This window comes from Vidua chalybeata, chromosome 1 (genome assembly GCF_026979565.1).
Source record: "Vidua chalybeata isolate OUT-0048 chromosome 1, bVidCha1 merged haplotype, whole genome shotgun sequence".
NCBI classification, from domain to species: domain Eukaryota; kingdom Metazoa; phylum Chordata; class Aves; order Passeriformes; family Viduidae; genus Vidua; species Vidua chalybeata.
In genome coordinates this window covers 114,445,407-114,512,614 of record NC_071530.1, presented here as the reverse complement: position 1 = coordinate 114,512,614, position 67,208 = coordinate 114,445,407, and the positions used below count along the sequence as shown (strand labels likewise).

The 67,208-nt window shown below is 38.7% G+C and overlaps 2 protein-coding genes across 3 annotated transcripts; both read left to right on the top strand.

Annotated features, from left to right (window-relative positions):
* Positions 1-29,224: 29,224 nt before the first annotated feature.
* Positions 29,225-43,447, top strand: LOC128790866 (transmembrane protein 68-like). The gene is made up of 6 exons (XM_053948023.1): positions 29,225-29,552; positions 30,515-30,679; positions 33,094-33,287; positions 39,172-39,232; positions 39,627-39,766; positions 41,634-43,447. Exons 1-6 carry the CDS (start codon positions 29,225-29,227, stop codon positions 41,736-41,738), a joined length of 993 nt encoding a protein of 330 aa, XP_053803998.1. The 3' UTR covers positions 41,739-43,447.
* A 2,785-nt stretch (positions 43,448-46,232) lies between these two features.
* Positions 46,233-66,775, top strand: LOC128795764 (transmembrane protein 68-like). Of its 2 annotated transcripts, none has more exons than XM_053956811.1 (7): positions 46,233-46,348; positions 49,935-50,265; positions 52,651-52,815; positions 58,124-58,317; positions 60,500-60,560; positions 60,860-60,905; positions 62,350-62,426. In XM_053956811.1, exons 2-6 carry the CDS (start codon positions 49,938-49,940, stop codon positions 60,868-60,870), a joined length of 759 nt encoding a protein of 252 aa, XP_053812786.1. In that variant the 5' UTR covers positions 46,233-46,348; positions 49,935-49,937; the 3' UTR covers positions 60,871-60,905; positions 62,350-62,426. The 2 variants fall into 2 exon arrangements, with proteins under 2 accessions (XP_053812786.1, XP_053812777.1); XM_053956802.1 differs by lacking the exon at positions 60,860-60,905 and adding an exon at positions 64,495-66,775 and having other exon boundaries at positions 46,235-46,348; positions 62,350-62,489.
* The last annotated feature ends 433 nt before the right edge of the window (positions 66,776-67,208 follow it).

Genomic DNA, 67,208 nt, shown 5'->3' with positions numbered 1-67,208 from the left:
GCTCCACATTCTGTGATATCTTTTCTGTTTCTTTTTCTGCACAAACTGGGTCAAATAAGCATATATGATATTTTACCAGAGTGGAGAAATTATCACAGAATAGATAACTGGTTTGATGCAGCTCTGGGGGTTCCCACAGGTTGTTGCTGGCATCTTTAAATCGTAGATAAAGAATATTCTAGCTCACACTTGGAGGCAAAAGCCAGAAAGACTGCAAAGCTAACAGATAACATTTTTAATACTTGTACTGTGGATTTGATTGTCCCTGGTTCCATGTCTTCACAGCCCAAATGAGTAGTTGATGGTGCCTGCTGCTGTCAAAGCACCTTTGAATCATGTGGGAACTGTAATTAATTGGAACAGTACCTATTTGGTTTTGCCAATTATCAGACACCGTTAACCTAATGCTTCTGTTTCTGCTCAGTGTAGTCTTGGGTTTAACTTTTTTATTCCCTTTTTTTTTGGGGGGGGAGTAGTAAATACAGTTAAATCATATCCAGTTCTGTAGCTTTATCTAGATAATGGGCCAGATAATTTATTTTACAAATGGCTACTATTTGTTTGCACCTTTGGAAGTGCTGCTGATGTAGTTTAAGCCAAAGAAGGCCACATAACAGGACTGTGAATCCATCAGACACACCTTAAAAATTAATTTGAAGATGTGTAGCTTTTATTATTTTTCATCATAAAGCATATTGATCATGTAATTGGGTTTTTATATATATTCCTATAAGTAAGTTTTATAGTGCTTCATTGGAGCTCTGTTTTCCAATATAGCTCTGAAAATTATACCTTCATGTTTCTCTTGTTGGTTATTAACTTTTACTTGTGGATTTGTGGATTTTTTAGCATTGTATGAGAGCCTTAATCATAAACCCATTATACTTAATAACATCTACATCTCACTGAAAAGATTCTTTCTAATCTAAAGAGTGAGTAGCAACTTTGCATGAAGAATGCAAGACTTTTTATGCTTTCAGGCTGAAAAGTAGTGTCAAAGAAAGACAATACAAAGCATATGGCCATAGGCAAGTGTTTTCAGAAACCATTAATTTTCACCTCAGCAGCCACCACTAACCACAAAACAAGATCCTGCTGGTTTAAGTAACTGCAGGGTAACAAAATGAATGTGATGGATATAACCTCCCAAGAAACAGGGTGGCAAATTAGGGATGTGCCCTTGCCTATCTGCAAGTAAAGGAGTTTAAGTTAGTCCTTCCATCATAGAAAGGAAGTATTCCATACAGGGATCTTCCTCTGAAACTGAGCTTGTTCCTGCTGAGGTCCTGATCTGCAGATGCAAGGATGTCCTGGGTGGGCTGGCCTCTTACTAGAGCTTCTTTTTAGGTTGAAAACTTTAGGTGGCCAGTAGCTTTATTATTTTCTTTCTGTTAAATTCATAATTATTATGTGTGTATTTCTTTCATGGGACATTTGAAATATATGTTTTAAATTTATTTGCCGTGTTTCATGATTAATATCTTTAATAAAATTCTAGGGGATGTGTTGTTTCTCTGGGACTAATCATTGAAGTCTCTTGTTTTTCAGCTCATACTTGAGGATCCAAACATAGATTTTACTTTTCATTGCTTTTGTTGAACAGGAAACTTTTATTCAATTCTGCTCTTTCTGCACTCTCTCAGGTCATCATTTATTTTTAATTTCTTTAGTTATAGCATGACAACTGTGAGAAATTAGAGACTGTTTGTCTGGGAGGTATTTTCCCAGGTTCAAAACCTGGGCTGCAAATTACACCAATGCATGTGAAAAGAGACTACCTACTGAAAACGTAATTTGGAAATTATTTGGAAATTTTCTTTCTGTAATATAAGCTCACATTAAGGTGACAACATAAAGAGAGGAATGGCACAGGAATGCACAGGACTATAGCCAGCAACTGTCTCTGAGATAATTAGATCATCAAGAAGAAGCATGTTAACTTCTAACTACATTTCTGCTAAGAAATGAAATAGTCAATCATCTGAGTTAAAGGCCTATTGTAACTTGAGTGCAATTCAGGAGTACTTAAACTAATTGCTCATTGTGTTTTTAATAGCATATGACTTTTTTAATGCCAGGGACTGTGGCAGACAAGACTTGTTTCACTTAAGTGGTTTAACTCAGATCAGGATCTAAGTGGTTTACTGATTTATTAATGACACATAATTAGCTGACACTCTGTGAACTTCACCTTCTGGATCAATATCAACAGGCTGACAGATAAACCAGAGTGCAAAACACTTGCAGGATGTTAAAGCACACCTATAAATTGCTAAACTCCCTAATCTCCACCATTTCTAGTCCCACAGGAGCATACTTAGGTGTGCACACCTCTCTCTTACAGGACAGGGGATGACAAGTGCACCCCTCTCTTGTGGCCATGCATATTCTCCTGCTGGAGACGGCGTTCCTGTGTCTTTGTGAGTACCAGACAGGTCTCTGCTGCCTGCTAGTCCATGTGCTGGACAGAAGGAACTCCATGGGCTCCAAGCTGTGGGTTCTTCTGCTCTTGCACCTCATTCCAGGAGGATACAGGACATGATGGCAGCGAGGTGACTCCTGGCAGCATCTGAGCCAGGGATCAAACTGCTGTGCTGAGTGTCTTCCTCTGCCATGTCACCCCACAGTCACAAGTTTCCTTCTCAAGCTCTTTTCTCAAAAGCCTGTTGGTAATCCTCTGGTTGCTGCTTAATCCAACAGATCCCTATAGTGAGCAGACAATGTCATTATTCGTTTCCTGGTTTGGGCTAACCTTCTCTCAGGTCAGGCAGTTTTGGGTGTCCTGTCTTTACATGCTGTTTTCACTCTCATACAATGAGTTACTCTTCAAGACAGGTCCATCAAGGAGGTTTTGTTACTTTGAAACTCAACTGGTATAAAATCGCTATTATACATTTTATGGTTTTGAGAGGTGAGGAGCTTTGTGTCTGTGGGGTGGAAGAAACACCACATGGTCTATCACTCACCATGGAGACATCCTTGGTGGCTCCTTCTTCATTGCTGGTTTGCCCAGCATGAGGCAAAGGCTCTGTCACTCCATAGCTAGTCATCTCACAGTTAAAATCCCAGGGACATAGTCTCATTGTATGAGATTATGCTAAATAAGAAATATTTTAGATTAAAATATTTTTATGAAACTCACGGATAAAAGTAATTCTGGTAAGAAGAAAAAGTGACATAAAGGGACAAACCAAAGGGGGTGTTACCTCAGTCTCTTTAGCCATGACCAACTGTAGTTAACCAAGACTGAGGAAAGAAAAAAAGAATAAGCCATGTATGCTATTGTAGGTCTCCTGATAAACTTGAATTACATATATTCTGAAACCAGGCCAGCACCAGGGAGACTGGCTGGGCAGGGAGGTCTCATCAGGATCCCCAGTGCTGCTCCCCTGAACTTTGTGGCAGATGGTGGAAAAGGCCAGAGTGGAGGATGGAAGGATCTGAGCAGAAACACCCTCAACACAGGGTGTTACCAGTCTTGAAGGGGGAGCATCTCCTTCCTGGCCTCTTGACCTCTCCCTCCCTTCTGAGGCTCAGCTTCAGAGTACAAGAGGGCTCTGATAAAGTGATGGATATGGGAGGATTTCTGGGAAAAACGAGGGGCCATGGCACTTGGGCACACAACAGACAGCTTCAAGTGCATAAATAAGAGACTTTAAAGTAGAGGAAAGGTCTGAGACAAAAATCAGGATCTTTCACACTGTGTGCAAGTACTGTGGGATGCTCTGGGTAAGGTATCATGTAAATCTATGGTCTCAGTTAAAGCCAGTGACATCTTTATGAATCAGGGAAGTGCAATAGCTGATATAAAAGCCTGCAAGTGACATCCCACTAATCTTCAGGGATTCCTATGGAAGTGATGAGAGATTAGGGCACCAAACTGATTTTTAGAATGAAAATAAATCAGACATGAGCAGACTGTTCTGGAAATACCACCCTTGCATCATTTCAATAGATTTTGCAACAAGTCTTGTAGTAGTAAGACCAGAATAAGAAGAGATATAAAGCTGACATCAGATAAATAGCACATTAGTTCATGAGTATTTTTTCCTTTCAAAGCAGTTCTGTGCATAAAGGTGCTTCACTTTTAGCACTTAAAGAAAAATCCTAGAAAGTGATTTTTTACTGTGCAGTTCACTCAGCTCCCTCGCTGTTGACAATGGGATTAGGGCTGCCTGTACGAGAGCACTGGTAGTTTGTGAATCTTTGCAAGCAGGAGGGGTTTTGCCAATGTCTTTTCTGATAGTGGAATGATATCAGGTGTTACCAAAGTGACTGCAGGGAAATGATCATAGTTTCTGCTGCTTATCTGTTCCCAGTGAGATTCATTTACCTCAGCACCTTTTACCTGTCAAAGCCTTAGCCATGTTCTTTTATTGCCTCTCACTTTTTTTTTTTACTTCTTCATACCTGTGCCTTAGCACGGTAAATCCTACTATTTATTAATGACATTCTTAGTTGTAATCGCTGTTCGCAGTCCTGGCCTCCTTTCCAGGACTTTTGACTTACTCATTTTGAGAAAGCACTTGCAGGAGAACAGTGCATCTTTGAACTTGGTGTTCAGAAGTTAAAGACAAAGAAATACCCTGCAGTGCACTGGGCTGTAATCTGCTGCAAGATAAACGTCTTCAGAACATCCCTTCGGTTTTGTTAGCAGAGTGCCTTTAAAATAATTTTGACTTAGAATTTCCAAATTAGTATTAGTGCAGGTTTATAGTTACATATGTATTGTCATACTTATTTTAAATGACAACAGCTCAGAAAATAGGCTTTCATTTTTGAAAGAACAACTGTGGAAATGTTCTTTCAATCATTGCTATTTAAACTATTAAGCGATATGTAATGAGTGATTACAACTTGTTTTAAAATAGCTTTGCTATTTAAGAATAAAAACATTTCCTGATCTTTATGGTTGTTTTTTATTCGGAATTAAATATGAAGAGGTGTTATCTCGTAACAGATTCTTTTATACAAAAGGAAATGGATGGTCTGGTATCATCTATTTATTACATCACCTTCCAAGGGTATTGTACATTAGGTATTGTTCTGGAAAAAGTATTTCTTTGAGCTGGCCAAAGCCTCTGCACCTGTGATATGTTTGCTTGTCACAAATACAAGACAATTTAACAATCCAAGGCAGTCTGTAACTGTTCAAGCTTCTTTGTAAGCTTCAGAAGATGCTGCAGAAGTCTCTGGGAATTCTTGAATTTTTGAGCTGAAAATGGAAATGCAATCTTGCCTGAGGCTTTCAGTCACAGTGCTGCCTAGAAAACAAACAAAAGGACTGTCTGTAGGTAAATTGCCTTTTTTTGCCATTTTTCTTAATAAAGAATTTTCAAATTTTGTGCGTGTGTATGTGTTTTGCTTTTAGAATTGCTCCTTTATTAAGAGTCTTCCTTTACCATTTCTGAATAAAATGTAAATTTTTTTTGCCACCTTCCTCTGTGGATATGAATGTGCAATGCATCTTTCTCTTTAATAATGATGACCAGAGCAAAAAAAAACCCATGAATTTTAGTACCTCTAATATGAAGTAACTTCCTGCACTTGATTATATTGTATGCAGAAATACTATGCTGTGCATAGAACAACAAAGAAATACAGTCTTAGCTGCAAATTTCTTAAGCAGCTTCTTTGCAAAGTGTAATTAAAAGCTTAATCATAAAAATGGGTAACTCTAGGACAATTTCCTGTGCTCAGCATGTGACGATTTCATATTCATCTTAATTTTCTGACTTCAGAATTATTCTTACTTGCTTCATGTACTTGTTTATTTTGGTGTTATTTTAAAGTGTGAATTTAAATTCCAGATGATAGCATGGTGCATGTATTCATGTATTCATAAGTTACACAAACTGGTGCTAAAAAAGCTGTTATTGAATTGGCTTGTAATAACTACATAAGTGTCACAGGAGCACTATAATCAACAAATTTTAGGCCTCTGTAATAAAATGAACACTACACAAGCAAAGCATGCCATATGCTATGCTCTTGGTTTTTCTTCACAGAGTGTTGACCACATTGGCATTCTAAAATATTTGAGTGCCAAGACTCAATGATAATTGCAAAAATATTTAATTCTTGACTGCCCACTGAATCTTGACTAATGTATATTTTCAGTTACTGTGTCCTCAGCATGTTGTGAGGAGTTACACTGTAGGATGCCTTGCCTGAAGCTGTGATTTGAAATTTGCATTCTGAGCACCTGACCATTTATGGACAGCATGATGCAGAAACCACACTGGAAGGACCTTTGCTTATTGCTCATTACCATGATGCTGTTCTTATAGATTATGGTTGATTTCTGCATTAACATAGCCTGCCTCTGCCACCCCACAACTGACCACTTTATCAGCAGGATACTAGGTAAATACTTCTGTGGTAAATAAAATGTTTAGAGCCTTGATTTGTAATCTAAATTCAGACACCAGCCTTCATACCACTATACAGAGGATGCATTTCCTGTTTTTCTGTTTGGTATTTCATTTATGCTCAATTCAGACACAGACTTGTCAACTGGGAGAATTAATTACTTAATTATTTTTACAAGCATTTGATGTCAGATTTGCAAGCAAAGGTGAGCACCATTTTAAATAACCTTTTACATCAGCATGACAAATGGATTTCATACACAGTAATTAAATCATGCTACACTTCTGTGTACAAGCAGAAAAGGCAAATACAGGTTTTAAGAATTGTGCAAAGGAACAGGGGACAGCACAGCCTTGGCAGAAGAAAGAGTTCAGAGACAACTTACTCAAAGAATGACCCAGACAGGAGATGTAACTCAGCCCAAGGATTCAGGTTCAGCTCTCTGTGACCTCAACTCCAGTTTGGTGCCTTACATTGGTGACATAGAGCTTTGAGAAGATTATTTTTGAGCTGCAAGACCTGAGCAATAGCCACGTAAGATGAAAAAAGTAGCAAGACAGGCAAAGTGTAATTATTGAGCTGGTAATTGCTAGTAACTGAACAACAGAAAATAGCAAGAAAAAAATTAGGAAATTGAAAGAAAATGGTGAGCAACAGTGTTGTATGGTAGTCCCAGCTATTCATGCTTTTTGTTAACCAATAAATAATTGCTGGGTAATTTTTGAGCTGTATATTTACTGTTCCTAAAATCTTTCTGTAAATGGTGAAATATGACCAAACCTAAAGAGTGAGAGTCTCTATAATCTGCTGTATGTGCATGAGACAGTCTCTCATCCATCTCAGTGGTTGGATTGGTTGGAAAACTGCAAATTCTGCCTTGTGATTCTTCAAGAGAGCAAAACAGACTTCTCTTTTACAGTGTGAGCATATGTCTGCATGACATCAGTATTGGCCCTTTGCAAATAGATGTCATCTTAGAACCATGCCATGCCCCTACATGAAATAACCTGTTGGTTTAAGATCCTGTGAGCCCACTTTTCTGTAGAATTACAGGAGACTTTTTTTTATTTTGCAAACAAAGCAGATTCACACTGCACATTTTGGCACAGTGCCACTAATCTCTATCAATTTTGTATGTTTGATTATTTATCAGCCTGCTTATCAGATATGTAATTGGACTGCTATTTCAGGATGAAGCATAGATAATCTAGTAATACTTAATTTTATGTGTATCTCCATCTCAGACTGTTACATCTGGCATGTCCATCCTTTTTACAGTTCTGCCCTAGGACCAAAACTGGGTTTTGTTTGGGCTTTTATCCTTTCTTTATCAATTCTTCTATGAATATATCTCAAGTAATTTAGTATTTAATGCTTATAGTATACAACTATCAAGAATAGCTAATTTACTTCTATTCTATTCTATTCTATTCTATTCTATTCTATTCTATTCTATTCTCTTCTGTTCTACTCTATTCTATTTTCACTCTGTTTCAGTCAATATCTCTAAAAAGTAGACCAGTCAATTTATGTTATCTTACACACAAAGATTTTCTTTAATGCCAGGAAGGGAAATTGTACTTATTAACATCTATCAAGTGCATCCAGTAGAGGGTACAAACAATTCTTTTTCTAAAGAATGTTAGACATTCGGTACTACAATAGAGCAGAAATTCCAGTTAGCCCAATATGCTCTGAGAGAGGCAATAGCTGATGCTATTTAGGAAGACCATGTGAGTCTGGCCATGTTCTCTTTTACCTGTGTATTTCTGCAGCATGCAAAAATATTAGGAGTGTTACAGGGTATATTTCTGCCTGTCCTGTTAAAGGACCAGTTATTCATGACTTTGTCAAAACTCTTTTTGAACTCATTGATAACTCTGCCTTTGTGAGCTTCTTTGATAGGGAATTCCAGAAGTCCGGTGTCTGCTGTGTAATCAAGTATTTCCTTTTATCTTTGTTTAAACCAATCTCCTACTAGTTCCATTGAGCTTGCCTTAGTTCCTGTGCTGCGGGGCTGATGAAGAGTTCTCTGTTCATCTTTCCTGCTGCCCTTATGGCACAATAAACCCCAACCACATTTCTCTGTGCCTTCTCCTAAATGCCAGTAAACATTCAGCTAATGATTTCAAACAACCACCAATGATAATGCCAGGATCTTTTTTTTTTTAAATTATGAGTCAAATGTAACTTCCTTCAAAAGCACTTTGCAACTGATCACAAACAATTTTCAGTTGTTCTAATTTATCAGTAAAATGAGCTGTGTGGTTACTTAATCTATGTGAATTATTCAAGGAATTGGCTCTAGAACTGATTTGGAACTTCTTCATTCCAAAATTTTGAGAAATTAATATAGAGAATAAAATAAAATAGAACTAATGTTGCCGGAAGGAAAAGTACCTCCCTAATGACATTTCAAAATTTCATTGACAGATAGGAATCTTGATACTAAAAATGTATGCACTCTGTTGTTAAGAAACATATGCAGGAGGCTGGTCTCTTAGGGACAAACATTGCCTAAACTTCAAGATAATATGGTGCGGAATGACAGTCTCATTGCACCTCCAGGTGGGAGTGCACCAGGATAAGCTCAGGACCAGGGAGCTGTGCCTCAAAGACAAGCCTTTCCCTTATAATCTTACTATTAAAATGAAACTCCATTAACACTGGAGGAGCTGGCCATATCCTGTCTTGGCAATCAGATCTAATTTTGACTTAATTTTTTTGTGGTGTGGTTACCTAAACCAGCCTGATGTTACACCCTGTAGCCACTTCTGCCAGAGGTAAGAATTCCAGCATTTCTACACTTTTTGCTTACAGCCATTTCCTTTGGTTTTCTCTGCTTTAAACTTGTGATTTAACTTAGGTAGAAACAATACATAGTGCAATTTGCCCTACTGAAATGTCTATTTCTGTTATTACTTGCCCTGCTGCTTTCTCTGAGAATGCCTTCCACTTGCTGTCTGGATCAGGTGCAGACCTTTTTTTTTTTGTAATTATCTGGTACTTATCATAACTGGGTTCACAGCTCTGTGTTTTTTAGATACTTATTAGGTCTTATACCTAGGGTAAAACAGACCCTGAAGAAGAAAGGGAACAGGGAGAGAGCACAGAACACATTGCTGGTGAATAGCTGGGAAAGAATCGGGTGAGATTTTATCTTGCTTTAAGAAATATGTTCTAACCAAATATAGACCAAGTTGCCCCAAAATCTGCCCTGAGATATACAGGCAAATTGATAACAAAAATCAACTAGCAACATACAGGTCAAAGTGAAAGTTGTAGCCAGACTGGTTATCACCAGACCCGTTGAGATAAAACAGAAAGAAGGGTGAGGAATTGAATTTCATCTGCTTAAAGTATATGACCCTTTCTTTGACCTAGATAAAATAAAGAAAAAAAAAAACCCATCACATGGAAAGCATAAAGGAGATTTGTTTCAATTAAAGGGCCGTGTTGTCACAAGATAAAATTCTTATCTTGGTAATAAATAAATGTAATTTGGAAAGAGTATCAGAAAACATGGTTCTGGAATAATGTCCTGAATGTGAAAAACCTAAAGGGGTTTAAAACTGAATTTGAAACATTTTGAAAAGATTATATAGAAAATTCTCAGGGAGAAAATTAAGTTCTTATATATTGCATGTGGGACTGCCTCTGAAGGAGTAAGAAAAAGGGACTTTCATTTACATTTCTACATTCTCTACAGTAAGAGAATTCAAACATATTGATTTATGTGTCTGTTTCTGCTGCTTGTCTTTGGAGTAGAACAAAAGGTTCTTCCTGCCTCTTTCTTAATCTTTCCACCTATTTCCTAACCCTGGGCTTGCAGGACAAAATGTCTCTGTGTTTCTATTGACATTAAAACTGCCAGGTGTATTTCTAGTAAATACTCCTTACACATCCAGCATTGGCACCTTTGGCCAGAATTGCAGTCAACAAAGAATCTTTCCTTAAGTCAGTCTGGCAGGGACAACAGATTTTTCCCACCATCTGTGAGTTTTCTTCAACAAATTCCTTCTTGTTGCAGATAAGTCTGTCATTGACAACTCCCTTAATCTGTCCTGTTCTAGTCCTGTGACACTTAATTGCTATGGTTCTTGACCTCCTATTAAAATTCTTAAGCTAGCTGATGTAGAAGCATCATGTGCCATTGCAAGCAGAGTAGATGCTTTATGGGCTTCTTCAGTAGCCTGTTCCAGAGTTTTCTAGAGACTGGATTCATACAGAACTTTTCAGTTCTGTGTTTTTATATTGCAAACAGGAGTTGAGTAGCTTCTTCCTATTAGAGTTTTATTCTGCACACTAGTGGCTCTTTTTTTTACCCCTGGAAAGTACAAATTTCATTTCTGCTGAACACCATGGAAATGAAACAGAAAGACAGAAATCTTGATCCCACCTAATTTTATGCATTTAGATTTGTTTGATCCAGCTCTCCTTGACAAAACAGGCCAAGATAACTTAATCACTGGGAAGGCTGGAGGGAAAGATGTTGCAACAAAGCAAATTTGATTTGGACATACAGCCTACCTGTTGGACATCTTGCATTTCTCAAGAAGGCTGTCACCTAGTGAACCAACCATGCTTGATTACTGACTCACCTCCTGCTTGAATTAGCTACCAGTATCCACAAAGTTGTGAACTACTATTCTGAGTCCCTCAAAATACCTGGACAATCAAATGGGAGATATTTGAAAAAAAGAATTAGGAGTAGTTAATGCAGTGGTTAGCCAGAAAAAGATAATGGATTATTAAAAGAGTTGATATTTTAAGGAGTAAGAGAAGTAGAGATGAAATTACAGTATATATCAATTTTATCCCTCTAGCTTTTCAACTCTTCAAAACAGATAAAATTTTGATATTTTTTCAATAAAGTATGCAATTTGGCTTAAATTTGAATAAAAGTGAATTTGAATAGAGAATGTTACAATACTAAGGGGCTGTCAAAGAGATGCCTACTCTGGACTAGCTATAAAACTTTTTCTCATCTGAATAAGATTGGATGAGATAAAAGCATTCTATTGGAGACATTTCTGCTCTTGCCTGGGTAAAGAAAATCACTAGCTGTAGTTCTGGATCTCGGTTCTCTGGAAGGAGTGACCCAGGTCCCTTGTGAACAGGAGGCATTGGACTTTGAAGCAGTTCTGAGGAATCAGGCAGCCTCATGTCTCTTGCAGTTTCTCTACAGACCAAGGAATAGTATAAAAGGAAAGCCAAGGAAGAATCACTTGCCTTACATATATTCTTTGAGAAGGAAAAAAATCAGCCAGATCAATTTTTTGCCAAAGGTTAAAAATGCCCACTTAAAAAAAAAAAAAAAAAAGTTGCTAGGTTTTATTTCTGTTTGCATTTATTTATTCAAAACTCTGATCTGTAGTCCTGAGTAAATTGTCTGTGTTTGCTTTTATTAAGCAATTAATCTTTACTACTATTTAATGAGAAGAAAAATGACAAAAAGTATTTGGCACTAAATTAATTATCATTAAGTTACAAGAAAGAGAGAAAAAAATTAAAACCGTGTTCTTCAAGAAGGAAAGCAAAAGAAGGTGGAGGTGTATGTGGTGACCTCACAGTGTGCCAGTATAAGAAATAATGATTACAGAACTTAAAAGATATGTTCAGTAGAAATTACTTTTGTTCGTGCACTTAACTGCTAAAGAAAAGATAATAGTGTGAGAAGTGAGGATGTGAATTTACAGAAGATTAAAAAAAAAAAAAAAAGGTGTTCTAGAATTGCATTTCATTAAAACCAGTTAACAATGCATTCCAGATTTAGTTTGTGAAAACCTAGGGAACTGTGTTCACACTTCTGATAAGAAATTACATGTTGGAGAAGAAATATCCATGCAAAATGCAACCATTCACTTGATTTCTGTTCTACCAGCTTATCAAAAGGAGTGTAAGGTCAGTCTATCAGTTGTTTTCTATTACAATCCTTGCTTGAGAAACTGCCATGATCTCAGGATGGTCTCAAAAATCTCATGGTCTCAAAAATATTTTAAGCAATGTGTTGTCCCTTTTGCAAAGTCTGATGCCACTTACCTTCTGGAGTGCTTTTTACTTTCTAGGAACACAAAGACTGAGATCAGTGTCTTGACACTTAGAGAAGCTGCATGAAGGTCCACAAGGGCATCCGTGGAGGCTTCATGAACATGTACTTCAAGAAGTCAATACTATCTATCCAAAATGCCGTAGACAAAACAATTAAAATCACAAAGAAGACTGGAAAAAAAAATTCCCCAAACTAGAAATCAGGATTAATCATTCTGGGGAAAAGAATGAAACAAAGCAACTTTGTGTTATGGCTATGCTATTAATCAGGAAATTACCAGTCTTGTCGGAAAAATCTGAGAAATCAATACAGAACTGGTGGTCAAAGAGCAACTTTAAAATATGCTTTTACTAATTCAAACCAGTTATATTTAGGGTAATATTTTGCCAGCCAAGGTGCTGATACTGAAGAACTACAAAAGCCTTCTTGCATGTACGGTAATAAAGGGAAATACTTTCAGTTAATGGGGTCTAGTGGCAGACCCTAGATCTTACAGGGGAAGTCATGGAGTTGAATCCTGACCCCTCTAGAATGCATGTGAAATGACTGTCTTTCAGAGAAATGAGAGATGGCTGAACTTCCTTTAGAGCAGGGATAGACAGGATGACCTCTTGGATCTCTGCACTGTATTTTTATAGTTTTAAATACCTTAGGTTGGGGTTTTTTGTTTTGTTTTTGGGTTGATTTTGTTTGTTTATTTGTGTTTTTTTGTTTTGTGTGGTTTTGTAGTTGTTGTTGGTTTTTTTGGTTTTGTTTTGTTTACAAGAATTCCACAGGATTTTATGTCAACCTGCTCATAATTTGGATGTGATGTGATAATTTGGGAGGACAATAATAGGGTGGATGTTCTGATATCAGGATGCTATGAGTCTCAGCAGGGCTTTTTCAAAGTTTCAGACCACCTGGCTATTTTTTTTCATATCTTGGCGATCCTTTTGTAGCCATGAGGTATACATTGTCAGAGATGAAAAAGACATTTTACCCTCCAAAATTAAGGTTTGTTTTCATAACTGATTGAGAAAAGTGGCAGTCATCATATGCATAACTTTTGGAAGTGCCTGAGGGACTCCTATGAACTTGACACAGTAATAGGAGCATGTCAATAGAACACAATTTTCTAACCTAGCAGATGTCCAGTTGATAATGAATTTTATTCAAACTGCCTCCAGCTTCCCTCAAAATCTCCATTTATGCTGGGAGCAACCCCCTTACGAGATTTTTCCAGCTCTAGATGTGAGTCAGGCTACCCTTGCTGCATCTGATGCCAAGCACAAATGACTTATACAAACAAGGGCTAAAGAGAAAGGATGTTAAGATTTTCTAATGTAATTTCACAAGTTGCCAATCTCAGGCTGAATACTATAACATTAGCTGATCTCTTTTGTAGATGAACAAGGCATAATTTTCCTTTCATAGGGATCCCATGTTGGTGCAAGTGGGTGCAGAGGTATCAAGACACTAAAGGAAGTAAAAATCCTTTTAACACCATTGTTCTTATTCTAAAACTTGGTTTTAAATAGGGATTTTAATGAAATTCTTATTAGAAAAGGAACAACCCCCAAAACCTCAGTCTGTATCTAGACATATAAAATACATAAAGAAAAATTTTGATGCAGAAAGGCTTTATATAATGTCAACTGTTACGCAAAGTTATTTACAAGCACTACCCAGGATGATTAATAATATTATTTCCACATCTGGGTGGTGTTAATGCAAGAGTTAATTATTTGTTATAACTGTGATTAAACTGTTTATGAAGTTATACTTTAATATCTCCTTTATGGGTTATAGTGTCTAGGTAAATTACAGTTTTATTTGTTTTAAAAAATGGTCTTAACCACAGATGTGCAATCAATTAGTGATTTGTTCTCTCACTTTTACTCTAATGAGCCTGGTCAGTTCTGAGCAGGATAAAAAGGGATCTTGAATTTCAAAAAACTCCCTGACTTTAAGGAATTTCTCATACTGACCACATTTGTGAAGGTCAGGAGATGCTTTTTCACTGAGGTATCGTTGTATGGAGGCACACCACTGAGGCAAGAAAACCAAGAAAAGAAAAGTCGACACAAATATTGTTTTTGCTTCTTATTGACTACTTCCAGAGCACATTTAGCAGAATTGCCTTGTTGGACGAATGATTCAAAAACACTGTACTGAAAGCCCTACAGGGTATAGGAGACAAGTGTTTGGTTGAGGGTCTTTGGACTTTATTACTAGAAGACAGAATTTTAAAAGTCCTATTAACTCAGTAGGCTATCTAGCAATTTAGCTATAGCTCATGATGGTACAGAAAACATCAGCATAATGACAGCTGCACTTAACTGCACACACTGCTCAGCAAATATTCTCTATTTTAAAGAGTACCTTTAAAAGGACATATTTTTTTTTCAGGTATTGTTCAACTCATTAATTCAACCACATATTTGCAAATAAAAATGGTAAAAATTTCAGTAGCTTCCTACCTGAGGATAACAGGAGTAAGAACCTCTTACCAGGAGCAATGGTATTTTGTTTGCCATTTCAGGTTTTAGATTTAGAGTTATGTGGACTACCAGTACCCCTGATGGCTGGAAACAAGTATGATCTCAGCTGGGAGATTGAGTCATGTAACACACAGGCAGTCGCAAAGCCTAGGGTGGCAGATTAAAGAGGATAATAATTAAAGATTAAATCTGTAATGCCATGACCAGATTGTGAGGGACTGCACTTGCCTTTTACCTAACAATCAGAGGTAATAACAGAGCATTTAAAAACATATAGATATTTTTATAATCTCCCACCAGAATTAATTATTTCACTCCTTAGGGATTAACAAACTTCCTGGTCCATCAAAGGTCAGTAGGCTAAGACTATTTCCTACATGAGACAGTCCTGAGTCTGTTCTGTATCAAAGCTGCTGCTGCATTAAGAGCTAGCCAGACTATGCCACCAGATAGGCAGTCTCAGCAGCAAAGCAGACAGAGTCTTGAAAGTGTATGAACCAGGATTGCATGCTGGCATGTCCAGTCTGCAGAGCTTGGAGAGTTTTTACTCTTAAAATGTATTGATCATAATCTCTACTGCTCCCTCCATGCCTGTTGCATGAGTTTGAGGGATGGAAAATTCTGGCATCAACCAAACTCTCTCCTGATGCCAGAATCTCAGAATCCAGATTCTTAGCAGATTCTGAAAGAGAAAGGAGGAATGGCAAGAAGCACATATCCATAAAGGCAATGCACTTTAAAGGATTGCAGCTGGGAGTAGTTACATTCTCTTTTAAATTTTTTGTGGCTGTTTATGTTCATATTATAACTTCATGGGAGAATTTCAGGAGCTGTTCACAGTTACTGAGTTATGTGTTTCATAATCCTGGAGGCAAATAAGGAATGAGGAAGGCTTTATCCCTAGAGTAAGTCCTTTTGGAGGGCTCAGTAGTGGCAGGGTAGTGAGAAGCAGTGTGGATGCAGTTACAGAAAATTACAGGTGAGACGTGGGCCATGTGAGAATGGCAGTAAATCCTCAGAACACTGGGGCCACAGATACAGCTTGACCACTGGTGCTGTGGGCTGTGAGGACAGAGTGCACTTCTGTCCACCTTAGCAGTGTCATAACAAGCCTTGGTGCAATCTGCTCTGTGGATACACAGTCCACCTGGGAAAAAATTGTGTTGCAGAGGGGAAAAAGAGATGGCCTTCTTGGTATCTGCAGCATAAACCTCAGCCTCAGAATGGCAAGGTTTAGGTAGGAGCACAGATCATTTCTCTGATTAAATTTTAATATCTGGGAAAAACTTGTCTCAGAGGTACCCAACCAAAAAAAGAATACTACATTTGAAAAAGCATCCATACTAGTCTTGATCTCTTCCAACCTCATGGAAACTGCTATCATTGGGAAAAACACCTTCCTGAATGCTTGTAATGATGAATAAATTTCCAGGGGCTCAGTAGGTGAATACAGGAAGGCTGCAAATACTGACATCAGGTCTTTACTAAGTGACAGTCTTTTGCAGATGAGAAAAAGTTGGCCAATCCCTTTAAACTGTTGTGTAATTTGATATGGAAATACATACATATTTGTGGAAATATTGAAATATAGAAATGCCATGCTGTGGCCTAGATTAATTACCATATTAGCTACCAAATGATACAGTTCTTTACTGACCCAGAAATATTGTAGATCTTTCAGTTGTAAAAGAGTTCAGAATTATTAAGAATCAGCAGGTAGAAAGGGGCAAGAACACATTAAACTGAGAATCTGATGTATTTTGTCAAATACATATCATAAGACATAGTTTCACAAGGAAAGAAAAAGCATTCTACAAATGCAGATGGATCCTTATGTAAGGCATCCCTAGTTTGGAATAGAAGAGCACCACAGAGTTCTGTGCTAAGCTAGGAAGAAAAAGGCAAAGTCTTGGGATTTCTCACTGAAAAAGAGAGGGAAATTTTCCTGTCACTTTCTTACTTCTTTTTCATTCAGATGTATGCTAAATTATCAAGCACAGTTTTAATCACAACATGTAAGAACATATTGGATTGACCAAGATGCCATAATTTTCTCATAGGCACAGCCAGCAATCAGTGATGACAATGTCTTTGGCCAGTATTTGTTAGCTCCTATCAATATTACTGTAACAAGGGGCAAAAGAAACAACCACAACCACATCAAAGTGATTTGTCCAGATCAAGGGAGCATCCTTAACTGGAAATACCATTTTATCTCCTGCTGGTCAATGACTTGAATAGACTGTTCTGTGGCTCAGAATCCATATCCAGAAATAGCTTCCAGGAAAGAACTTCATGAACTCTGGAAAAAAAACCCTCTAGTTATCCAGACAGAAAAAGTAAACTAGTTCAATCCTCAAACCAAGCAAAGCAAAGCAAAGCAAATTTATTACAAAATACCCTCAGAAGAAATTATGAGAAGGATTTTTGGGATTCAGATTATTTGATCTGAAGTGGTCAAGCATAAGCACATTCCCATGTTTGGCATAGGAATGAATATGTGTGAAAATACGGTACATATTTTCAAAATGAACTGCATCTGAAATGGATTACATTTTCATAACATGAACAGTATTTAAAATATAAACTACATATTTTTACAGATACCTTATTTTAGATTCTAAGACTGTAAAGAAGCCCTAGAGATATATGAATAGTAAATAGATTTTTCAGGTGTCCTCACTCTGCTAGAGCAGTACAAAAAGAGTTCAAATGTGGATGAGGACCAAGGATCCTGCTCTGTTGAATCAGTAGCATTCTAAATACGTCTGTGGTACAGTGAATGAAGTAAAATGAACATGATTTAACACATTGCTGTGGGTCTAGTAAATTCAGATTTTATTCTGAAACATGTAAAAGATGGCATTTTTCCTTCTTGAATGACTCTATTTCAGAATCATGTTGAATTAATTTTTTAACAAAGTTAAAAATTTGGGGTTTTAACAAGATTTTATTAGTGACCACTGCAGCTACAAATGTGTCCTGGTTTTGGCTGGGATATAGTTAATTTTCTTCCTAGTAGCTGGTACAGTTTTTTGCTTTGGGTTTAATATGCAAATGATGTTGATAACACACTGATTGCTTAGTTGTTGCTAAGGAGGGCTTACCCCAAGCCAAGGACTTCCCAGTTTCCCATGTTCTGCCAGTGAGCAGGTGCACAGGAAGCCAGGAGGAGGACTGGCCAGGACAGCTGCCCTGAACTGGTCCAAGGGATGTTCCATATCATATAGTGTCATGCTCAGTGTATAAACTGGGGGGAGTTGGCTGGAAGGGGCCAGTCCCAGCTTAGGGATGGGCTGGGTATTGTTCAGCAGCTGGTGAGCAACAGTAGTGGGCATCACTTGTCTGTCTTGTGTTTTATTCCTCTATCTCTTCTTGTTAACTCAGTTTTCATGGATGCTATTGTTGTTGTTATTATTATTATTATTTACTTCATTTAAATTATTCAGCTGTTCTTATCTCAAGGTTTTAACTTTTCCCGCTTCTCCTCTGCATCCTACCTGTAGGCTGAGGAGTGGAGTCAACAGCAGTGGTGTGGTGCTTAGTTGCCATCTGGGGTTAAAACATGACACAATGTAACCTTAGATACCAGTAAATCTAAGATAGAATAAAGTCATTGTGTTGTAAATCAGCTAATTAATTCATTACTAGTCACAGAGGTATTGAAAAATCCTTATTTGATGTGGTACAATGTGTGGCTGATCACTGAAAATCTATAAATTGAAAATCCAGAAAAAAAAAAAGAAGTTCAAGAAGCACATCAACACTTTTTCTAGAAGGAAATGAAGACTGAAAAACACGAAGGGGAGATAAAAGGTTTAAGGCAGTCTAATTAAGAAAGTGTGATGCTTTTGATTCACTTTCTTATTATTAAAATATAAGCTTAAGTTTTTTCCCCATTTTTAGGTTCCTTTCAGCTAATAGCATTGCCTTTGCAACACTACTTGAAATCATGATTTATTATTGTTTAATTTTGAAGATTACTGTATTTTACGTGCAGTATTTTTTTCCTTGTCTCATGCAAAGAGCATTTAAAATTGCAACCCAGAAAATGTGTATCTCTGATTACCACTCATTTTAATGGAATGGTAAAGTGCTTTAATTTATCGTCTTTCAGTCCCTTCCAACAGATAATCCTCTATCTCCTGAAATGTCTGTTTGTTTTACAGAAGACTCATAACAAAATAATAATATTAATTATTATGTTGGAGGGTTGTGGGGTAATATCCATCACTGGATTGTTTTTTAGGCCGATACAGACAAACATCTATGAAGACACGGGCACAGGCAGCACTGCCATAAGCAAGAGGATGGATCTGATCCCCTCTTGAGATGACCCAGTCCTTTCCAGTTCAGTGGCTTACTAAAGAGATGGTTCAAATGTTTTAGTGACACTGGACGAGGTATGTTATTGAGGCATTAATCTGTTGTACTTTCTACCAAAAGGAAAACTGCCTCAGTAAGAAACTTGACTACAGCTTCTGACTCCTTGTCAACCTACAGGTGTCGTTTGTCTCATTTCAGGCTGAGTTTTCTGGTTTTATTGAAGAATTAAACACACCCACAATCTGAAATGATGTTACAATATTTTCTCATTTGTCTTTAAATATATTCCCCTATGAGAAAAACTGTGGTTTCTCTCAAAAACAAAAAAACAAAACAAAACAAACTCCAAAATCCCCCTAAAAAAACTCCAAAACAAAAATCTCCTGAAATAGGTTTTAGTGTTTCCTATCTGCTGTGGTTTAGTCAAGATTATAATTCACATAACCTTTTCTTAATTATGCAAAAGAAAACATTCTTTAAATTTTTATTTTAGGCAGAATATTTGAAGTTACAGTATCATAGATGTCCAAAACAAGTACTTTTCTCTTAAATTCCTGAAGCATAAAGCATCCTAAACAGATCCATTCAGCAAAACCTGAGCTCCAGTAAGGTTTTATGACCTTCCAACTCTTCCGAAGCCTGCCCTGTTTGGTGTGTACCTCCTGCGTGGGCAAGGTGAAATGGTGTATAAAGGGAGGCATGTCACCCACACTTGATATTACAGCTCATCTACTTCATTTTCATCTGTGCAAATTCTACCCACTTAGATAATTGCTACATATACACCCACTCAACTGCTTGCAATAGAAAGAATGCTATTATTACAATATTTAACTGAAGTAATAACTAGAACAAAGTCATCCAACAATGGAGGATCTTGACAATCTTGACAATCCGGACCTAAATTATATTACTATGTTTATTTTGGGATTTGATGGTGAATGCTGTTTATAATGCGTGAAGTGGTGCACTATCAGTCAGGAGAAATGGGACCATCAGACTATTCTGAAGGGGAGACCCGAGTCCAGCCATGGCATGAGCCTTACAACTCTACATAATGGAAAATGTTTAATGAGAGAAGGCCATACTCTACTGTATCTATATGTACATGAGTTTAGAAAATAACCATGTATTCAGGTGCATGCAATAGTTAATAGCTGTATTATTTGCATATGTGTCTCTCAGTAACAGCAACACAGGGCGAGTACATTAAATACACTTCAGTCCTGCTGAAAGATGTACACTTATGGCCTTCACTAGTATTTTGACTGCTCACACCACACTGGTCTTGGTTTATTCTGCTCAGAATGGCACTGATTTATCAGAGAAACTATGTGTGCATGGTTTTGTTGAGGTACTGTGGGTGTTGCAACCCCAGAAACAGTGTGCAACTACTCGAAACGTTTCTGAACCTCTGTTTGTATCTGGGATAAATCCAGCCAGCCCAGGTCTCTCTACAGAGCCTTCCAACTATCCAGCAGATCAACACTCCTGCCCAGCTTAGTGTTGTCTGTGAACTGACTGAAGGTGCTCTCAATCCCCTCATCCAGGTCATCTGTGAAGGTATTAAAAGGACAGGCCCCAGTACTGAGCCCTAGGGAACACCACTTGTGACCAGCTACTAAAAGGATTAATCATTCCATGTTCTACTGGAATCATCCTTGATGAAGGAGAGCCAGCTCTTAGCACAACTCACCTGGAGTGTCATGCAAGCAACACCAGACTGGGACTGCCAAATTCTGTAACTTATTTATTTTCTTTCAAATAGCAGTAGAAACTTTCAAATAGCAGCAGAAACTTTATTACTTCTCTTGTAAGCAGATTCATAACTTCAGTTTTTCTTGCTGGAAAACTTACTGGAATATAAAATGTGCCAAAGTTATACTGTCATTAACTCTCATTTATTCTATGCTTTGACTGACCTTTAACTGAGTTACTTTTTTACCTTCTTACTCCCAAAATTATTTAACAGCAATAGGTATATCCCATTTTAAATTTCATTTTGGTAGGTTAAAAAAGCCACATGCCTCTGCCTCATTCTTTGGACCGGTTTCTGTACTTGTTTCAACCTAAATTGATGTATGTAAACAAGGAAGAAATAGAATTATATAAAATATTTCAGAGATTCCAGCCATGCCTTCAATTTAGCTGTAACACTTCAGTAATCCTACCCGGAACGTTGTAAAATAAGCCCTAAGGTTATATTTACTCTTCCCATAGCTTCATTGGCAAGACTGCCTGGCAACATTAACAATTAGAAAAGGAAATGAGTTTACCATTTCTCTACATCTTGAACTCCTGTTTTATTAACAATTTTTGGTCTGGAACACGTTGGGTAGTGCAGAATACAGGAGACTAGTAATTATTTCTAATTTCTCAAATATAAGTGTTCAATTTGCTATTCTTGGTCACATGGTATTCTAAACTCCACAAAGCTACTAGAAACTCCTTACTACTGGGCCTGGAATGAAATCTGATAGACACTGTTCTTGCATAGCTTGAGAAAATGAACTGGTTCTATTCTTACCATGTCTGAACCTTGATTTTTCATTCTGTTTTATTATTTCTCCTCCTTCGTCTTTATGATCAATCTGCCAATTCTCCATCTCATTACCTTAATTCAAAATTAGAGCAAAGTACTTTTTCAGCTCTATTAATTTTTTATATTTATCTCACCTTGGTTGCTACTTTTATTTTAGCAGAAGTTTAATATATGCTTCTGATTCACATGACACAGTTTATTACACCAATCAGTTCCTTTTGCTCCATTTCTAGTAGAATCTTTATAGTCATGATAATACACATTGTACACCAGGTATCTGTAGGAATTTTGGAAACTTTCTAAAATTTTTACCATTATTTCACCTAAAAAATCCAGGCTGATTTTGTGTCTATCTATTATAATTTCCCACTCCCTGAGATCCAAATACTTAAATTTTGATTTCATGTAATGTCATGGATTCCTCAGAGTAGTTTTGTCTACCATTAGAAATCTTCTTTCATATGCAAATCTGCTGATAGAAGCCCCTATCAGATTCCTAAAAATACTCTGAAAAAGCCTCATACCACTTTTTCTTCAAGATGACTCTCAAGAAAATAATGAAAAGGAAAAGCAAAGATAGCAATGCAATTCTTTTTTTTCTTCACACAATGCTATTCAGTACTATTTATTCCAATGTGTTTTTCAATATCCATATTATCACGTTGCTGTTTCATTCCAGTTCTGTTCTTCAATAGTAGTTTTAGTTCTTGCATTTCCATCCATCTTTGGATGATAGTACACCATCATGCAAACACATGATGGAACAAAAGGAAACAAAAGGAAACAAAACACATGCTAACAAAACAAAATAATTTCAGCTACATTTGGTGTTGGTAAGTGCTGATAAGTGTTACATACAACATTTTTCTCTCTGCACTGATCATCTAAATGTACTTTTGCCTCTCAGATACTTTCTATCTGCATTATATCAAAGTCTCTACTAGCAAAACAACTTTCCCAATGATTTGCTGCTTCATGCTAGGCAAGGAATATCAAGACTTTTATTCCCTCACAAGAAAACGCATTACTGAACAAATCTGTCTTGTGCCATAAAAAACAGAAGCCAACAGAAAAGCATGAATGGTGGATGCTTTTTTTTGCAGGTTTGTGTCCCCTTCCCTGGACCACAGCTACAGCACTGCAATGGGGGAAGCAATGTACTGCAGTCTTGCATTTTACTTCATGGCAGCCCATTTCTTGTTCTGCATCAAATCAAATCAATGAAATTCAATCACCTGCCTTAAACAGGTTGGATTAACTATTTCCTGAACTTCAAAATTGATACCTATTTTTTGTATCAGTTTAAATAAGACCTCCACGATATAAGTAAGAGGGTGAACAGCAGTACTACATAAGGGTATGTATTACATTTCAGATTTCCTCTGCTGAATTTAGCCATATTAGCATGTTCTGTGTTCTGCTTTAATTATATCCCAAGTCTGTGTGACACCCAAGTCTCTTAACCTTTTTAGAGAGGCTACTTCCTTTGCAAAACCAGCGCATTTTCTCAACTTAGCAGTCAATGACACTGCCGAAAAGTTTCCCTGATCAACACAGACATGAATTGGCTGGAAGCACGTCCTAGGGAGCCTTCTTTCTTCCAAGAAGGGAAGGGCGCAGAAGGCTCTGCGCGTCCCCCGTTCCCCCTGCGATGGGAAGCGGCTCCTCCATCCCAGCGCGTCCAGGCGGGCCTCCCGACGCCCGTCTCGGGATTTTTATCGTTGAAGAATGACACGGAGATCTGGGCGCGGAGCCTGCTGTGCCTGCCAGGCGCAGCTCCGCCTCCTCGTCCCGGCTGCGGGGGTGGCGGTGCGCTTATCCCGGGACGGGGCTCAGCCGCGGGGTCCGGGACGGCGCCGCCGCCGCGGGCAGGTGAGCGGGGCGGGGGCTCGGGACGGGACGGCGGGTGGCGGGGGCGCGTCCAGGTCCAGCCGCGTTCCAGCACTCCCGTGCTTCAGCAACGTTCTGCTGTTAGGGGCCCTTAGCGCTAGACATTGAGGAAACCCCCGAGTCTTCGCGGTGTTGACGTTTGGAAATGTTAAATGAGATTTCCAGGTGAAGAAAAAAGACAAATGTAAGTGTTCGGCACTTGTGCCTGATTGTGTCTGATCTGAGTACCAGATTTGAACTCAGATGCTTCTCCTTGTACACCCTCTTCATACACCTGACCATGTGTGCTCACAGGTCAGGAAAACCAACCATATTCTGGGCTGGATCCCAAGACTTGTGGCCAGCAGGGTGAGGGAGGTGATTCTGCCCCTCTACTCTGCTCCACGTGTGAGCCATCACCTGGAGTGCTGATCCAGCTCTGGGGTTGTCAGCATAGTAAAGACATGGGCCTGTTGGAACAGGTATAGGGAAGGATCACAGAGATGATCAGAGGACTCTCTTGCAAAGACAGGCTGAGAGAATTGGGATTGTTCAGCCTGATGAAGAGAAAGCCTCAGGGAGAGCTCATTTCAGCCTTTTAGTGTGTGAAAAGGACCTGCAAGAGGGCAGGAGAGGGACTTTTTACCAGCAGGACAAGAGGGAATGCTTTGAACTGAAAGAAGGCAGTTTAGATTAAATATCAGGAAGAAATTTACTGTAAGAATGATAAGGCACTGGACCAGGTTGCTTAGAACAGTTGTGGATGCCACATCATTGGCAATGTTGAGGTCAGGTTGGATTGGGCTTTGAGCAGCCTGGGCTAGAAGATGTCACTGCCCCATGGCAGGGGGGTTTGGAACCAGATGGTCTTTAAGGTCCCTTCCAATCCAAACCATTCTATGATTTTATTATTCTTCTAGCTCTAAACTGCCACATTTCTGGCAACCAAGCTGAGCAAGGATGCTCAGCTGGGGGTAGTCCCTGATACCCACATGCTCAATCAAACCCAAGTGGGAATTTGGTTACTCATGTTTGCTAAGGCTGTAAATGGGAAAGAGTGTTCTGGATTTAGTATCCTCAATGTGTGAAAAAGGTAGAATGGCTGCAAAATCCTGGGGAGCTGAGCACTGTAATGGCTGATAGTTCCTGTCTGGAGGGGATAGACCATTCATTTTTGGGATGGATGTGCTGAAGGTGGGGGAAGCTCTACAAACACAGGAGGGTACAAGATGGGTGGATTTATGGAGATAAATAAAGTGGGTGGCGGCAGGGTGAGACCAGCAAGAGAGTTATTGTCCATGGATCTGCCACAAAATCTCCAAGAAATATAAAACTGGACTTTCATTTACACTGAAAAGCAAAAGGCAGAATTGTAACTGTTAGATGACTGCCCTCGTGAAACAGAACAATTAAGTTTGAGCAAAGAGTAGGAGCCTGCCACAAGAAAGCAAGTGTCAAAAATTCTCTCTCCAAGAGACTGCAGTTACCTTACACTTGCTTCTGTGTAAAGCATCTTCTCACTACGCTAAACTTATTGCCAAGAGCAAACTTAGTGAGCAGGACCAAGATTATGACTCTTCAGTCATGACTGAAAGCCAGCTACAAGGTTTTAATTTTAATGTAACAAGTCTCTTGTGACAGCTTTATTCTTCCCTGGGATTATAGTGTTGGTAAGATTATCCTTATCAGTAAATGATGCTTCAGCAAGACCTTAGGATCTGAACAACTTGTACTACAGGAGCCTTTTCTTGAAAGGGGAGCTCCTCTCTAAGTAGGGAGACAGTAGTTCTGTCTTCCTCTGTCATGACCTGTAATTTTACACTGTAGATACAGTGATTACTCTGGAATTTGATATGCTTTAGAGGTGGAGCCCAAACAAATACCTCACATGTCAACACACAAGTTGTTCTCTATAAGAACAATGAAATCACTCAGAATGGTAGCTTCAAGTCCATCTCTAGATAAGATAAGAAAAATGAAGAGAATTTAAAAAATGTTTGTTTGGATTTTTTTGTTAAATAATACAACACTATACCCACTTGTTAACCTTTTAGAGGATATTTAGTATTGAAGTATGTTGGAGCTGCTCCTGGCTCGGGTTTGATAAAACAGAAGAGAAATTTCTCACTTAAATTTTACATTTAGGGCAAATCAAAGCCATTATAAATAAATGTGTTTACTTTGTGGTTGCACTCCTGCATTGCCTCCTAGTGCATAATCAAGGAGATTGTTAGTAACAGGCTTGCAATAGGCACTCATATAATTGTAATAATTTCATATATGGTGTTTGATAGAACGAATGCTTCAAAATTGTATTTGGGGTTTAGGGGACTGGTGAGACATAGCCAGTGGAACATGGAAAATTTTAAGTCCTGGCCTGCTGTAGCCCCTTGATATACTGACAGTAGAGGGATGCATTTACCATGTTGGGCTTGCATCATATAGTCCAAATACCAGGGTCCAGGTTTCAGTGATTGGAATTCATTCTTTTCTTATGAAATATTGGAGGTAGTCTGCAATTGAACTGTGAGAGCAGTAACTGAACCACTGTTGAGTACCCAATTTCCAGAAGAAACCATGCTGCTTCTAGTTTTTCCTCAATCAGTCAATCATTTATTCTTCTTCTACCCTTGGATTCAGCTGGAATGATGTTGAATTAATTTGCATCCCACCCATCCAGCTAATTGGTGGAAGGCAGACTCACTCTGTATATACACAACTACTTTCAGATATCTTCGGTCAAATCTGTACTGTTAAATCTGTTTTGTAGGTTTTAAAAAAAAATACAATTTTGCACATTGGTGCACTTTGATTTCTTTCTAAAGATTTTTTCTGGTGTCTATATTGAACTTAAAATCAGAAATTATTAAGATGTTAATTTATACTGTAGTCTGTGAGCTAATAAAATTAAGGGTAGTGGTTTTTTAGCCAGCAAGTAATTTTCTGCTACATAAAATTGGGTTGGAGGAAGAGGAATCAGTGGAATGTTACATTGTTAAAACTGATCAATGTAAACATCCTATTAATATTCGAAGAAAAATCTGAAAATGCTGAATAATGTAGGACCAAGATTCAGTTCTTATTTGGTAGAATCCACCAGTGATGGATACTTTGTTGTCACGCTAATCGATGACATCATTCTTTGCATATGTGCTACATGTCAAAGAGATTTATTTTTTAATAAGAATGTCAAGTAGCATTGGTAATACATGTGCATAATACCCATATGCCAACCTAAGTTTGGGCTGTTCCCAAGAACGATTTTGCTTGTGCCAGCATTTTCACTGGCATCCCTTTAGCAGGGAGCCAGGAGATCCTGAGGGAAATCAGGCTGGGGTAAGAACATAGAGTGAAGCACTGGTGGAAGGATGACTTTCAAGTAGCAGCTCATGTGTGACTTAAAGTGACTTTTAAGACGCTCCTGTTAAAACTGTATGTGCATGAAACCTGTACAAGCTATTCAACCTCTAATTTCTTCAAAGAATGGAAGTGAATTTGTTTACAAGATCTGTTTCCCACAAAATTAGAATGAGTGGCATCAGTTACCAGCTTCTCAGTTATCTTGCCAGAAGTTTATCTGGCTGTTGAGTCTGCACTTACTCGTGCTTGGGGACTTTGGAATAATCTTAATTCTTGTTGGTAGTTTATACGATCTCTTGTTCATCAGTGATCTGTATATCCAAATTAATCCCCATATCATATAGAGGTTATTACTGATGCACTTGTTATGGATACAGACATTTTACTATGATTTTAAGACACTTTTGCTGCTGGCTGTAATAGTCTGTATTCCAGATCTGAACCCCCAATAACAATACAAAATCCACTCACTTCCTTCACCCTATGTTGAAGGCTGAACAAATCATTCCAAATACTGCTCAGTATTTCTGATTCAGTAGCCTGAGGCAAGCCTCCTTAACATGGCCTTCTCCTGAGCTCTGTCAGCACAGAGATTTGCACACATTGAGGATTTGTAGTCCTTGCTCTTATCATAACTTTATAAACAATAACTTACTATAGAGTAGTACCACACCATCAGTTTTATCCTCCTTAAACATTGTCTAAACAGATATTTTAATATGTGAATCATGCAGACTATTCCTTTTTTTCTTTCATGTTATTGATAATTTTCTTTTCAGTAAAAATATCTGGATTTTCCTATATCTTAGTGAGGCACCAGTCATCAGGATATAAACAATTCTATATTAATTCTTGTTGCTTTTTGTCATACTGATTTCATTTGTTTTTACCACACTGAGCATCTTTTAACACAGTGTTTGCTTCCTTTTTGTTTACTATCCTTGCAGCTTGTGCTCTACCTATGAAACTGCCTTTATCTTAAACCAAGAGGTTTTTGCACTTCTAATCTTCTGATTCTCTCACCCATCTTAACTGCAGTGGGGAGCGAGTGAGTGGCTCAGCTGCCTACTGGGGTTAAACCAAGTGGTCCTTTTTGGTGGCCAATGTGGAGTTCAAAGGGTTGCAGATAAGGACATATTTCATTGGGTTGTGTGAGACCAAATTTATGTCTACTGCAGCTACTCATTCTGCAGGGCTTGCCACGGGGCTTGCTCGCTTTGATGCATGTTAGACTCTAGTGCTTGCTCATGTCTCCTTTCCACTTTTGCTGTTTGCTGTACTCCTTGTCCTCTGTAATTCTGAAGGGAGCTGTGCTTTATGCCAGTCCACCCCTATATTCTACCCAAAGCTTCAAAGAAGGAAAACAGAAGTGTACAGCAGGTTTCCTCATATAAGTACACAGCTGAAGAAGTAAAGTCAGAGAAGTCTGAGCTTGCTGTATTTTCTGATCCTGGCGCTGACTTTGGCACGATTTGTTTCTTGTAGGTACTTGTTCTGGTGGTGGAGCAGAAAAATCCACTCATTAAACAAGTAGCAACCTGATTGAGGCAAAGAAAATCTGTATTCAGTAATGGATTACTGAGCTGGATTGCAATGTTTACATCTCTGACCAATGCTCGAGAATCTTTAAAGCAGCCAGTGATGCTGGAGTGCTCTTGCATTCCAGTGTAACCACTGCCTGCTGTCAGGCAGGCAGGGTCAGCTGTAGGAATGGACTAACTAGGGAGTTGCATGTGGAAAACATACCTGGCCTTTGCTAGGGGTGGAAGATCTGAAAGAAAGATGTGTTGTATGGATGAGGGGTGAAAAGCCGCTTTTCCCAGTGTTAACAGCGGTACCAAGTGTTGTCCCAGACACTTCCAGGCCTTGTGAAGAAGCCATGACTGCCTTGGTTTTGCTGCTGTCCCTTCAGCTGCTCACTCCCCTGCTAAAAATACTATCCACTTACTCTCTTTTGAGAGAAATCATCTGATCAGCCATGTTGCTGGGATCCTGAGGCTTTGTTGAACTCCAGTCCTTGTTTCAGCCCCTATTCCATAAATACATGGACAATCTCCTAGTCAGCAGCTATCTTAGCGTGACAGAGAGACACAAAATGTTTGAACCTGTGCTGTACCAAAATAAGGATCAGGTGTATTTACAGAAAGCTTTTTTCCTAAATTGAGAAACTACAGCTGTTTTTTTTTTTTTTTTTTCGTTTTTTTCTTCTCCATGCAGGACATGATAGGTAGAAAAGAATCCTGTGCTTCAGGACAATTACCAATGACCGGCCTCAGCTGCCTTTTCTATGCACTGGAAGAATGGACTGTTGTGGAGTTCCTGAAGAAATACCTTTTTCATCTGATCATTGCCTCACTGACAATTAGTGCAATATTAGTTTTTTTTATAGTTCCTTTAACAATTGTCTTCTTCATTTACCTTACTAATATTTTGCTTTTAATATATCAGAGGAACAATGAGTTAAAAGCAGATCCTTTGAGTGATGTTTGGAATAGTGTAAGAAAAACTATAGCGAGCTTTTGGGATATATATGCAAGAGTATGGCACGGTAAGTACAACATGACTTGTCTGAAGCATTGAATTACAGTAAGTGGTAAAAACACAGAAGTTTTAATTTTTAATGGAATCAAATAAGTTACATTTATTATACTTTGCATGGCTTCTTTGAACAACCTGCAGTATAAAACTTTCTCCATGTGCTCCTAGGACTCTGTCTACTCCAATCCCATCCAAATGGCTCATGGCAGGAGCTGTAGCAGGGATGGAAATGAAAGCAGACAAGGTGGAGCAGAGCTCTTAGTTGGCAAAAGCTGTGTCTTTCCCAAGCCTTTGTATACATTAGCCTTCTAGTCTGGCTCCACTTGAAAACCGAACCAAATGTAAGAAGAGTCATGACAAGGATTCATAGAAGTGCATGTCTGTGAAGAAATCCCCTCCCACTGTGAAGTGAATATATTTAAACCTTGAGGAGAGAACCTTTCTTTGGGATTCTTAAAGGTTATAGTTTCAAATTAAACATCTCACCTTCTCTAAAAGAGGAATGCTTTATTATGGAGAATCCCAAACTCTTCATTTTCATTGACACAGAATGGAGGTTCATACTTCCAGATTTCAGGAAAGTATTCAGACTGCTGGCCACTATTTCTGAAAATGAAGCATTTTCACACTAGTTACTAATTTTTTTGAAAAACTATTATTATTGTACTATTTACAAAAAGTTCCTAATGGGAAATAATTGCTTGAGTTCCCTCACTGGGAAAAATGTCAGGTGCAGGTCTGATCTCATGATTAAACTGAGCAACAAATCAGTCTAGTGATATGCTGTGGTGTCTGAGGGACTTTCTCTGTGCTATTGACCAAAAGATCCGTCCAGAACTTAATTATTTTGAAGGCTGCTACAGAGGCTTTCACAAGTCTCTGAAGGTCACTTCACAAAGTAAAAAGCTTTCTCTAAACTGCCAGATGATTTACAGATATCATTGTCAGTGTATTGCTTTCCATCCCAAACAGGTTATGAGCTTCATGGTGTGAAAAACCTCCCAGAAGGACCAGGCATTCTTGTGTATTACCATGGAGCTATTCCTATAGACTACCTTTACTTTTTGTCTAGACTGTTTCTGTGGAAGAGAAGACTTTGCCTGTCAGTAGCTGATCATTTTGTGTTTCGTTTACCAGGTAAGATTGTGTTCTCTTGTATTTAAGCTTCCCAGATTCACCTAGCTGGTGAACTTTACATTTCCTACTTGAAAGAGAGCTTTTAAATTAAAAGACTGCTTTTAGGTTTTAAACTAAAAGTTGGTAGATGTAACAGAACAAACAGAGTAGCATATCCTATCTTTTCAGTGAAAACGTTGGTAAACCCTCCAAAGTCAATAAATAGATATATTATCCTTTTGGGATGGAATGTCATCCCTCGGTACAAAGTACTGGATAGGACTCTGCTATTGACCTAGTGCTGACTGGTCAGGAGAAGATACAGAGAAGCAAAGATATTTCAATTTTAGAAAAACAAGCCATAAAGAAGAGCATTCAGAAGGAATAGCAGGGGAATTATTTAAAGACACCTTTATGCCACTAATATTGAAAGCTGTTTTAATATAGACAATAGAGGAAGCTATTTCGAAGGACACTATTTGGAAAACAAAGTTTTCCTGAAAACAAGTATTATAAACTCAAGTACATTTGATGCTAAAACCATATTCAGGCACTCCTAGAAAGATTACAATAATTTTAAGTCCTACTTAGTAAATACTGTGTAGTACTGAGCACATCAGAAGTAAGAAGTCATCAAAGTATGATTGGCTTTTAAGAGTACCCTCACAAAAAGAGAAAGTTTAGCAAAACATTGCAAAGGAGACTCCTTTTTTAAGGGTTAAATAAGAGGGTACTGTTCAAATTGAAGTGTCCTTAGCACAGATTTTTATTACAAATATAAAATACACATTTATTAAGACTAAGTAACACTCTCAGCTATGCAGTTCCTGGACTACTGGTGTGTACATAACAAATTGATTTCATTATGTTCATGCTAGAGCAACAAAAGGTGGCAAATGCTGTGTCAGCCTTCAAAAAAGCTGTAAAAAGACATCTGATAAGAAAGACTACAAGTAATTGAAGTTAGACCTCCCCACTGCATTAGCAGAAGATGTGGCTAAAAGTGAAATTCCTCCCTAACTTTCTTTTGCTCTACTATGCTTACTTTTTGCAAAGAAATGTTACACTTCACAGACTGGTTCTTTAAAAAATGCTCATGACCTGGACCTCAGTTCAGTTTATTTACAGGATTATTTACAGTTACAGGAGATTTCTTCTTGTGAATTAATAACTCTCTTTATCTCAGACTAGCTGTTAGTAATAAAGTTATAGCTGTTTAAGTAATAAAGTTACAAAATTAAAAGGACAAGGATGATTCAGAGGTGTGGCATGGCTTCCTTTGAAGAGCTAGGACATCAGACAGAAGCCTTGTGTGGCTGAGGTTTAAAAAATTCCGTGAGACCTAGAAAAGGGGAATAAGAAGTGATAATATTTTCATGTGAAACATTATAATTCTCAAAAGTTTTAAAGCCAAGCAAATGAAGAAATGAGTTCACAAAAAGATTAAACAAAGTCAACATCTGTCTTTGACAGAAAGATCTATCAAGCATGATATCTTGAATAAGATTAAATACAATTAAATTACAGGATTCAGCACTATGTTATCTATTGTCTTCCAAAGTTTTTGTTGCAGACCTCTGTCAGTCCAGAGCTGTTGCTTCCATTTATTAATATAAAAAAATTATTTTCAAACTATGCTCTTTGAACAGGGAATTTGAAGTTTGTGTAAATGCTTGTTTGCTTTCTATCAGAGTTCCAAATTGATATATTTAAAATATCAAGGTAATAGTAGAAAGCATAGAGTACTCCTATGGCTCTGACTTTTAGAGAAATCCCAGTTATGGAAATAGAGGAAGGAGATTTGCCATGGTGAGTTCATTCATGATTAATTCAAGTGGTGCTGAAATTGCCCTGGTAGTTTCTGGCATTCATGCATCTTGAGAGTCTTAAACCAGTTTGATTTGATCCACACAGTCTGCAATTTAAGCACAAAATACTCAATTAAACAACTCAAAACCTCAATGTTTAAAATGCTAAACATCACATTTTAAAAGAAGACCAAAAATATTAGCTTGTCAGGTATTTGTTTTTGTAGTAATCTTTATTGTACTGTTTATTTTTTCTGTATTAAAATATGTGAAAAGAAGGAGAGAGGAATAGATGCTTATTTTCTGATTTCTAGCTATGACACACAAGCTTTGTTTACATAATTTGATTGATAATTATGAAAGATAGCATGTGGAAGCATTTTTTAATTGAAATGTTCCTGACAAGATGGTTAATCTTCATAATATTTGGGCAAAAATATTGTCACATATTTGTAATTTTGTCAGCATTTACTCTATAGGTGTCTTACTTCCTTCGTAAAAATTTGTCTTAGCCTAAATCTATAGCTACTAGATTTTAATTTAGCTGTAATCTGGCTCCTCCATGCAAAGAGCATTTGGGATATATATTGTTATATTAAATGTACATTTGCTCCTTATTTATTTCAGGACTTAGATTATTGTTGGCAGTGACGGGTGTTATACCAGGTACGAGGGAGGAGTGTCTTGGTGCCCTGAAGAATGGACACTTGGTGTCCATCTCACCAGGTGGAGTTCGAGAAGCTCTGTTCAGTGACGAAAGTTATCAGCTCGTGTGGGGAAATCGAAAAGGCTTTGCTCAGGTCGCTCTAGAAGCAAAAGTGGTGAGTGCCATAAGTTACCAATCCCAGTTTGTGCTTTCTGCATACCTGCTTCATTAAAAAATGCAGCTTAGGAGCATTTGTAGGAAAATCTTCTAAGAGAAATAATTGGGAAATAAAGATTTCATTTCCTTTTCCCATCACTTTCCTTGAGCATATTCATTCACAAGGAGCAAGAGTTTTATGGAACTGTCAAACTTTTTCTTGACTGTTTCAAAGCATCTGTCTCTCTGGTTCCATGTCTACAGTTCCATCATGCAGGCATCCAGTGTTTCATCTTGACTTTATTTCAGGAAACGTCACTGTGGTCCTTCTCCATACTGCCCTAAGGTTTCATTCTTTTTTCTTATCCTAGTAGACATATCCAGTCATTTTCTTATGGCTCTTTAATGTATTATCCTTATCTTTGTTCTTATTTATTCTGTGAGAATCTAGGATTTTGTCCTTACCTTTACTTTTCTTCATATTTCTGAAAGATTGCATCAACTAACTTAAGGTGTGTCTACATCAATGTCTGAGTTTGAATCGTGTGCACTTTTGAAGCAGTTTGTGCATTTCTCTCACCATGCTTTCATTCACATCAAGGAACATGTTAGAATACTGGAGCTGCATTCCTTCTGGCTGAAACGAAACCAAAATTGGAACCTAATACGCCGGTGTCAAATGGTCTTCAGTCAATGGTGCCAAACAAGAATTAGTTCTAGATAAAAACAGCACACTGAAATGTATTCAGTGTGGATGTCATATTCTCGGCATCCTCTAGATGTGCACTTCTCTTGATTTGCACTCCACCAATTTACTCATGGCCAAGGTTTCAGTTAGTTTCCATATGGATGATGATCTACAAATGCAACCTTCTATCATTAGCTATGACTTCTTATAGCTAAATCTACTTGGGAGACTGTTTTTGTGATGCTGTCTCTGGGAAATTATTTTATTTGGCGTGCAGCTGAAGGAGCAGCACCCCCGTCTTTCCTAACTGCCACTCCCGATCATCATCACCACCTCTAGACACAAGTTTTATGCCTTAATTTAGACTCAGCCTAAATTACCTAGTTATTTTTGTATCTGACAATACTGGTGCAAATCCAGGCTTCATCTGTTCTGCCATGCACTTTCTGCTGCTTTCTCATGAACTGCACAACCATCACTTTTTCCTCATATTCTTATGACTATCTCATCACTTGCAGTGCTTTTTGATCTTCCACATACAGCTTGCTGTCTATATAGGAGAAGCTGTACAGGGAGTTGAGTTCTTCTCATGAAACTTTAATTTCTTAACATCCCTTTTTGTGCAGTTATATCTCTTTTGCACCTCGTCCGATTTGTTGCTTCTCAGACTTTGTTTTGGTCACTGGTGCTATGGCTCCTTGTAGAAAGGATCTGAAGCTGCAAAATGCATGCTTCAGGTTAATATTTCTTCATAACTCTAAATTAAATTACTGTGGGGAGATAATTAAAACACTAGAATAAACTTAGGGACATTTACCCAATGGATAAAATAATTTTAGGCCTGGAATCTTGTTTCCACATCTTGTCTTATGTGGCCTTTTAAAAGTCAGGTTTTATGTGTTTCTGTTCCTTTTCCCGTCCCTTTTCCTCAAAAGGGTAAATGTTAATCATAATACTTCACATACTGTGTGGGCCTGTACACCACCACTACTGGGAAAGTATCAGAATGTGAATGGGATAAACTCAGTCAAATTCATATGGGCATCTTGAGTTCCCTAATAGTCTTCTTATGTATTAAATGAATCATATGCTGAAACAGTTAGAAAGAGTTGTCACTTAAAAAACTTGAGAGATTCTATTGATTTTGCTTTCATCTCCATCTTTCAAGCTACTCCAAACATCTGGACAAACTTTTGCCAGATGTTCTCCCTTCACCTGGAACCTTACAGTAATGAAAAGTAACAGGTTGTGGATTTTTAAATAGAAATTGAATTAAAAACTCTGAGTGCTCTTACATAGATTGCCACCCTGATCAAAATCCATCACAAGAATCCTTGCCAGTAATTCTCCTAATTCTATTAGTCTTCCATAATATAGAAGCACATGGAAATATCTGAATAGTAGTACATAAAATTGTTACCTCCTTTTCTTGACAGAGTTTGTGTTTGGTTTTTGATGGGGGTTTTAAAAATTTTATTTATTGAATTGGTTATTCTTTGAGGGTAAGGTTCTTGCAGTGTGAAAGGGTCTTGTGGTCCTTTGAGTAATGTTTGGTAAAATAGGCACTATGTAGGACTGTTACCAGGAGGGCAGAGAGAATATATTATCCTTTGACAGCTACTAGCCTGGGCTTACCTTTACAGTGCTGGTGGTTCTTACATCTCTTTTTATTACCCTCATCCATCTTTGTGGTTTTTTATGATCAGGAAGTCTGATTAGATCCCTGTATGGTGAACATTGCTGTAATTAGCTTGCAAGCTTCACTGAACTTTGGGCATCATTGATATTTCTCTGGAAATCTGGAATCAGACAAACCTTAGATAACTAAACACTTTAAAAAACAAAAGGGAACTGCTGTGCATTTAACAGTAGAGGGGGCAATATTAACCTTATATATAACTTCTTACATAAAGTTAGGTCCACAGTAGTCACTGGATCCCATCTTTTGACACATTTCAAGTTTGGTTATTGGTTCTTGCTGCATCCTTTTCAATACTGGCCAGACTAGTCTTCCTGGTTGACCAAAGACTGGGGCATAGTGGATACCAGGCACCCATCAAAGCCTCTCTATCACTGCCCTCCACAAGTGGACAGGGGAAAGAAAATAAAGCAAAAGATTCATGAGCTGAGATAAAGACTGGGAGAAATCACTCACCAAATACCATTATAGACAAACCAGACTCAACTTAGGGATATTAATTGCATTTATTAGCAACAAAATCAGAGCAAGACAATGAGAAGTAAAGTAAAAGTCTTAAAAACACCTCTTGCCCCACCTCTCCCTTCTTCCTTGGCTCTACCTTCTTCCCTGCAGTGGCACAGGCAGATGGGGAATGGGGTTCATGGCCAGTTCATCACATGTAGTTTCTGCCACTGCTCAGAGAGAAGAGTCCTCCTGTTCTAGTGTGGTGTCCATACCACAGAAGACAAACTTCAAATTGAGTCCATCCCCTGGGCAGCAGGTTCTCCATGAACATGTGAGTCACTCTTCCACAGGGTGCAGTCCTCCAGGCACAGCCTGCTCCAGAAGAGGGTCCCCCTTAGGGTCACAAGCTCTTCCAGGAAACCTGCTCCAGCATCTCCATTCTCTCTCTGTGGGTCTGCAGACCACTGGCAGGAGCCTGCTCCAGCACTGCTGTCCTACAGCTACACAGCCCTCTTTCAGGCATCCATGCTCTGGTGTGGGCCTCCTCCACGGGCTGCAGCTGGATCTCTGCATTGCTATGGTCTTCCGTGGGCTGCAGGGGCACAGCTGCCTCACCGTGGGCTGCAGGGGAATCTCTGCTCTGCAGCACCTCCTCCCCCTCCTTTTGCACTGACCTTGGTGTTTGCAGTGCTGTTCCTCTCACATTTTCTCACCTCGCTTTTCTCTGTCTGCAATTACATATATAAAAGAAATTTTTGCCTTCTTAAATATGTTACCACAGAGGTGTTATGATCATTCCTGATGGCCTTGGCCTTGGCACACAGCTCATCCATCCTGGAGCCAGCTGACACTGGCTCTGCCAGACAGGGAAAGCTTCTGGCAGCTTCTCACAGAAGCCACTCCTGTAGCTCTCCCTCTACCAAAATCTGGCCACAAAAATCAAGTACACTGGGGATAGACTCATCCAGATATCAGAACTTGTTCTATTATGTAGCAATTAATATAAATTTGCTAATAGTTACTCAGATATAATGAATAAAAGCAAGATAAAATTATAAGGGTATTTTAAAAGTTTTTCTACATACAGTGTAGCCCTCAACCAAAGAACTACACACACTTTATAAAATGACTACGTGGTGGTTAATAACCTGTCACAGATTACTTGAATGGGGATTTCAAGACAAAACCTATTTTATATATGAATAGACATTCCCATCCATCATATAATATTACAGAAGTTCAATAGTTCTTCCACTGAAAAAGTTGAAGAAAAGCAAACAAGGAGGGTAGTTTCAGCCTCAGTCCTTATCTGTAAAGTTTCCACATTTGGTTTCCACTTCATTTTGTGTAGCTACTCTGCTTAACAGGAGTTAGAGAGTGTTGCTATTTAATGTTATGACTCAGTGTACGTCTGGGATATGTATTTGTCTCAGTCAAATTCATCCATGACTTTCAGAAATACTCTGGCTTGGTTTTGACTGGCTAACAGGGAGGGATCATAATTTCTGAAGATCCCTGAATTTTATCTGTGCCAAAAAATATCCTTCAAGCTGAGTAAGGTGAAAAATAAACAGGAACTATGATTTAAAAAATTGTCTTGTATGGGCAAGGGGTTTGGACTACCTGATCTCCAGAGGTCTCTTCCAACCTCTACTACCCTGTACTTCTGTGATTTTCAAGCTAACTGGGGGTGATGCAGCTCAGTTCCAGCACAGCAAGTATAAATGTGTTGGTTACTGCAGGTCTGGTTGTGCTGCTTTACAAATGTAAGATTTAATGTGCATACCTGTGTTTTCCAGCTTAGGGACTGAACACTGCTGCCTACCCTGCACCTCAATTGCTGATCGTTGTATGACAGTAACTTCTGTAGTTGCCAGATTTCTTTATAGACTACCATATGTTTCTCTTGTACTATTCCTAAAATTTAAAGTGTTTTGTCTGTGTGACAGAGAGGTTTCAAACATTTTACATCTTAGATGTATTTTTAGTGTTCAGTACTTATATATTTTTAAAAGACATTACTGATTACTTGTTAAGGGTTTATTTCTAACAATTTCTCTTAATTTTGCATTCTGAAAGGTTTACTATTATAGCTTTATGCATGTTTAAGACTTTTTTTTCTCTCTCAGGTATTTTTTCCTTTTAATGCTTTCTATTGCTATGAGTTTTTTGGTAGGCTCTAGTTAGGTCTTTTTCTTGCTTTTTTTTTTTCTCATCCTGCAGCTTCTGTTCTGTGGTAGTGATTCTTAACAGCACAAAAGTCTTCTTTCATTACCTCCTGGACAAGTTGTTCCAACAACCTGTTCAAATTAAAGTTTCAGAAAAAGGAAAAGGGACAATAGAGGAGAAAAAAGTCTTTGCGTATATGGATACAACTACTGTCAGTCTGTCTACAAACTACAAAATCTTACCTCAGGCTGTAAGGCATGACTGTTTCAAGCAGGTATCTCAAGCGTGTCTCTGTTCAGTCCCAATGATGAAGTGAACTTGTTCTGTAAGTGCCTAAGGATCTGCCCCCCAGAAGGTGTGTAGTCCAGGTCAGTGAGGACACACAATTGCCTTTTTTTGTCTCAGGGATCTGCAGAAGTCTTTTCCAGTGAAGTTTTATCCAAACATTACTGCTTCAGTTAGACCCTCTTTGAGAAACAGATGAGATGAGCCAACCGTGAATGTTTGCTTGCTTTCTGCAAGACTTCACAAACTGAATGCTTTCCTATTCACCACTTATGATGAAAGCTTTAGACAAAGAAACCATGGAAACTTGTTTTATGTTCCAGTCAGTGATATTGCAGTAAATACATAACATAGAAGTTATATAAAACCTAGTACAATGTCAGTCATTTTATTTACAGATAGTGACTTTAAAACAGATGTTTATGGCAGCTGAAAAATAGCATTTTATTTCTGTTCTGGAGTTTTTAAAATCAAGATTCCTTGTTTACTACTTAACTGATGGTAATTACCCTCTGTATTTCAGTTATTTTATTAGCTGCATTAACAAGCACTAAAGCAGAAATTCAAACCTGGTATAACATTTTCACATTTTTATTTCTTTTTCTACTTCCTTAGCCCATCATTCCAATGTATACTCAAAATGTCCGTGAAGGCTATAGGATGTTTAAAGAAAGAAGTAAGAACTCTAAAAATATTTTTAATGTATTTTGAATGTTTTATCTTTTTTCTCTCAGAATTCTGTTGCTTTTGTCTTAGATTTTGCTTTTCAGACTTCTGCTTACTTTGGATTCTCTAACACTTGCTGGGGGTCAGAGGGAGCTCAAATTTGGAAATAGCTTGTACATAACTAGTTTGTGTGTGTGACCTGGTTCTTTAATGCAGTCTTATTTCTCTGGTCTATTAAGTCTATGAAGCTTTGTTTTCATGGACAATTGCTTCAATCCTGTGACTTCCTGACTGTCAAATAAAGCATAGATTTTTAAGAAGAATTCTACATTAATCAGATTTCATGTTTGAATTGTGTTTACTGTGACTATAATCTCACTTTTTCCTCCCATAAACCATTTCAGGATTTTTTAGACAGTTATATGAAAGCACTCGATTGCCTTTTACTCCTCCATACGGAGGACTTCCAGTTAAATTTCGCACATACATTGGGAAGCCAATCCCTTATGACCCGAATATAACTGCAGAGGAATTAGTTGAAAAGGTAAGTTCTCTCTCCTTGCAATATTGAACTACATACTTTGCCCTGTACTATAGGTGCAGTTTTTTGCATGCTTAAATAAAGACAAATATACTTTGTCTTTATTGTCTTTATTGTTGTCTTTATTATATCCTATGGGCAGTTGAGGTTTGGGATCATTTAATGTACAAATACCTACCAGTAAATATTGACATAGTAACAGTTGATTGGGATGCCCTCATCCTTTCCAAATGTATGAGCTCTGTCTTTTTGTTATGTTAACTTTGTTTCTCCTGTGCCTTTGATAATAATTATGATAACTGAAATGACATAAATGATGTTTTAAATGCAGTTTTCAGTAACTATGAAAATAAATTTTATAACTAGCAAATAACTTTGAGAATCTTCACCAAATAGCATAGGGCTCTAGAAGCAAAGTTCTTCAAGAGCTTCAATCTCATTGTCAAAGTGAAAATGTTAAAAAGTTGCATCCAAAATATAAAAATATTTTAAGTACCTACAGTTTGGTGAAATTAGTGATGCCCAAGAGCGTAAAAGTGTTTATAGATTCAGAGTTTAAGCATTTTTCAAAATATAAAGCTAAACTGAAAATACACCTTTAAAATTTTTCATGGAAGATGAAAGGAGGATTTTATGAGAAAAGAAATCTGCTACAACCTAGAAATACACAAACAAATCAACTGTCAGAAATCACTTATTAAAAAACACCTTGCTGCCCCCAAGAAGATGCAACAAGGCTGGCTTTTCTTTTGTTTTCTTTTTTCCTTTTTTTAAGGGTCTACTGCAGGTTGTGCTGAGCTTCACAAAAGTGAAACCAGAAAGACAGGTTTGGTCTGTTAGAAGGGAAAAGCCTCAGCGAGCTGTTCAGTTTGTGCTTAGCACCTTCAGGAGGCTGGAAGCAATATGACTGCCCTTATGGTTATTCATATTCATGTATTTTAGGGGAACAGTATTTTGTGTACCTGCAAAAGTGAAATTGAAATTTCCCATTATACTGATTTACCTTACTAAGGCAAACCTTTGGCTGTCCCTTTGACCACCACCCACTTTGGTGGGAGTACAGTTAGGTCTTCTGTGGCTGATAATACTTTAAAAAAAGGTAATTTAAATGAAGTTTGAGGTGAGCAGTGGCCTGGCTGACCTCTGTCTGATCCTGCACTGCAAAGGAGATAGGACATGAATCTGTCAGGAAAGGTTCGGCTACTCTTTTCTTATATTCACACTGATATTCTACTATAACTCTGGGGTAGATCAATGGAGTATGTAATTACCCTTATTTCAAGTTTAAATACACAAGGGAAACCAAAAGTAGATAATTTATTTACTTTAGAAATAAGAAGTAGAATATCATATTCATTCTCTTCCTAAACTTGCATTTGAATCTTATGTAAAGAGTATTATGAATTTTCTTATTATGTGCATACTGTATATGATAAAATTGTGGGATAATCCATGTTGGGAAGGACAGACAGAGGTTCCTACTCCAAATTCCTTGTCCATGATAGGTCAGCAATAGGATAAGGTGAGGTGAGTCAGGCTTTATCTGTCTTCTTTTGATGAGCATTTTCAGGGATGGGAGATTGCAGAAATTTCATGTTTTCATGTGTTAAAGGCTACTTTGACTAAGTAATGAGCACATTTGATAAATCTCAATAATTTGAGCCTACACAAAATGCAGTCATTGTTTTTGTTCCTTTCTTTTCCAAGAAATGTGTCATTAGGACAGCTAGTTAATATAAACCACAATTTTTTTTCTTGCAGCAGAGCTATGTGTGAATTTTCCCTCTTGAACCCCTGAGAAGCTAATGATTATACTTTTCTTCCATGCATAAAGTAGGTCTGTGAAGGCAAATTTCTCTTTTCTTTTCAGACAAAGACTGCTGTCCAGGATCTCATAAGCAAGCACCAAACAATCCCAGGCAACATATGGAAGGCTTTACTGGAGAGATTTGATAAACGTCGTAAAAGTGATTAGAATGCTCATGTTTATTGCACTGGCTTTACAGCATACAGTAAAAAACAATGTCCTACAGTACTGGTGACTAACAGTTAGTGTTAACCAGTTTAAATTACAAATTTCAATTCAGATTTGGTGGAAGGAAACAATTAACCTTTTGTAAGTTCCCCCATATCTTTGAGAATGTCCTGAACTAAGAAAGATTGATGAAGATGACTTATGTATAATAGCAATGCAACAGCTAAATTCCCCCAAAGGAAATCATGCAGCCAAATTTTTTCTGGTTCTTAAAACAAGTTTGTACTTACATCCAAGAGCTTTAGTGTTGTTGTCTAGATCTGTGCGTTTGTGCTTCGAGCACATTCTGGTATCAGAGCAGAGCCTCAGGGTTGGTGTTGTCCCACTAGAGACCACCTCATGGGGCACACCTTCCCTGATGAGCCCCAAGCAAGACATGTCAGAACAAACTGTCTTGCCTTAGGTAATCAGCTACTGCTTACACCATTCTCATAGAGTCTACAAAAAGAGACAATCCCATTAAAACAGATGTTAGACTCCTTCAAACACACCAGCTTACTAGTGCGTACCCTGGAAAGCAGAATTGTTTGCATTCAAGACTTCTTCCCCACAGAAGAAGGTTTCTCAAAGAGAGGGGAAAAAAGCTTTAGTTCAGTGTAACAAACACTGCAAATACATGTAGAAGGTAGTTTCAAGTCTGAGCTGGTTCATGCATGCTCTATTGCACCACACCATAGGTGTTTAGTGTCTAAACAGCTGCCCCAGCCTGAAAACCCCTGGATATGATGTGTACAGTATGGTTGTGCTGTATTTACTCAAATCTCGCAGTGAACAGGCTCAGGGGGAGCTTTTTCAGGCAATGCATCTTTGAGGCTTATCATCATTGGTTGTTTGCCTAAAAATGCAGTACTGCAACACTGCCGGTACACATTGAACCAAAATGCCTGTTTGGAAAGGCAGTCTTGTCTTCCTAATGCAACTTGTGGAAAACTGAAAGTTAGTACAAAGCAGAACATATTCTTACAGGCTGTGGGATGTTGTTACTGGTGGGAGCGGGACGACTTTGTGTAATCTATCTAATATGCCACTTCAAAGACCAAGATAGGTAATTTTTGTGCCTCATTTTCCTTCATGTACTTTTAATACGTAAATAATCTTTCCTCTCAACATCCGAAAAGGTTACATAGCATCTAAGGAAATATATGGAATGTTTGCCTGTTTTTCAGTAGAAAACTAAATCTGCTCTTTGGATTAAATAAATTCTTCCCTGACCCTGCCTCTTCACAAGTATTTCTTGCACATCTGGTGAAGGGAGAAGGATGGACAGGTGAGTTATTTCCCTGGACCAAAGAGACAGGAATCCTGTCAAATCCTGTCAACCCTCAAATCTGTCTTACGATACAGGAGTCTTTACTTGAACACCTTAACTGCAGTATACAGGCAGAAAGATTTTTCTCCCAGCAGAGACTCAGCATGCATAGGAGATGATGAAGTAAAGCAGATCAAGATGCAGACTGATATGCCTGGACATAAGCAGGAATTCAAACCATGAAGTCTTCCATGCTGCACTGCAGTGATACAAGCTAAAATTCAAAGCCTGAGCTTTCAAGGGAGAAAAGAAACTAAAGGAAAAGGTTATAGAATACTAAAATGGACACAGATGAAGAAGCAAGAAGAATTATAAGTAACCAGAGTCTGAAGGCTTTCTTTGTATTGTAGAAACTGTAGAAGGACTAGACAGAATCATTGTCTTGACTATCCTGTTTTTCAAGTACATTAATACCATCATGGAATGTGTCCAAAGAAGGGCAGTGAAGCTAGTAAAGGGTCTGGATCACAAGTCTTATGAGGAAAATCTGAGGGAGGTGGGGTTGTTTAGCTTGGAGAAAAGGAGCCTATGTGAGGACCAGCACCTTACCTAAAGGCATGGTTGTGGCCGGGTGGGAGTCGGTTTCTAGTCTCAGGTAATAAGGGACAGAACAACAGGAAAAGGAAGCTGTGCTGGGAAAGTTTTAGATTGGATATCAGTTCAATTTTTTTTTCACTGAGAGTGTTGTCAAGCATTGGAACAGGCTGCTCAGGGCAGTGGTGAAGTCACCATCCCAGGAGGTATTTAGAAGATGTGTAGATGTGGCCCTTGTGGATATGGTTTTGTAGTGGGCTTGGCAGAGTTAGGTTATTGTTTGGACTCAGTGGTCTTAAACTTCCTCTCCAACTTAACAATTCTGATTCTGTGACCAATTAACCACTTCAGTAATCAGAATTTGCACAACCTTCCAAATGCCATGCTCTCTGATACATGATGCTCGGAGCTGTGCTGCAGCTCACGATGGAGCACTAACCTTGGGTAGGAGATATGTAATCAGAGTGCTGATTGTCTTTCAAAGCAGGTATTTCTGTCTCTATCTGTTAAGAGTTCTGGATGACATCTATCTCCTCTATTTCAGCACTTGTTTATATTTTCTAACAAGGTTTAAGTTTTTCCCGGGCTATTACGTCTTTTAGCAGCACCACTGTGCAGCTTCTCTGAGTAAAAAAATAATTTCTTTTGTTGTCTTCTGTCACAGTTGTCTAAGAGTATTTTCTGAAGTCTCAAGATGATAGACAAAATTATTACTGAGAAACAGGAGGGATTTTGAATGATATATGTTATTTTTCTAATAAAAAATTGTAAACAATTTTTTCCACAAACATTATAGTACTGGTGTAATAATAAGCAGTTCCATTATTTTAGTGGCGCACTCTAGATTTTTACTCTTTTTAGAGCAGTATTATAGAAACTAGAACTAAAAACTGGTGTTAGAGAAATTAGAGTTCTTGTCATACAAATGGAAATGTACTTGCAGATCAAATCACTCCCTTGGTGCATTTATTTCTTAGCCTCTCCGTCATACAACAAAAAAAGAAATGAAAACCAGCAAAGGTTTTCTGAGGTGCCTGCCTCAAAATGAAAGCAGTATTTATGACTTTTGTTCGGTATATTTTGCCCAGTAAATAATGCAGGAAAATTCTGGTTTTGTAGCTTTTTGTGTGTAAGGTTTAACCAGCTCAAACGACAAGATTTTGCATTGGGGAAGAATATGATACTGATAACACAGTAAATTAATAAAATCATAGAATATCTGGAGTTGGAAGGGACCCAGAAGGATCATGGAGCTCCAGCTCCTGTCCCTTCACAGGACAGTCCCAAGAGTCACACCATGTACCTGTCCAAATTCCTCTTGAGCTCTGGCAGGCTTGGGGCTCTGACCAATTCATTAACTGGATGACAGTGGAAACAGTTACACAGTAAAGAGTGTGTACAACTGCACGTTTATTAATTGGAAGACAATGGAAACAGTTACACGGTAAACTGCGTGCGACTGCTCAGCTGAGCAGCTGCAGATGTCCAGCAGGCAGGTGATGTGCATGTAGACGAGAGCTGGTAAGAAAGGCACAGCAGGAGGGGATCTGGAAGAGCTGGCCAAGTTTATCCCACCGAAGGCTGAGGGTACAGCCATGCCATCCTAGCAGGTAGGGTATCTGCATCAATACCTTTGTGTTTGAAGCTGCACCCGGTGTCACTGGAACGCTGCTTCTTTGACTGATTTTTATTTGTAAATTTTTTTTTTTTTTTTTATTTTTACACGTAAATCCAGGGATTACTTCCACAGCTCTCGGGCAGTCAGGAAAGCCTTAACAGCACCGTGAATGCCATGTCCGCACCACAAAGTGTCTGGAACGCTGACGTACTGCAGTGGGTACGATTGGGTACCAGGTATGGATGCTGCTGCTGCGGCAACACCAGCGGGGTTGGAGAAGGAGGACTGCACCCACCTGGCAGGTACCAGGGAAGGGCCAGCTGGGTATGTGGTGCACAAGGCAGGAGGATGAAGAGTGGGTGCCTGGTGCTGGAGAAATGGAGACTTAGGGGTGACCTTATCAATCTCCGCAGCTCCCTGAAAGGAGTTGCGGCCGGTTGGGGTTCGGCCTCTTTCCCCAGGCAACCAGCGACATCATGAGAGGACACAGTCTCAAGCTGCACCAAAGGAGGCTTAGGTGGGACATGAGGAGGGATTTCTTCACAGATTAGACATTGGAATGGGCTGCCCAGGGAGTGGTGGAGTCCCGGCAGGTGCTTAAGGAAAGGCTGGACGTGGCGGTCGGTGCTGCGGTCCAGTTGCCAAGCTGCTGTCAAGCTGGTCTCCATGACCTCGCAGGTTCTTCCCAGCCCGATCCCCTCTGGAATTCTGTGGTTCCGGGCTCCCGCCCGCGCCGCCAGGCGGCGCCCTCCGCCCCCGCCGCCCCGCCCCTCCCGCTCGCGGGCAACGCGCGCCCCCTGGCGGCGCCCACCCCGTGCCGCCGCGGCGGAAGCGGCGGGCGGTGCGAGCCGGCCGCGGGTCCGGGCGGCTGCCGCGTCCCCGGCGGCGCGGAGTTCCCGCTCCCCTGCGCGCCTCCGCCGCCGCCCCCGCTCCGCAGGGCGCCCGGCCGCCCCCGCCCCGCCGCCGGGAGCCGCCCCGGCCCGGCCGCCCCGCGGGCACCCGGCCTCCGCGGGGGCGGCGGGCGGAGAGTAAAACCGGGCCCCGGCAGGGACGCGGGGCCGGAGTCGGTCCCGCCGCCGCCAGGGCAAGGTGAGCGGGCGCTACCGGGCGGGTGGAGGGTCCCGGCCCGGGCCTGGCCCCGCCGCCACCCCGCAGGTGCCTGGGCGGGAGGTGACTTGCCCTGGTGGCCTCGGTCACCGCCGAGCTCGGGGCCTTGCTTTAACCGCAGGGGCTGCGGGCGGAGCGCGATGGGAGCCGGGGGCGCTTCGTGGGGGCGGCCGGGCCCGGGCTGTGTCCTGCTTGCCAGGACAGCGAGCCCCGGCCCGCTCCGGCCGCCTGCACAAGGAACCGCACAGAAGCCCGCCCAGATCTTGGGTCAAAACAGGGACTAAACCATCCCCCGACTTCTAGGGTCTCTCCTGTCGTACGTGACATTCGCAGGATTATCAGGGTCTTCTGTTTTTTTTTGTTTTTTTTTTTTTTTTTTTTTTTTTTTTTGCTGTGCTTGTGGCGGCAGTGCTAATTTTGGTAGAAACGCCCTCCGTAGCCGTGTGTTTCTGTTGGCAGGGACGTGTCGTAGCTGCTGCTTCGCAGCGTCTTTCTAGTTTGGAAACACTGGGATGTCCTCCAGAGGTTTCACTTGCACATTGCATATGCACGCTGGAATCGTGCTGTGTGTCGTTTACAGCAGAGCGTGCTGCTGTCCATAATCGCTCCTATCCTGATCAGTAGGGTCTCGGTTATCCCAACATCTGCTGACTGCAGCTGAAGGCCTCTGCTGTAGTTTAGTTAAGGACCTTTCTGGGTCGTGTGTCAGAAGTCAGTGATGGGAACTGTGTGTTAGCTTGTTTCCACATCATAAAGCTTGCAGTGTAAGCGTAAGTTGTAAGCACTGTAATTAGTCAAACGAGAAATTGTGTCTTTGTGAACTAGTGAAAAATGTAAGCTGCTGCATTAGCAAGTTAGAGCTTAAAAATGTGTATTTTGAACTTCTCAACAGCAAGTTGGAACAGACCAGTGTTGTTCTCTGTTAGTGGCACGTAAGAACTATGTTGAACCTGTGTTCAGTGTAGAACTTCTGGGCTTTTTTTTGATCATAATCTGCCTTCCGTTCTTCACTGCCATAGTACCCACGTTGTGATGACCATACTGGTGCTCTTAATGAATGTGGGAAGTAGAATCTTCACAGCAAAAGGACAGGAGGCAACAGACACAAGGTGCACAAGGTGTAGTAAGGGGAACTCTAGAACTAGAATAAAGAAAAACATTTGCACCATGAAGGTATTCAAGCACTGGATTAGGGGACCAAAGAAGCTGTGGGATCTCTGTCCACGGAGATACTACAGACTGGACTGGATATGTCATTGAGCAACCTGATATAACTGGCTAGTTAGGAGGAGGTTGGACAGTATAACTTCCAGTATAAATTATCCTGTTATGCTCCTCAAGATGAGGAAGCAGCATTGTTCAGGGTAGATTTGACTGTTCCTAAGGGAAGGCAGTGCTTTAGCTCTTACCTCTGTGGCTGGTAGCACAGAAGATGTTAGCTCTTAGTTTCTGTTGCAGGTTAGCACACAGATACATATGCAAGTAAACTTCAAAAACTGTGGTGATTGCATTTGAGGTATTGCATTGAACATTATAGGCAAAAGGACACGTAATATTTTGCAAGACTGACATGTGTGAACAGGACTTTAAATTTACTTGATGGAGGATTTGGGATTTGCAGAAAGCCATAAACAATTTAAAGTGGGAGAGTATAGCCATAAGCTTTCTTTTAAGCTACATAATCACCTCTCAGTTTTGAAAAAATGCTTCTGTGCCATAACCCATGCTCCATATTGTTCTCTAGGTAGTAGGTGGAGCCATTGGAGAAGTCCAGGCATAACAATCTGATTAATATTGTGGTGTTGAATACTATTCCTGAATCTTGCTTGGTGTCACAAGTTGTGTTTCTTATACTTGCTGTGGGTGTTTGCTGCCTGACAGGTTCTGGAGTTCAGCTCTGGCAACTGGAATGAAAACGAGCTTTCTCTTGCTCTCCCACACACACTCTCTCCCATCCTTTTCCCCTAATTCACACCCCAAAGACAGGGGTGCATGAATTCAGTGAAGGGCATGTCACTAATGCTGTGTGCTTATGTGTGGCCGGAGATAATCGGCTGCCTGTCACACTGTCCTCAAGAACATGCTGAGGAGAAAAATGTTGTTAGTTTGGAACAGCCATGGATTGTGGGAGCAAATATCAGCTTTTTTCTCATTAGTAGGAGCTAGTTACCTTGACTAATGTGGGTAGAGGCTGATTTCCAAAACCAAAGGAAAAGGGACATCCTTGCTCTGTCAGAATGTGAGGGAAAATTGAGATAGGAAAATAAGTGAAATGACTTCTACTCTAGTATGTGTTTCAATGTTCCTTAATGAATGTGGAGTAAAATTGATCTGCTTTGTCATTTTTGTTGTCACCAGTGTTCTGAAAGCAATATTATCATCTGTATTTCAGTCTCTTGCAAAAACAGAGCAAGAGTAAAGGAATAGTAGACATACAAGTTTGTCTAGGCATAGGACACATTCTATGTGTCACATTCTAATAAACAAAACACAGCAACTTCAAACTTAGATTATTTTCATTTTTAGAAATGCTGTTCTTCCGTTTCTCTCTACAAGCCTATTTTACAGGTGCAACATTTTTTTCTTCTTGGTCCTGACTAGCGGAACTTGGAATATTAATCAACCAGTTTTTTCTAGCCTAGAATAATTTTTGTACTTAGAGGTATTAGGTTTGCTGTTCAAGCACTAAAATAGCCAAGCATTCAGGCTGCCCTGTGTTTGTAAGGTGAAGTGAATAGCAAGTTGTCCCCTAAACTGTACAAAGCTAAGAAAAAAAATGTAGCTCTAGAGTTACAGTAAGCCTGAATTGCAGGCTTGACTTCTGTGGGCTGGTGAATTTTTAGGAGATGGCATTGGAGTGGAGAGATTCTTATACATAGACACAGTAAAGCCAGAGCAGTTAAAACTCTAAAGAGGACTTTTGTGACCTTTTTTCCCTTTTGTCTGTTCTGCTGCTTCTGTGTTGTGCTTTGGGTCTTGACATGTCGCTATCGGTGAATTTGCGGGTACAAATTAAGATCTTTACAGGGCTGAGACTTTCTTATTTGAGAGTCTTCTTCCTGAGATGTTCTAGGGTTATAGTGAGTGGAAGTGTTCAGTAGGTTTTCCTTAAAGCACTGGATTTGAGATTGTGCTGTTTCCTATTGTAGTTAGTGCTTGAGAGAAGGTTTTGATTTTTTGTAACAATAAATTAGACTAATCAATACCACTTTCTGAAATTCAAAAATTCAGTATTAATTGGTATTGGTAACAGTATAAATGTTCTGGGTCTGTGCAAGTTGTACAGTTTTCAATGAGATAAAATCCTAGCCTGAAATGAAGCAATTGCACCACCTTTCTCCATTAGAATTGTCAGCATTTCCAGTACCTAAAAGACAAGGACTGTAATGATCAAGTAAAAGTTTTGCTGTGTGAACTGTTGTTTCTAATAGATACTGCTAGGATATGGGGTAGATGGTATATGAATAAAATGCATCAGAGAGGTTAATTATATGATTAAACAGTATAGGCAGATCTATATTTTTGGAAGATTTATTAATATACTTTTTTAAAATTTTATTTTAAACAGGAGATGTCAGGTGGAAATGAATCCTGTACTGCAGGACCAACATCTATGTCCTATTTAACTTGCCTGACTTACATTCTGGAAGAATGGACTGGTGTGGAGGATATTGGAGATTATCTGAGTTATGCATTCTACATTTTATGGTTGCTTTTTCCACTTGTAGTAGTCTTTGTACTTCCAGGAGTTATTATCATTCTCTTCTACGTTTCCATTCTCTGGCTTCATATTTATAAAAGGAAGAATGAAATAAAGGAAGCTTATTCCCATGACGTTTGGATAGGTGCAAGAGAAATGTTGGCAACCATATGGGATGGTCATGGGAGAATATGGCATGGTAAGTGAGATCTGACCTTTCATTAAAAACTTCTGAAACTCTTATTCCTTGTTTAGCTTTCAAGATTATCAAGATATGCCTGATTGTTGCTGCTAGTGCATGCCAATTCAGGCCAGATTTTTTTTTTTTTCTGTTTTATGAGTGACTGTCAGTGGTGCTTGAAACAAAAAAAAAAGGCCATTGAGACTTTTTTGAATGTAAGCTTTTTGTCTTATGCATTTATTCCTTTGCGGCTATAAAATGACATCTCTGTTCTGGTTGAATTTATGCAAATTTAAGTGCCTTTTTTTCCATTTTTTGCTTTTTACAACAATTCCTGGATTTCCTCATTTGAAGAAGACCTGAAATGTGTGTTGTGTTAAAAATTAGATCAATTAATTGTATCATTCCAGGGTTAGTATGTGAAGACTGGAATCTATTAGCTTCCCTGAACTAGCTATTCCCTGATAGCTAGTATGTCAGCCAGCACATGTTAGCATAATTTAATTGCACTTAACCAGTCTTACATAAAATGCTAAATGATGGCTAAAAGGAGCACTTAGTTGCTTCTTGAAATTACCTTCAGAGCCTTACAGTGTAACAGAACTCTTTTTTATTTATCTTTATATTTTTGACTACTACTTTCTCTACTAGAATGTCAAAACTAAGGGCCCTGTTCTTTGTCCTTCTGCTATTATTTCTTTATAAAGACAGACTTAATAAATGATTTGGCTTTTCTCTCTAAAGAAATCATAAGTCTCTTTCAGAGCATTCAGTCTAGATGCAGCTAAAGGAGAAAGAGATACTTAAGAACAATTTACATAAAGAATAAATCCTTGAAAATCATCTCTATTTGTTCTCTAGTCAAAGGGAAGCGGGTTTTCAAGGCATTGATAACCAGATGGTGCAGCAGCTGTATCAGATGGGCTTTGTAAGACTAAGATGTAACTTTCAAATCTAGGAAACTACACTATATCAAAATCAACGGCTACATCAAAGAGCTTAAAATGCTCTCTTCACAATAAAAAGCTATTTACTTTTTTTTTTCACAAGAAAATTATTTTTAAGGCCTTGGGTCTTTTAATCCTTAGTAACTTTTTCTTTTCATAAGGTCTGACATTTTATTTGTGCAAGAAGATTCTTATCCGGTTCCTCATTGAGAGCTGTGACTTTTTTCTGCCCTGCCAGCTGCTTCCCTCTTATCTATACACTTGTCTTGCTAAAGAATGAAATGTTTTCCAGTTATTTTTTCCCCTACTTGATTCATCAGGATATCATAAGAACAACTTTCCATCCTGAAATCTAACAGCATTAATAAAAAACCAAAAAGAGAAAAAAACAACCCTACAACCAAAAAGCCCCAAACCAACACCCAAATCCCCAAACCAGGTGATTGATACCTGTAACTTTACATGTATCATGCCAATGCCATGTGTGTCAGTTGCTGGCTTGGAGCACAGTTAGTGGTCCCTTGGGATGGGACAAATGTCACACTTGCAATGTGTTGCAGCTCCACAGGTATACAAAGTAAAACAGAGGGAGAAGAGCCAAGAGTACCTTCAGAATTAAATTAATGGAATAGGAACTGCAGACCTGATTAATTTAGGAAGAAGTGACAGGATTTGGTTGAGGGTTTTTTTTTTCGGTGTTTTGTTTTTGATTGTTTTATTTTATTTTAAAAAAGATACTGCAACAGTACTACTGGGCATTAACTGAGTATGTTCTATACTGATGCATTTTGTGTTAATTAAATATATTCTGCCCTGTAACTTAAATAGAAATGTGAGGTCAGGAAGAAGCTTATGTGTGTTTATGTATATTTTTAGCTAGACATATATAGTCCCAACTAGCTTTTAGTATGTAGTGATGGAAAGCTGGAACAGGTATAACTTGGAGAGAAGTAACAGAGATAAACTTCATGTCCTGGAGTAAAAGGAGACATGAAAATGGGTGCTGTCATGTCAAATCTTCTAAAACAGTCCCTGATGGCAATGAACTTCAAAAGGTTAATAATAGCTTGAAATAGTTGTTTCTCCACTCCCAGTCCGTATTTTGATTTCTCTTGAATGATTGATTCCGAGGACTTTGCAGCCTTGAAAATAGTGAACTGAAAAAATAAGGATAAATTATACAGTTTGAAATAGTGCAACTGGGTGTTTTGTTTTAATGTTGGTTCTTTTTTTGCTCTTTCTTTGTGTAGTGCCTTAAATGAAACTTGTATTCTCTATGAAGCAACTTGTGTTTCTTGTAGATACTACAAGTTAGCTCTTGACTTATCATCGGTCACTTTGCTCTAACCACTTCTTAATCCATGTTGGTTTCAGTTTGCCAATTGCTGCAAGTTAGTTTATTTGGGATAGAATTGTATAAAAATTTAACATCTGTTACATTTTTAACTCCTAACAGGTTATGAGCTTCATGGTGTTGAAAATATTCCTCAAGGACCAGGACTTGTTGTGTTTTATCATGGAGCTACTCCCGTTGACTATATCTATTTCTCAGCTAGACTACATATAATGAAGAAGAGGCGCTGCAATGTAGTAGCTGATCATTTTGTCTTTAGATTACCAGGTAATATACTTCATTAGAGACAAGCAGTTTTGGAATTCTTATTTTAATTTTTTAATTGTGTAATTAATAAAAATGGTGTTGCAGGAGCACAGCTTTCAGAACAGACATTCAGACAAATTTAGTGAAAGTTTTGAAACAGAGCATGTTCTTTACAAACAAGAATGAGACTGGCCCGTGCAAGGATGGGACATAGTCCTGCCTGGGTAACACCTTCCAGTGACTCTAGGGTGTTTAGAAACAAAGAGAAGGAGATTGAAGGAGAAGCAGTGTTCTCTGTATTAATCATTATCAAAGATTTCAATGAGTGGTGTGAACTGATTAAGAATTAAACTGTTTGGAAAAAATACCCTATAAGCTAAGAATACTAGACTGGAGAGACAATGCCTTTTCTTATCCCACCCAACGCTTACCTAGTTGAGGCTGGCAGGCAGTCTACCTGTTTCAGGAAGACTGTTTCAAGTAGAATCTGTTTTGGAGGAAAGCTAGAGAAGTGTTCAACATGTTTGTGTGAAACATGAGGTGAAGGAGGTAGAAAATGAAAAACATGTTTAGGGCAAGATTTTGGCTAGGTAGCCTAGTGAAATGCACTGCCAATTGGTGAAATTATTATGTGAGGGGTTTGTTTTTTTATCTGTGTGAAGTACAGTAATACCCTCTTTCTTTCTCAAGTTTGGTTTGTGATTAAAGGCCTGTCAATTCACAAAATGAATTACAAGGAGCATTCTGTAGTGTACTGGTGCTGTTACTAGAACCAACTCACGTAAGAAAACTGTCTTTTTTTTGTTGGTATAGATTGATTTCAGCCTTAGTCCCTGAAAAGAACTTTTTCATACTGATTGCAGTATGGCTTTGCCTCTAAAATTGCTTTTGCCAATAGATTCATTTATCAGTGGTTATCAAATCTTTTGCATACAGATGACTAATATAAGCTACTTGGTGATGCAGATTTGGCTGCGTATTGTATCTTTATAGGCACAGATGTTTATCAAATGGGACATTATGTTTTACTCCTTTTCTGCTTAAAAATAAGGCACTAAGTGGGAGTATACTTATTAGTTCCCCAAATATCATTCAGTAGCATTGCAGAAACATCTTGCTGAATGGCTGATCTTGAAGAACTGGTTTTAGCAGTACAACATCTAGCTAACAGCTACAGGCATTCCTCAGGGATTGATACTGAGACCACTGCTGCTTAAGAGTTTTTATAGTACCCCGGATGAGGGCCTGGAGCATGCACAGGAAATTCACTGATGATACCAAACTGGAGAAGCTGCTGATCTACTGGGCATTAAAGCTTGTTCTCAGAGGGACTTAATGGAATTCAACTGGTAGAAATATTATGAAATTCAACAAAAGCAAATGTAGAGTTGTGCATCTGGGATAGAGCAATTCTGTGCAAGAGTTCTCTGGATAAAAGGGGACTTGGCAGAAAAGGGCTTAGTATTCTAGTGGACAACAAGCTGGATGTGAGTTGGCAGTGTGCCCTTACAGCAAAGATGGACTGCACGGTGAGCTTTTTGTAGCATGAATGTAGCCACTGGTTTGAGTGAAGACATTTTTTTCCCTTGGTATGGCACCTGTGCAAGCACATCCTGTGACATGGTGTCCAGTTTTGAACTCCCTGGTACAAGGTCATCAGTGGATGATGGGGATCTGGAGCACGCAGTGTCCAAGGAGAGGTTGAGAGAACTGGATTTGTTTGGTGTGTACCAGATAAAGGTGGAGAAAGATACTATTGCTGTCTTCAGCGACCTAGTGGGAGGGTGGGGAGAAGAGGGAGTCAGACTCTTTTCACAGGTGCTCAGCGATAGATTGAGAAGTAACAGAGACAAGTTGCAACACAGGAAATTTTGATTAGACATGTGGAAAGGTATTTTACCATGAGGGAGATCAGACGCCTGAACAGATTGCTTAGGCAAGTTGGGGAATCTCCATCCTTGCAGACTTTCAAAACTCCACTGGGTGAGGCTCTGAATAGCCAGATCTAGTTGAACCCGCTTTGAGTGGGAGGCTGGACTAGATGACCTCCAGAGCTTCCTTCTAATCTACATAATTCTCTGATTCTGTGAAGGAATTAAGGCTGTTCAGGGAGACAAGTCCAAAGAGCCCAGAAAATGTTGTGGATTGTTTAAAAATAAGCACATTAATCTAATCTATGACTGGCAACTCAGGTAGATGTTGCTTCCCTTGTGAATCAAACCAGAAAGACTGTAATTTTATCCTAATACTAAGGCTGTCTGATTTTGATTAAGTGTTCAGATGAAATTGGATGCTTTTCAGAAGATGTTTTAACCAAAAGTTATTATGCTCAGTGCAGGGGAGATAGGAAGGGGTGGCAGTGCATTTGGGGAGTCTGTTAGACATACTTGGATGTGTCACAATTGTGTCAGTATTGAGTATGCTTTTCTTGCATTTTTGGAGGAGAAGGATATGAAATATGGTCATGTGAATTCTTTTTTTCCTTCTTTTATAACTAGAGGTTAGCCACAGGGAAAAACAAACTCAGTATTCCAGCTTTCTGGTTCCTTTAGACTCTTAGCTGTGTAGTGCTCAGAAAAACATTTACTTCTCTAAGTTTGGGAGAAAGCCTTTTCACAAAGCATTCAGAGAGGATTGAGATTTCACTTGTGTTCTTCTCCATCATCCTCTGCTATAGTATGGGCCATTTTTGCTTCTTAAAGTCATCTGGGAGCCCTCTTTAAAAGTTTTTTGCTATCTTATGTAACTAAGACAGTCCCTTTCCTGTTCCAGAGGAAAGGACCTTTGGCTTCTTGTCTGTTATATGCGCAAGATGTTGCAAAGTATCTTGTGGACTGGATGCTCTGCAGATATATATGTGTGATTACCTACAACTATGGAAGGTTGGATTCAATGGTCTAAATGTTTCCTCTGTGTCTGGTCAACCATGGGAAAATTATGACATCCTTGCCATCCTGCTATCTGGTAGCTGACAGCCCTGATGTTACAGTCAAGATAGAAAAATGTACATAGTGCACAAATTGAGAGCAGTTACATGCCTTACTGGGTTTCTTCAAAGGGTTTTCAAACATTTCTGCCAATACAGCCTTGTGGAAAATAGGAGAAGAGTATGTTGGGGCAAAGGGCAGAGTACAGGTTGAACTGTGGAATAAAATTAAATTTGAACTTCTTGGTGTCTGGAAGAACATGTTCTACATGGCTGAAAAATTGTGTTTAGATAATTCTGAGAGTTGTTTTGTTGTTTAAAATGGAAAAACAGATTCTTGGTTCCTTTCATGCAGTGCTACCTGGTACTACCCCAGTGTTTCTTCTAACTTTCTGATGATTTTTGCCTTGAACACAGGTACCCTGGCTGTCCTTTCTGGGCCATTGTGTCAGATTCTGTCTCCCAGCTGCTTTAAGGGAGCCAGGTCCTTCTTTGGTACTGAAGCAGAGATATCAATAGTAATGTGTGATCTGCTGGCAAGGCTGTGAAGTACAGCTCAGAATATAAAGTTGATACTAAAAGTCAAGAGATGAAATACAACTGAGAAATTTTGTGAGGACTTGAAACCTCCCTGTACAACTATTCTGTAGTACATTTTTTTTTTGTCTGTATTCTGTCAATATTCTGTTTTTTTTTTTTTTTTTTTTACTGATCTATGAACTGGACAGACTCATGGTGTTTGCTTTGTCACACACACCTTCCCCCTCATCCCTTCCTCAGTGTATCCAATGCAGAAATGGTGTTGTCACAGTCTTTACTTCCTTGGAGTCTCTTCCTGCTCATCTCAACCCTTTTCATGACTGTTTTGTCTGTCTCCTGAGCTCACTAACAGAAAGTACTAGAGACAGGCAGCTTTTTACCACCAGGTACATTCCAGAGAGCTTTAATTAGTTTGGGAATGTCAAGCATTGTAAAAATCAGCTATTGAAAATCCCACAAAAAAAAAATAGCACCTGAAAGAACTGAATTTCAGTTAGGTAAATAATATTTCAGGTGTTCTCCTGTGCAAATGCTACTAGATGAAGACTGAGCATCATCAGCAGTGTGGGAGGCAGGCATGGCAAAATATGAGACAGGTGTAATGCAGCTTGTGTTCTGTGGCCGTGTGTATGGGCAGATCCTGATTGGGTATAGAGATGAGTTGGGAGTAATTATACTCACACCAGTTAAAAATACTAGTTAGAGATCAGAGTTTAGTTAAGAATAAACTAATAATGTGTTGCCTCATGCTTTTCTTCCTAAGCCCTTAGTTTATGCAAGCTATAAGACCTCTGTCTTCTTAACTTTGGGCTCTCCTTTAGCATGTGTGTGTATGTAGCAAATGTGTGTTTATAGTCACAGATATTAATTTGTTATCAAGAGGTGAATTTAACTTTGTTAAGTTCTTTAACTCAGTTCTTTGTCTATGGCTGATAAGGTTGTTTGCTTCAATGGGAAACTTCAAGACAGAGAAGTAATGTTCCCCTTACCGCCCAGTCATCCAAAGTTACCATTTTGGTACTATTACTTCACTATTCATAAATACTGTATAAGTTTAAAATCTATTGAACCAACTGAACAGGACTTACTTCGTGCAAACAGAGGTCTGTGGTAGTTATGTCCTTTAACGATAGGCTAGTTGTCTAAATTGATCAAACGTGTTCCTTTTGATGCTTGTAGCAAAATTTTGATGTTCTACTGTTTCTTGAAGAGTACGGTCTGAATGACATGTCAAATTCAAGGTGATATGAGGAGCTTATGTAACCTTAGGTCAAAAACTTCAGTTACAATATTAACAGAAGGTGAGTGTGCCCAGTTGAGGCTTACCAGATGCATTAAATGCATCCAGGTACTCACAGACTGAACCAGAGTCAATTGCTGCAGTGATCCCTTATGGAGAGAACGATGCATTTTCTTTGTCATTCTCCTTCTTATGTGCTGCTGTTCTTTACCGAAGTTCACAAAACAGAACCAAAACAATTTCCTGGTTTTGCTTCTATTTGGGCTGTGCTATGTTTGAACAGTAGAGCTTGAGCAAGGAGTCAGTGCCCTTGAGTCAAACAGCTCCTTCAAAGGGACATGTGAAAGATATCACGGAGTGCTTGATAGTTCTTTTTCAGTTTAGTCCTGACTGTGGGATAACACTTGACTTTATTATGACAAAAAGCCACTGAAACCCCTAAATCTTCTACTTTGCAGACCAAAATCTGTAAGTTAGACTTAATGCTTCAGTCCCTCTTGGGGACTGGAGACCACAGCTTATTAGACAATTAAGTTGTAGCTATAGTGTTCCTTGCTGAGGATCTGTACTCAATGGTAGTATGAATTTACATTCTCAGAATTAATGTTATCTTTACCCTACAGGTTTTAGAATACTACTTGAGGTATTTGGAGTTATACATGGACCAAAAGAAGCTTGTGTCAGGACTCTGGAGAAGGGCCATCTGTTAGCCATTGCCCCAGGTGGAGTTCGGGAAGCACTCTTCAGTGATGAAATGTACACTATTTTGTGGAGTGATCGGAAGGGCTTTGCTCAGGTCGCCATTGATGCAAAAGTGGTAAGTATGACACATAATGGAAGAGAAGCAAAGAAAGCTAGGTTATTAGTACTTTCTTCCAGAGAAAGCTGTTTTGATTATCATATATTTGATATTAGATTTCTGACTGTCATGAGTATGGTCTACTTGCTCTAACAATTGCATTTCAAGACTCTTTTTGTCGCTTTTGATAGATAAGAAGGCTTATGAGTCAGCTAAGAATAATGCGGTTAGGAAGTCCAGAGTTCAAAAAAACAAGAGATTAAATAAAGGATGGTTTCTCCTTATAAGCATGTGCTGTTTTATACATACCTGGTTAGTATTGTGATGGTCTAGCCCTCCCTGACTAGCATGGTTGGGAAACAGCCCTACATACCAGAGTCACAGAATGTGCTGAGTTGGGAGGGACCATCAGGATCATGGAGTCCAACTCAGTGTTTCTGTTTGTTCTGTCCCTGAAGTGTGGTGTGACCAGCAGGGTATAGACTCACCGACACTTTGTACTGTATTGGTATTTTATGGTCGTGAGGGATGTCCAGGGCTGGTCACTGGTGTGAACTCTTCAGTTCTAATGTACAGCACAGGGCTTGGTCAGCAGGCAGGTAGTTATTAATAGAGGACCAACTGTTAAGGCACAACTGTGTGTGCTATATTTGAGTATATTGAACTATTTTAGTAATCATTTCAGAGTTCCTCTTGTTCTAGATTTGTACTTGGAAGATGTCTCATATGTCCATAGGTCTACATATACCTAATTTAAAAGCAAGTCTCATACCAGGAGTTTTATATTTAGTTACTGTCAATGACAGACTTCTTAAATCTCTGGATTTTATACAGAAATAGAATACTTTTAAGACGCAAGTGTGCATCACTTTTCTCACAAGGAAAACAACACTGTTTAAACAACAACAAGTATTTTCAACAAGTTTAGATTTTACTAATGTATTACAATAGCATGTGAAAGGCCATACTTGAGATTCAACTATGATTGTACTAGTTGCATTTATTTTATTGGATGTGTGTTGGTTCCCTTTATGCACTCACAAGGGTCTTGTAGCTTCATCCCCTCTTAAAAAAACCCCGAGAGATGCAGTAAAATAGAAAGAATGTCAGAGGCAGGCTGAAACTGGGAAAAACATCTTTATTTAGATTAAAGATGAACTTCTAAGTCACCTTGAATCATAAGCAGAACTCCTCATGGAAAGAAGAATGTGTCTGATACACCAGAAAAATGTGTCTAAAACTGGAGCCTTCAACTTCTTCAAGTTGTCTTATTTCAGCAGGTTTTTTGCCAGAATTTCTGTCATATAAACAAAAATTTCTACCTCTATGTCAAAAGTAATATGTTCCAAATAAGATTGTTCTAGAATAAAGATATTTGTATGCATTCAGTTTAGGCAACTGCACTTCTTCTTATGCTCTGTAATTATTTACAGACTTTTTTTTCCCCTCTCAAAAAACCCTCAACTTGAGACATGAAAAAGTTACATGTGCTAGCTCATCCCCATGCTTGGCTTTAAAAAGTTTTAAAGAATTTGAGTTCATGAAAATCCCATGAAGAGTTCTGTATTTCTGATGATGCTGTGTACAATGGGCACATATTATAAAATGCTATTGAAAAACTTTATATAGTAGCTGACCCCCTCATAGTTCTTGTAAATCTTGACAGCTGTTTGCAATTTTAAAAACAGCAATAAAAACTTGAAATATTCAACACCATTCCAAGTACTTATCAGCAGAAATAAGTCATGGACTTGTATTGAGTATGACACACCAAGTGTGAAGCAATACCATCAGCACAGAGAGGAATCGGACAAGTTTAGTGTCCCAATCCTGTGAATCCTTCCCTTTGAGCATAACTACAAATTAGGTAAGAGGTTTAAGCACTTAAGTCACAACTGTGCAAACACTGCTAGATGGGGGGAGGGATGCCTAAAAGCTCCATAGGTTCTGAAATTCTGGACTGCTCTAAGAAAATAGACTTGTTGAAACAGTGACTCACTGAAATCTTGTGGTATTCTCCACTTTGAAACTTCATGGCAGAAGGTCACAGAAGAACTTCAGAATACCTGTTTTACTCTCTGTATATTCTTGTCTGAGAAACACTTCTTAAATTAATTTGCCTGTTGAGTTTAAGTGAGGTAGAAGTTTTTTAGATAGCACTATCTTCCTTAAATTCTTAATTATTTTTTTTCCCTCCTAGCCCGTCATTCCTATGTTTACACAAAATGTTCGAGAAGCCTTTAGGACATTAGGAGGAATAAGTAAGATATTTTCTATTTTTCTGTAGTTTATTTTTCCATGTGTGTTTAGCCTATCTCTGTAGAAATAATCCTCATATAAGTTTGAGATTTAACACAGCCTTGTTTCTTGATGTTTGCTCTCTAGTAGAGTTCAGAGATATTATTAGGATTTAATATCAGCATTAGATGTGATATTGGCTCATCTAGGTTATTTTCCACATAATAATGTTCTTTTGAACAAGCAGTAGAAGAAAGAAAAAAAGACACAGAAAAAGGCAGGAAGATTTGAAGTACTTTTTTTCTCTGCTTATATCTGCTAGGCCAACCCTAGGTTTTCTCCTGTCTGTTAAGAAGCAAAGCAAACAGGTTGGCAACTGATACATTATTTCTGTTCTCCTAAAGCTCTGTGCTTACACTTCTACCTGTACTTAAAGTTTGAATGGTTTGAACTACATTTAATCTGTAGTTGCTTTTCTATTCTGCACTAGACCTGTGGTTCCTCACAAAACCTTGGATTTGGCAGCTCTCCTTCCTTATCTCTATGGAACTTGCAACCAGAACATGAATAGATGGGTATTGTGTCTGAGGGGTCCATCTCTGGGATGATTAGATGCCCACATCTCTGCTCATTTACTAGTGTTAAACTCCCTCTTTTTTATATCTCTTAGTTACTATCTAGCAGAGGGGCCTGAACAAGTCTCCACACCACATGTTCTGCCTCAAGTATGGCATCCTCACCTTCATCAGAGGGCTGCAGGGCAACACAGTTCTGTTTCTCTCCCCCTCTGTTTAAGAGCTATATATTGCACAAGGAAGCCAAGGCATCAGATGCTGGAGCTGGAATAACTCACACATTTGTCATGTTGTACAAAAATAAGCAGCAATTAATTGTTGCTGTGTTCAGGAGAATCCCAAACAGAGGAAATTGAAGTCAAAATCATTTATGCTACTTACATTCTACAGCAGAGTTGCTAGAGGAGTGTAATTTCTTGGTCACTAAAGGTGTTACTCCAGTTTCGGTAGTTTTGTCTTTGTTTTTATAGGTTGTGTACAGAAAATTCCACATCTTGAGCTGTAAGGATTTTCTTTTGCCGGCATGCCAGTTAATGGAGTTTCTTGTCTGAAATTGAGAAAGATAGTATTAGTACACATTTTTCAAAGAATCTCTTCTGGGTACGTTTGGGATAAACACTTAGAAGATGGCATGTGGAGAAGGATGTGTCCTCCTAGAGCTTTTTGAAATACCTGTTTTTTCTCTCTTTTTGTGTTGTTTAACTGCAACCAGTGTGTGATCTGAAAGAACAATTCAGTATGTTAGCATGAGTGACTTTTAGGCAGATTTCTGATCCTTTAGACCTCAGTGGGACTGAACATGCAGTTTTCCAATACTAGTTTCTAATGCTAACCTGTCAAATAAGCTAAACCTGTAACCTGTATTGCGTAGGATTCTTTTCCTCTCCAGAGAGACAGCTATTGAATTTTTCTCCTCTTCTTGTTTCAGCTACTCTTTGGAGGAAAGATTTCACACCAAGTTAGGGTAGAAATAAATCTGATATAAGCATTAATGCAGCCTTTAGGAAATAAAACTCAAGGTATAATAGCACTTGAGATGACACATTATTTAAAAGTTTGGGTTGGGAGCTAGATTACTTTGCAAGCCAGTTTCAATGTTGACGTAGTGGGGACAAAAAACTTCACAGAATAATCCCAGTGTCTCTCTTTCTCTCTTCCCTCCTTTACCCTCCCCCACTCCCCTTCTCCTTTCCCCACCTTTCTTTCTCCCGTTTTCAACTACATTTTTTCACATTAGAAATACTTAGGTCACTATATGAGCGTATTAGATTACCGGTAGTTCCTCTATACGGGGGGTTTCCTGTCAAGCTACGTACATTTATTGGAGAACCCATTCCATATGAACCAAATATGACTGCTGAGGAACTAGCTGCAAAGGTAAGATAGTTATTTATATATGTACATTTAAAATGTTGAATGTTCTGATAAAAACCACTGCAATAGTCTTGTCAAGTGATTTCTGTCTGGGAGCCAGTTATAGAAATTGGTGGAATCATGGTAAATTTTGTACTTGCCTAACTCTGAATGTTGTTCTTAAATACCATACTTTTATTACTACAACTTACAGATGTTCTAGGTCTTTTACGGTTAATTGCACCCTATATTTGCTTTGAGAAACAACTTGCTTTAAAGACTGAAGAAGTTTGGTCAGACAAGACAGCTCTCAATTGATAGGGAGAAGCACTTCAACCAAGAGGAAGCATTCTGCTTCCTGGTGTTTTCAGAAAGATGCTAAGGAAGCCTTTCAAACACAGCAAATCTATGTTCACAGACTGTTGGAATTACATACAATAAAAGAAAAACATAAATAATTTCCCTGCTTTGTCTAGTGAGTTTCTATTTTGTCCAGTTTCTAGCCCAGCAATTTAACTTCTAAATGTTCCTGTAATTAAGATTTAGATGCCTTATAGAAAGGATTTTCAGGTCCTCATGTTTATTCAGTTTATTAATAGATTTCACAGTGCAAAGACATAAACCAGTTAAGTGGTGGAGCAGTGAGATGGAGTGGGCCGAAGTAGGTATTTTTGAAAACTCCACAGATGGTCACTTACAGTATTCTGAAAACTTCACTTGAGAGAGAGACTTTTCTTGACCATGCAGGTGTCAGTTCAGTTGTCTCTCTTTGCCTGTTTATCCTATGATTAGGTCTCTGCAAAAAGACTCTTAAAATGTTTGTCTGCAATATCTTAGGCCTGGGTTATGGAGCACTGGTTGTTTCTTTTGTGGGGTCACTCTGACAGGACTTCAGAACTGCTGGCTTTCAGCAGAGAATGTGTTTAAGTTACTTTCAGACAGGCATTGACATCTTACATTTATGCCAACCCTCACTTTTTTCTGACTTAAGTTCAGATTCTGCTAGATAAAGCCCCTAGAGTGCAAATTCCCTAGAATCTTATTTACAGTGATTCTGAAGTTGTATCTTGTGTTTTGGGCTATGGCACGGTATGCATTTTCCCATTATATAGAGCAAAAAATAAAGCTCAAATTTTTTACCTAATGCAAATTTTACATCTGTAGAGTCACTTAGGACCAGATGTATGAAGTCCTTCTCCAAGGACATAACAGTTGATCACTTATTCATATAAACAATGGGAGCTTGTACCAATAAACATTCTACCAACATCTGCCCTTGCTGACCACTGGTTTACAGAGGCAAATAATTCTCTGTTCTTTTGTTTCTGACCTTAAGAATTCCCTTGCCTGTGCTTGTCTAGGCAGAATAGGAAATGTGTTCTCACCACAGCTTTTGCATGTTGCCCTGCTTTTGAATGTTCCCTATAGAGGTTTTATATAATAAGAGTAACTGCTGTTGCACTCCTTGGCCTGTTTGTTTTTTGAGTGAAAGTGAGGGCTGCTGTCACATGCAGCTAAGTGGCCTGAGCATGTGTCACAGGACCAGATCCTTCAGGGGCCGTGGGTCCAGAGGGCATTACTTTGTACAAGTCAAATCTCCTGAGACACAGTGGTGTTTCCAGTGCCACTTCTGAGCATGTGTAGAAGCAGAGGTGGTGCCCACTGGAAGAGCGTCATTGATGCAAACCTGGGCATAGGCAGGAGTTTGAGTTGCAGTACATCACGCAGGTGTTTAACATGCTTTATAGACCTAAGTTTCTTCATGAATTTACTCTGTTGTTTGACTTCTGTGTATTACTAATACAGCTTGTGAACACAGCTACCAGACATAAGAGGTACTAGTTTGTTAGTTTCTTGACAGTATTGTCACAATCACATCCTATGGGCTTAAATATGGAAGAACGGTATTTTGAACTTGCAATAGTGCTGTGGTATTTGAAAGGATTAAAAAGAGCCTAGAAATTGTGTTATTATATGAGTAGTATGAAGATGAGGTTTTCTGACCAAAACCTTTTCTCTTTCCCTACAGACAAAAGCAGCAGTCCAAGCTCTCATAGAAAAACATCAGAAAATACCAGGAAATATATTTAGGGCTTTAATGGAACGATTTCAAACACAAAAGAAAGAAGATTAAGGTCTTCTGAACTTCTATAACTACTATTTAGTTATAATATTCTTAAAGTCACATTTGTAAATTATTCATTCTTCTAATAATAGGTTTTAAATACTGTCCTAATAATACTGCTGTATAATTTAAGATAGAAGTCACTTGCCCTTGCCCTTTCCCCTCTCCAGTATCAAGCTCAGGAACCCAAACTTCAAATCATTCATAATGGGGCAATGTTTAATTTTTGATAAATGCATTCCTACCTTGGAAGTGTCTGGGTTGTTGTTTCTGGGTTTGTTTTGGTTTTTTTTTTTTTTTCCAAATAATACTGCAAGCCTTTATGTATATTGTCTGTCTTCCTTTTGGTCTGTCATTGTCTCCCATCCCCAATATGATGGATCTCTAACCTGAATGTCAAACCCTCTGCAGAGCTGGATTCTTAATGTCTTGACCCTCAACATTGTAAGGAGGTTTTGTGGGCCAGATGAATGCCATACAACACACATGAAAACTTTCCTGAGATTGTTACTCTCACACTGCTGGGAAGCAGTCCACCACTTTTGGCCTGCAGAACCTCTAGCAGTGCCTGCAAAACCTGTGTTGTAAAGTGTTTAGTTTTGCTGGGTGAGCTCAGAAAGGGTTCAGAGGAGTGAAAATTGATTAGAGAACTACAGTGATCCAAGGAGATTTGTTACAGAAACCACTCTGATGCTGTGGATGAGAACCCTACAACACAACTGCTATTCCAAGCCAAGGCATATTGGATATCTGCCCTTGAGTAGAGACTTGTCCCATTTATTTCTCAATGAATCTACAAATTCTCTTTTGAAACAATGAGCCAAACATTCAAACATCAAGAAGTAAAAATGAGAATACGGTTTAGTAATATGAGCTCAAAAATCTTTATTTTGATGGAAAGAGAAAATTGTTACAACACTTTGAAAGCAGTAGGTTTTTTGAAAAACAGAATTGGCATTCCCAAATACCTTTAAGATTTAGTATGTGGATACACTACTAAATATATTCTTCAAACAGTTATTTATGTAAGTTAAATAATGAAGGAGAGGGAGTTCTGTATACTTAAGTGAAAACAATTGAATCAACAGGAGAGAGATGCAAGATTGGGCTTTTGTGCACTTACAGCAAATTATATTTTTTTCTTAGCTAAAACCTATGGTTTTATTGTCCATGTAGGAAATATCTGAAATATTTCTTCTCATTTCCAGGAATTTTGGTCTACAGTTCTTAAATTAACATCTGGGAACTTTTTAGTTCTGGGATGAGGACAAACTCCTTCAGAAACAAAGAGGCTTTTGCTATATGATGTGTTTGCTTTTCAATATTGTTGGGGTGTGACCTTTTCTTAAAAAAAAAAATACACCTCCCTGAAAAATACCCAACAAATAACTGACATTTGAAGGAGCACTTGTATTCCATATAGTTGTCATTCCTCTCACCATTTAAGCACATACTTTGCTTTATGCTCTTTTAAATGTGTAAATTGGTGTTATTGCATAACTGCATGTGGGTGATGCCCTATGTTAAAAAAATATGGGGAATTGTCTATCAAATGTGGTTCACAAGAAGCAAAAGGCTTACTTTATGATATTATTTTTTTACCAAAAACATTTTACGTGGTGTTAAGTTTTTTAAAGCTTTGGGAAGAATCATAGTATATAAAAGCAAATGCCCATTCTGAAGTTTTTTCAATGACTTGGGTTTTACTTGAAGGCAAGATTGTGTTCCTTTTAATTTATTGGACTGTGTTTCAAAAATACTGTTAACACAGCATGTCATTAAAAATGATAATGCTAAATTCCTGCATTGAAGTACAACTTAAATTTAATTTTTTTTTACTGTCCATCTTGAGAAAAATGTACATCAGTCTGTGTTGTGAGCATCTCAAAGCTGAACATATTTTGTGTTGAGGTTGCATGTGTGTAAAAGAGAACTCGATCTAAAAGGTTCTGTTAGATATGGACAGACATTGTTATCAGAGATTTTGTAAAATTTATTTTATTAAGTATATGGATTATTTGCTGCAGTTTTGTCCCTTTATGTATTGAAAGATCAGTATAAAAAATGAAGGGCAGTATTGGTACTCTCTAAGTGTTTCATATTTGTATAGGCCTTTCATATTTATTTCTATATATTAAAAATATATAGATGACATCTTTTGAATAAAATTGACAACTGGAACAGACTTGTGAAGTTGTGTGTTGTGTTTGAACTAAATGGAATGATATATGGCCTGTCCTGCTGAACCTTGAGTGGTTTTGAGCAGCATGTCCTACCCCTGAAATACCCTTCTTGCCTTGCAGTGTCTGAATAGGGATGGAAGGAACAAAACCCCATAAGGAATGAAATGAAAAATAATTTAGACAACAGTGGAATAAATGAAAAAAGTCACATAAACAATAAGGTCTGAGTTTTAATAGTTGCAGTCTGTGCTGCAGAGAGCCTTTACAAGCACTGCAGTACCACTTTAGTTAAAAGTTTTGCAACAGAAAATAGGCTATAAATACTGACTAGTAAGGTTTATTTGTACATATTTGGGGTGTGAATAATTGCCTGCTTAGTTTTATTGAAAAAGAAGCAGACATGGATAGATACTCTCACAAGTAAGGTTATAGACC

Coding starts and splice junctions, on each gene's coding strand:
- LOC128795764 (XM_053956802.1), top strand. CDS start 49,938: ATGTCAGGTGGAAATGAATCCTGTACTGCAGGACCAACATCTATGTCC. Junction 58,318..60,499: donor TCGCCATTGATGCAAAAGTG/GTAAGTATGACA, acceptor TTTCCCTCCTAG/CCCGTCATTCCTATGTTTAC. Junction 60,561..62,349: donor TAGGACATTAGGAGGAATAA/GTAAGATATTTT, acceptor TTTTCACATTAG/AAATACTTAGGTCACTATAT.
- LOC128790866 (XM_053948023.1), top strand. CDS start 29,225: ATGATAGGTAGAAAAGAATCCTGTGCTTCAGGACAATTACCAATGACC. Junction 30,680..33,093: donor TTTTGTGTTTCGTTTACCAG/GTAAGATTGTGT, acceptor TATTTATTTCAG/GACTTAGATTATTGTTGGCA. Junction 33,288..39,171: donor TCGCTCTAGAAGCAAAAGTG/GTGAGTGCCATA, acceptor CTACTTCCTTAG/CCCATCATTCCAATGTATAC.